We start from the raw sequence: 57,496 nt of genomic DNA on the forward strand, positions 1-57,496 counted from the left end.
TGTTTTGTCTCGAGGTGGCTACTGAGTCACAAAGACAGAGTGATTCATAATTCTAACCAGAGCCAGGTTTGTGCATTAGCGGTGGGTCCTTCTGCTGTGTCAGGTTTTAGGGGGCTTTTTTGTCACACCTCTAAGCTAGCCAGGTCTGCCTCCCTCGCAGCCAGCCTCACTCATCTTTATTTTTTTTTTTCTTTTCCCTTTCTCTTGAGAGAACAAAGAGCACTGGTGGCATCAAAGTGAAATTAAATTAAACTATTTTGGCACGCGGAGTACCAAGCCTGATTTTTTTTTAAATTATAATTTGTACCTTTGGAGGAAAGTAAGAGAGTCACCAATCGAATAAGAATTTGAATGAGGAGAAAATATACTTTAAAGTATACTGACATGTACAATTAAAAAAATGTTGTAGTCGTAGACATATTATCCTTCAAACAAGCCATGTACTAGACACACATTTTCAAATCTAAAGGTCTTACATTGTGCATTTCTTTAGACATTTATTTTATTCTCAGACCATCTCACAGCCTTGCACAACACATCATCAATAAAAACAACATCTGTATAATCAGAAAACGACATATTTAGACTTGAGTACAGTCTTTTTTTTGGTTGGGGGAGTTTAGAAAACAGGGGCCAAATGTATCTTGCACATTACACCATAACACAATTCATCTCATATAGTTCAGAATCAATATGAAATTGGCCAGCATGCAACTTGAGACCATTTGATGAGCTGCCAGTTAAATCATTCTGCAGTGTAATTCCATACCATGATCTCCTATCCTTACCTCAAACATAGATTTAACGGTACCAAAACAGTTATTCAATCAAGGTATAAAATCATAATAGCCTCCATAATTGAATAAGATAAACTAGAATGTTTTCCAAATGCAAGGTGCTTTGTTTCAGTACAAGGAACAATAGGGCGCCCTTGTGAAAAAAAAATCACCAAAGACTTTGATTTTGAGTAATCAGTTGTATCAACAGTGAAGGTGCACATCGTCCACCGAGGTGTGCGTGCGTGCGACCTCGCCATGCCTGGGGAGTAACGACCGGTGCCATCAGCAGCTGCGCGGACGCAATTAAGTGTCCGGATTTAATGGAGCACGCCATCGCCATCGCCATCGCCGCCGTCCCCGTGTGCCGTCGTGACGTGCGTGAGACGGCAGCCGCTGCGTCTCCTGTTCGGGCCACTCGAGCAGCGCCACTGATGCGATACCATCCGCCGCTCGGCGCTCCAGCACCGCAGCCGGTTGGACAGCGACCAGGCAGCGGCCTCAGCATCACCGAGTCTCTGCCAATCGGCGAGCAGCGCAGGGGCAGATTAACCCCGTCGGTCCCGGCGCACCTCCCGGAGAGTAGCACCGTGAGAAGGAGGTGGAGGAGGAGGAGGAGGGTGAGAGGGGGAGGGGATAAAAACACAAGCTCGCATCTCTTCTCCTCGTGGTTCTCGGGCGGACAGGTCAGATGGAGGCTTTTCCATCAGTGCGCGTGGAAAACATTCGTTCGTTGAAGAGTGATTTTACCCGCATCCGGTTGTGAAAGGCGAGCGCAGAGAGGAAGATGGAAGCCTGCTCGATCATAGGGGAGAGCACGGACGCGATAGTGATGGATGATTCTTCCACGGATGAAAGGGAGATCCAGGAGGCTTGCCAGAGGTAGAGGTCTCTCTTTTTTTTTTTTATGTATCTGTCCTTTTCAAATGATTCGCTTTTTCAGTGTGTGAGATGTTGGCACACACTGGCAGTGTAGGGAGGAAACGGTGCTAATGCTTGTGAATATGTCCTGGTCCTCATGTGGCCACGGAACAGTGGTTCACACTAGATGTGGAACAGCACTGGGTATTCTTTAAAAAAAAAAAAAAGAAAAAAAAGAAATCATGACTTTTTCATTTCACATTTGTAGCCAAAGTGTTGGCGCTATTGTTGGAACCAAGAGTTGTGTTGTCAACTTCTCAGCATCTTTGTTATGGTAAACAGACCTGTAATGAGACACGTCCACTTGCTGACCTATTGAAGCATGTTGTTATTGAGAATTTATGGAAGGTTGTTACACGATAAAGGTGTTTTTTTTTCCACATCACTCCTTTTCACCTTTGCCTTTCCAAACAGACCAAAAGCACAATGTGCCACGTCCCGGCACAGTTGACAACGACTGCACAGTGTCATTAGATTTGTGTTGTCTTGATCACTGATATCAGCCTGCCAGTCAGTCTGTTGCATGAAAGAAAAGGACACACGGCATCAAACTTGACAGCTGGGCGGCAAACAGCAAACAGTCTCCTCAGTTTTCCTGGATCAGTCACAGACCACATAGTTGTTTGTCTTGCTTCTTTTGTTATTAATGTGATATCAGAGGAGTGTTTGGGGACGCAATAAAGCTAAAACCATTTTCTTTCCCTATAACTGATAGTTTGTCATTTAGCCTTCTATAGTAGAGCTGAAGTGATCATAAAACATCCCAGTTTTTCAGCCGTAGATTTTTATTTTAGCGTCTGTTTGCAATTAATGTATAAGGCCTTGGAGCTAAACCGAGCTATTTTAAATTAGGAAACTCATGCTTGATGCTCAAGTAAGCTAACTACAGCTAATGGTAACAAACTAAGGCTGACATGACCCAAATATTGCTAAGCCTGGCTTTCTGCCTGTCTGAGTGTTGCCAACTCGAACAGAAATTTTGAGGCTAATGATTTATAAGTGGATCTAAAAACAGCAAATTCAAGATAATTTGAGAAAGACAAGTAAATTGAAGCTAATGATATCTAGGTCATGTGTGCTTCGTACTGCATTTTTTTCAAGTTTACGAAACTAATTGAGTGCAACTCAGGTGACAAAACGCCAAGTATATTTATAAATCAGTCCCTTGAAATATTGATGAGTTCCAAAAATGGTTCTTCCACTTCTCACGGCTGCCTACTGGGGAAAACAATCACAGTGGAGCAGTACATCTAAATGCTAACGATCAATCTGTACCCTGCTGAGGAATCAGCCATGCAGACACAGTAATAATTTAGCAGCTCAGCATCATGGAGCTGGATCGCGCTGCAGCAGTACTATTGTCAATACATACTGCGTCACAGTAACATTTATTGGGATGACCTTTTCATTTTCTGATAAAATAACGCTGCACACAAGCAATACACAGCATGCACACACCTCTATAGCCCTTCCCCCTCCCAGTGCGGCGTGAGCTGTCATCCCTGCATCTCAATCCGGGGTGCAAACAAGGCTGTGAGAGTTCACTCTGGTTCTGTTTACTTACCACGTCTCTAAGGTGACAAGGGAGTGAGTGCGGACGCATCCAGTCTCCTTTGGAAAAACAAGCACACCAAAGACCAACCACGAAAAACCTCTGACTTCTTTAACGACTTAAATTTGGAGCATAACTTCAAATATTATGTGAAGTTCTGTTTTTTTTTATGTGAGAACTGGTGGCAAAAAAAATCTTAATCTATCTTGATTATAATTTGCTATAGCTCAATGATGACGATGGTGATGACGATGATGATAGATGATGCGTACAAGGCAGCTCAGTGAGCTCCGCTGGTATATATATATAGTGGCATTTCAAATCAAATAAAGGAGCTGGCATTTCCAGCCTGGCTACCGAGGCCGCGTCATCAACGGCATGCTGACAGAGGAAGGTTTAGCTTGAAATTGACAGCGTTTAAGCATCAGGAAAGTCAATTAGCTATAAACACACAGACCCTTAAACCACACAAAGCAAAATGAACCAAACCCCCCAGGATTCATCCACAGGGGACTGTAACTTAGTCGTAACGATCGATGTGGGGAATTTTTTTAGTCCTCAACTACAAGACTCCTTATCTTTCAAATAATTTCCTCTGAGTTAAAATGGTCAGTTTTTTTAACCACGCTAAAGGGTTGGTTGCTGTCCACACTGCAACGAAAAAACAACAACACACATTTAGGCCCAGCATCACCCTGCAGCTTTTCCCCTGGCCAAGTCGTTGTAACTGTGTCTAGCATGATCTGGCCGGCAGCCACCCACATCCCTGTTAATGGAGCCTGTGGCATGATGTGAAAATAGCCAGGTCCCCTTTCCCTCCTCTTCTTCTCTGCCTCACACATCCTCCTCTTCCTTTGTTGCCCTCCTTGCTCCCAATAGCCATAATGAGAACCACAGAAATCCATTTCTTACCTCATTAGCCGTGTCGCCGCCGACACCACTGATTATCTGTCTAATTTGAGTAGACGTCCTGAAGTAGTAGCAGCGCAATCGGGATTCTTAGCCGTCAATATCTGGAAGCAGAGGCATAGAATGTTATGCCTAAGGCTTAAGTCCACTGTTCCACAAAACAAGCTAGGACATAGGAGCTAAGCGTTTTTTTTTGTTTTGTTTTTTTTTTAAACAATTTCCATTGTTTTTTTCCCTCCCTTGACACTCCATCACCCATCCTCCTGTCCTCTCGCCTGGCTCTCTGTCCTCCACAGTGACATCCCGGCGGTGTCTCTGTGCCCCCCTGACAGCGACTGTGCCACCGACTCTCCGCTGACAGTCATACACTCCGAAGGGGATCTGTGTGACAGCTGCAGCAGCCTTGGCAGGCCATCTTCCTCCTGTCAGCTTTACCATCAAGTATGTCGGAGCCCTGGCTTCACTCTTCCACTTAAAGATATGAAAGATAGATATGAGAAGGTGCCATGATGGAGGAATATGTAGAGTGGTGGTAGTGCAAGTAAGCAGTAGACAGTGCAATGACCAATTTAGTGCAAAATAATGTCCATTAAAAATTAAGGAATTAAATTAAAGGAATATTCAAAATATATAATTATAGAATATGAACACAAATGCAAACATGGTGAGAACAGCAACCCAATTAGTGCAAAGCATTATTTGTTAACATTGAAAGGAATATATAAAATAGAATGAGAGTGAGGTTGAGAAGCCACCAGGATATATGACCAAACAGCCCAAATGCACATTAAAAAAAGAGGCCCGATGCCAAAAAACCAAATGTCAATCAAGACACTTGAAGAAAAGCACTCCGTTTACATCTCCAAGAACTACGTTTACACATTTCTTCTCTTTTCTTGTCTCGAGGTCCCCCGGGGCGCTCAAGCAGGCGCCTACGATTCCCTGCATCGCAGGAAGTGTTTGCACTGCGCCCACTGTCAGCCAAACGCGCCAGGCCCTCACGCTGAAGGAGGTAAAGCTTGTCATGGCGCGGCCAGATGCTGTTGGCTGCAAGGTGGGCTGCAGAAACCTGCGCAGCGACATGTGGTGACAGTAAGGTGATGATGTCATTTCGTTTTTTTCCTCCAACAAGTGGCAAGACGCTTGACGGTGAACGTCGTAATTAATGCTTTGTTGTTTGTTTGTTTTTTGGTACAGAGATGACGGACTTTACTGCGTCCTGAGAAGGTGAGTGCCACAACCAGTTTTAGTTCATATCGGTGTACATCATAACACTGTTGTTTCTCAGAGCTAGTGTGGGTTTTGTTTTTCTACATATGGCAGATATTCCCAGGTGATCGCGGACTACCCGCTAGCAGTGTTGGTGGGTTGTGCTGCGCTGCTGCTCGGATTCTCATTGGCTGGACTCTTCATCGGTCCACTGCCAGATTTCTCTGACCCGCTGCTGGTGAGTCATCGAGGTAGTGGCACATACACACACACACACATACACATGCGACTCAATGTAAGAATCGTCATCACGTGTATATCTACTCTTATCCTTCCCTCAAGGCTCGAATGCTCTTCAGACAGAACGTGAATTACTGTTACCTGAATGACTCATCAGTCATTCAGTGCACCATGTTGGCCTAGATCTCAGCCACATTATTACTGTTATTTCTTACTGTGTGTGCCTGTGTGTGTGCTATTTGCTCAGGGCTTCGAGCCACGGGGAACATCCATTGGTGTTCGCCAGTTAAGCTTGTCCAAGCTGCAGGAGAACACTGGCCCGGGGAAAACGCTCTCCTCTTTACCTCCGCAACTCAGTAAAAGGTCAGCAAAGCGTATGCATGTAAGCCCCTACATGCACAGCGAATCCAACTTAATGAAGGTTTCAGGCCGTCAAGGCCATTGTGACAGATGATGGACGACATTGAAGAGACGAGCCTAGGATCAAACATTTACCTTGCTACTTCCCAAACATAATGCAAACTTTTTTTTTGTTGCTGCATATTTTAGCCCATTTTGCCAACAGTCACTGTTGATTTTCTTTTAACCGGAAGATAATGGAGATGAAGGGACAGAGCTATACATTAGAATAATGGGCTTGCACTTATTTAGAATGAAATGAATGTTTGACGTTGAAATGTATTGTGTGTATTATATAAATAGTGTTTGTTTCTGTTAGTGCTGAAAGTGCTGCTGGTGGAGATCATCACAACAGCAGCAGCGGCCCCAGCCGTGGTCTCTCAAGGTATCGGCTCAAGAGGATGTTGGCCAGAGATTCGTCTCCAGACACCTTCCTCTGTGACGCTCCAGGTGGGTCGGTCCTTCAGCCTTAGCCTGGCAGCGTTTAACCAGCCAGATCTCAGCTGCTGAGTCACCGCCAGTCATCTATTGGCCCTGTTCTCAGTCTGTCTCTTTGTGTCTGCGCGCAGGCGAGCACTTGGCTCAGCTGGTGTTTCGCTCGGAGAACTCAGCCAGCCTCTGGAGCCTGAAGGCCATCCACGCCATGTGTGAGATGGAAGAATCCAAGGTTCAAATTCTCTCATTTGCTAATGGCATTTCCCCCGCCTTCTGTCAGACAATGCGGTCCATTGTCTCTTTCTCTTCAAAGCTGACGGAACTGCTTCATGCAAACCTCCTCATATGAAATAGAATTTTTGTCTAACAAATTGCTATGAGACTTTGGAATGCACTCAGATCATCTGTTTTCCCTGACTGATGCAGATTCGCTCCCAGGCTCAGTTCAAGGGTCTGTGCCAGCAGTATGACAGAGGGCAAACTGAAGGTGCATCCAGAGGAGGTTGCTGTCCCAGCTGGTCGCTGGGGAACTACTTGACTGTCCTCACCAATGCCTCCTGCTGCCTCAGCCTCACCTCACATCAGGTAGCGCAGCCTCCTCCAATTCAGTATTGTGGCATTGAAAGAAAAAAAAAAAGAGATAAAATGATAATTGGAAGGTTTTTGTAAATGGAATACTGCTACTGCTCACCATGTACTGAATAATATTAAATGTTAGTTATCATTGTTATTACATTATTAGTAATAGTATTGGACTGTTTAGTTTTCCTTTTTAAGTTTGTTGCCTGTATTATAGGGAGTTTAACATGAAAATAATTGTTTAAACCGATCATTTAAGTAATAATTTATTGCCCTGAATTAATAGGAGGATCATGTTTGGCATGGTCCATAGAATCAATAAAATATACAGGAAACAGGATTTTTTTTGTTTGAATGAATTTAAATCAACACAAGAGCACAGTTGCAAGCACAAAGGGCCAGTTTTGTTGTTGCTTTATTTTTCCTCCCAATAAAAAAAAAAATTATCCTCCTTTTCACCAGGTGTCTGAATCTCTGGACCTCCTCCGCAAATGTGCTCCATATTATCACAGTGGGCAGCTGGTGGAAGGCTGTGTTGACAGACCCAAACAAGGCGGTTGTTCCTCAGTCCCCTCGCGCTGCAAGCGATCCCTCGTGGTGTTCCAAATCCTGCATTTCCTGGTGGATAAAGACTTCCTCAGCCCACAGACCGTGGAATATCAAATCCCGACGCTCAAGTACAGCCTGATGTTCCTGCCGGTCGACAAGGGCGAAGACATGATGGAGATGTACATGAGCAGTCTGGAGGGCAGCGATCTGACATTTTACAACACGACCATCACTGGCATGGACTTTGGCATCAAGCAGACGCTGTTCAAATACTACTTGGCACAAGATTCGGTATACCCGGTCCTAGCTGTGGTTTCACTGCTCTTCACCATGACTCTTTATCTCAACTCTGTTTTCGTAGTGGCATTATCTGTGATCGCAATCGCGGGCTCCCTCCTGACTTCCTACTTCTTCTACAAAGTGGCTTTCCGTCTCACTTTCTTCCCACTGCTCAACCTTTTCGCTGCCATCATTCTCTTGGGAAGCTGCTCCAACCAGGTTTTCATCTTCTCCGACTTCTGGAATTTGCAGCTAACTCAGAACCCCTCAGCCTCGGCAGAGAAGAGGGTGAACAGAGCTTTGCAGGAAGTGGGCTATCTGATTCTGGCGTCAGGTCTGACGTCTAGTGCTGCATTTTTCTCCGGTTATCTCAGCAGTATCACGGCCATCCGATGTTTCTCTGTTTATTTGGGAACCGCCTCCTTTATCAGCTCCATCTCGGCGCTAGTGTGGCTCCCGTGCTCCTTTGTGCTGCGTGAGCGATACACAGAGGCGTCGTCTGCATCTGCAGCCATGCAGGGATTCAAGCCGTGTTGCTCCAAAGCGGCCGGCGGATTCTGGGACACAAGCTCCCGCAAAAAGTGCCTCTTCGCCCTCGGCCAGAAGCTGAGGGATTTCAAGAGGGGACTCACAAACACTTCCAACCTGTTGTTCATGAAAATCCTGCCTTGCGGAGTGGTGAAGTTTCGGTACATCTGGGTGTGCTGGTTTGCAGTGCTGGCTGTCGGTGGGACGTACATGTCCTGCGTTGACCCGGGCATGAAGCTGCCCACTTTGGACAGCGGCGTCACTCAGCTCTTCCGCTCCAGCCATCCGTTTGAAAGGTACGATGCAGAGTACAGTCACATGTTCATGTTTGAGAGACAGAGGAATGGGGAGGACAAACCAGTGGCGTTGTTGCTCGTTTGGGGCATTGAACCAACGGATAATGGGGATTTCTTTGATCCCATGAGCAACGGCTCTTTGGTCCTAGACACAGACTTTAACGTGAGCATGCCAGACGCTCAGGTTTGGCTGAGGGACTTCTGCGGAAGGGTTCAGAACCAAAGCTTTTATGCTCCGCCGTCGCCGGAGGATAAGGACATGACGGACAACTTGTGCTTCGTGGAGCAGCTCGTGCAGTGGGTTTCGCTTCGACAGTGCCCAGAGAGAGAAGACCCCCTCCACTCGTGCTGTAGGGACATGGAGTTCCCCTACCCTCCCGGTGTTTTTGAGAACTGCCTTAGTCTGATGCTGGCAGAGAGGCACGCTAAGGGCCATCTGGCTCACAGCAGCGGCTTGTACTTTCAGCCAGATGGCAGGATTGCTGCCCTTGTTTTGGCGTTCAAAACCACGTACCTCTACAGCTTGAACTTCAGCAAAAGCAGCCTCTTCTACCAGGAAATCCATACATGGTTTAACAAAGAAATGTCAGGCGCACCTCAAGGTCTGGAGAATGGATGGTTCACCAGTCATCTGTCTCTCTTTGACCTGCAGCAGTCCTTGGGCTCCGAAACTCTGGTTGTTGCTGGATTTTCAGTTGCTCTGACTTTGGCATTCCTTCTCTTAACCACCTGGAACCTTCCACTTAGTGTTTACGGAACTGCAGCTGTAGGGGGAAGTGTTTTTGTCACCATTGGCCTCCTTGTCCTCCTTGAATGGCAGCTAAGCGGCATCGAGGCTCTGTTCATATCAGCAGCAGCAGGGCTCTCTATTGACTTTGTGGTCAACTACTGCATATCCTATAGCTTGGCTCCGCACGCGGACAAAATTGGAAAGGTAGCCCACTCCACCAAGAGGATGGGTTGTCCTGTAGCCATAGTTTCAGGTGCATTTTTCTCAGTGGGGGTCCTAATGTTACCCGCCACGGCCTTACTATTTAGAAAACTGGGGATTTTCCTGTTTTTGGTGAAATGTGTAGCATGTGGATTTGCGACCTTCTTTTTCCAGTCCCTTTGTTGCTTCTTTGGACCACAGAAAAACTGTGGAAAAATCACGCTACCGTGTTTCTCAAGCCACAGCGATGGCACCCTGTCTGCTAGTTCGGCAGCAGATCCTGGTTCCTCTCCAATCTCGGCTGCTAATGGAGCCTTTAGTAGGTCCAGCCTGAGGAGGCATGAGAAAGAACCTGGCGGCTATCTCTGCCCCAATCACCAACGTCATCAGAGACAGAAACAAGCAGGATTCACAGGAGAAGGAGGCCGAAGGCCAGAGCAGTACGAGCTGCAGCCACTGGCGTACCGGCTGAGCGACAGTTTTGAGAACAGCACCTGCACCAGCAAGCTGTCCAACCGACCCTCTGTGCTTTCCGACGATATTGAGTACAGCGGGACGAACGTGAGCAGAAATAGTTTGAACAGTGACGAGATGTGTAGGGCTCAGCATCAGATCTACCAGCAGCCTCCGGCCCTACAGACGTCCTCCCCGTACAAAGAAAACACCCTGCGGCCTGTAGGCCTGGCAGAAGATGTAGCCAAGGGCAAATTACTGTGCCGAACCTGCAGAGATCAGCCCAACATGTTGAAACAGTGGAGCAATAAATCCTACTCATCATCTTCGAGCTTAGAAGAGACCATCAGCCACACACTGGAGGCCGTTACGAAGCCATCTCATTGCAAAGACAACCAAACCATGGAAGAGAAACATAAATACAATAAAGAGAAGCCCTCTTTCCAGTCTCAGAGTTCCTGCGAGGGACTGGAGGACTCCAATGAAACGTGCCTGAGTGACATTGAGGGGCCAGGGCCTTCCAACCCACAGCAAAGACAGGACGAGGAGATTCAACTGAAACCCGGACATCTCAACGGAAGGAGGGATACACTTCGCCTCTCCCTGAAAGACACTGTCTATGAGTCAAGCAATAAGGGTCGCACCAGCCAGAGCGAGGAAGTTGTCATCCTGCCCAACAGTAAGCCCGACCTGCCAGATGTTTGGATAAAGAGGGATGGACAGCAGGATGACACAGGATGACGTACAGAAAAAGCGGGGAAACACTGTGGATAATTTGCTCGGGACATATTTACATAGAAAAAGGAATAATAAAAAATGAAAACAGAATGACCCAGAAACTGGTCATTTGCGGATAATTTTGTATCTTGCTCAAAGGAAATATAAGCCAACTAGAGCTGCCAACACTGTGGCTGAGTTTGCTCCGGTCTCTTTGGCCCAAGGTCAAATCAAAGCATGTCTTTTACAAGCCAGTACTTTTAGAATGGAGCCAGTGCTTCAGCCACAGCAGTGCCCACATGATATCACACTTGGAGAAACCACAGTATGCTGTCAACGCAAGCATTTTGAAGTGCTTAAAAAAAAAAAAAAAAGTGTATGCTGTGGCTGGGTCATGTCATCAGCTGCATGGACTGAGGTCGACAGCAACTGCTGGCCTCTCAATCACAACTTTAATAGATTTGTAACAATTAAAGCTCTACATATATGCCGAGAACTGCACTGAGTGGCAAATAACTGTTAACAACTGCAGCTGGTTTGTCACTTTGTCTTTAAGTGTACAGAATAAGAGACTGACACATCTAAAGCCTGTGATGTGTCATTTGTGCAGTCTTGGCTTCTTTAAATTGTATCACGGTCAGGCTGTTTGTCTCGATGTCAGTGCCAAATCATATCATATTCACTTAATGTGCTCATTTATACTCGTAATTAATCTTAATTCGTAGGAGAATTAAGAAGCATACTATTCCAGCCCACATGGTTGTCAGAGTATGCCTTATATGTTGTAAAGGAGCTAATTCCTGAAGCAGACATTGTCTCACGGGAAACTGAAGTTGCAACATTATATATATATCTATATATATATATATATATATATATATATATATATATATATATATATATATATATATATATACATATTTATTTTCTACTTTTGAAAAACTAATGAACCGTTCTAGTTGAGATTCAGTCTTTTTTATCAATGAAACGGTAAATATAGTCAACTTAAATTAAACTGTTATGGTGATGAATAAACATTTATATGAAAACAATGTAAACAAGAATATGTTAGGTCCCTGCACTTGATTAAATCAACAACAAAAAAAAGTAAAAAGGTTGATGAACCTCATTGCTGTGCTAAGAAAGTCAAAGAGACCAACTCTGCTTGTTGACAAAAGTCTTTGTCAAGTAGAGGGCTCACGTCAGCTCATTTTACATCTGTGTTTCATTCAAATAAGTGTTCATGACATAAAGAGCATGTGCCAAATGTCTTATATAATGTTTGATATGCTGAAAGAACGCAAGTTGTGTTTTGTTGAAAGAGTTTGTCCCTAGAGTACATGTCTGTTGTAGTGACGGTGGCTGACCAGAACAAGAAACTTGTGACATTGTGCCTCTGTGCTGCTTTACTTTCAAGCCTTCACTTTGTCAGAAGTCTATGACATCTTGTCTGTAGTAATCACACTTTCTTCAAGAGCCTTTACATCACTCAGCAAAAAAAAACCTGCCTTAGAGACCAACTGAATCCCTTGCAGGCGTAACAGGAGTAATAGGAAGGTCACCACAATCACTGCTCTGTGTTGGTGTCTTATGTTGCTACAGTAACTGAAAACTAAAAAGAAAAATAAACTTATTTTCCTTCAAATGATTGTATTTTGATTTATTTCAGATCTTGACTGAGGTGTCACATTTTTGCAGGCATCAAGGTATATAATATTAAAAGAAAACTGTATTTCTATATTTAAAATCTCCAGAAACAGAGAATCTAAAACTACATCATAAATCAATTTTTTTTTACATGGTCAAAGCATGTAGCTGCATGGAACCAAAGAAGACACATTGTAGTGCTTTTTTTTTTTTTTTTTTTTTTTACCACCATGTGAAACATTTCTATATATATATAAAAAAAAAAAAAGATCAATAGAAAAAAAAAAGAATGATCCACAGGATTTTTCAGGTCCTAATCGTCCTCCACCCAGTCCTCCTTAGCCCAATCAGGCAAACGAGTGGAATAGTCAAAATCAGGTCCTTTGTAGCGCAACGCGTGGAGATACATGATAAGCTCCTTCTCGGTGGGATCTGGTCGCACTAACTTGCACTCACTGCACAGATGGTCTCGTTGCTGTGTGTCTTGAGCTGACTCAGTCACTTTAGCTTCGCCTCCATTAGATTTTGTTGAATCATTCGTGTCCCTGTCCGAACAACCTCCAACAATATTATTCGTCTCACTGCCTGAGGCGCATTTGGTTAGCGGTTGTGCATTCATCTGTGTCTCTTCTGCCGCTTCTGGTTCAGAGGTTGATTTGTCCGTTTTCTCAGATGCCCTGGTATGTTCCGCCTCTTTTTCAATCCCATCATCTGGAATATCCAAAAGATGAAGACTCTCCTGAGTGCGATGTTCCTCTATCAGGGCCTGCAGGAGCTCATTGTCACTCCTCCCTACCAGTCCGCCTTTCCCCCTGTTTGGACCCCAGGCTGAAGAGCCATAGATTGGATCATTTAGGATGGGGAAGCCCAGGTACTGGAGGTGGACTCTGATCTGGTGCGTCCGGCCAGTCAGGGGTAAACATCGGACAACGCTGGTTTTCCCATTGAAGTCAAGTCTCTGAAAGACGGTCCTACACTCTTTTCCCTTTGGGTCAACCCGGCAGAGGCCGATTTTAAAGGAAACGACAAGAATGGGCTGCTCGCAGACAAGCTCGTCCTGTGGAAACTCCCCCTCAACTCTGCACACATACTCCTTTACAAGCTGTTCAGAAGCAAGCACAAAGGGGAAAGGACAATTATATAAAGAGTTAGGGCAAAGGCACATCTGATGCATGATATTGAACAACACCAGGGAAATCTTTATTTTAACTGCTGTCAAGATATTCCAGCACATTCCAAAATCCACGTACCTGTCTGTCTCTCACCAGCTGGTCCAGTTTCTTTGAGGTCTCCAGGGTTCGGGCAAAGAGCAGAACCCCTGAGGTGAGCCTGTCAAGTCTGTGGACGGTGTGGAGCTCAGAGATGCCGCGCTCTTTGCCTAGAATGAAGATTACCGTGTTGTGGCGAAAGCGGCCGCACGGGTGGACAGGGATGGAGGCAGGCTTGTCGACCACTAGCACCTCGCCGTCGTCCACCAGGACCTCCAGCGGTCTGCCGACCACAGGGGGCTCGTGGCGATGTACCGTATTCTTCATGAGGTCATTGTTCTGTGAGGACAGTCGGGGAACTTGTAAACTCTGGGTATAATGTAGCTTAGCTCTAATAGGTTTGAAAACACGTTTTTCTTTACGGCAGATGACTGACAACAATAAAATAGCAAAATAATTAAAAAGATTAAAAAAAGAAACATTTATTATTTATAATAGATGTTGGTAATCTTACAAAACGATATGTTCATGAATTAAGAGGGACTGTAGTTAAAGATAGCGGACAACAACACAGGCATTTATTATAATTTCTAAAAAAAAACAAAAAACAAACAAAAAAAACAAACAATTGATATTGAATAAAAGAAATGGTGTCACTGACCCTGAGTACAACGGACAGGTCTTCAACAGGAGTGTCGTTCAGCCGTATGCGACCTTCTTTAGCTGCCTTCTCGTAATACTCTATGGACTCAGCCCTGAACTCACTTTTGAACACCTCGAGGAGACTTTTCCCAATCCACCTCCCTTTGCAGTACGTCTTAAAGTCAAAGTAGTACGGCTGGACTTTGCGGAGGCCACCTTCGAAGTAGTAGGACGTCTCACTGAAGTGCTCTTGGCCGAAGCTGACCCCCGGGTTCCGTTTCTGCGGCGGCGGGATGTATCTCTCGCCCGGACGAAGCTTCTTACCGCCGGCCCCTCTCCGCCGCTTGCCGCGGCCGCTTGTCTCGGGTTGGTCCGTCTCGTCGCTTTTACGTTTGCCCGTTGCTGTCGTTCCATCCGGCGTGGTGTTCTCCACTGACACCGGGGTGGCATCCGGCTCCGCCGCTGTTGCGGGAGCGACCGCTGCCTGCTCCATTGTCGAGCTGTTCTGCTGACACCGCGAGAAAAAACTGCGCTTTAGTTTATGGTTTAAAAATGAACTAGTGCGTGTCGCTCTAGTCTTGCTTGTTTCTGAGAAGAAACCGCACAAGTAACATTTTCTAAAGCTTCGAATCAACAAACTCACGTGCATTGCACTCAGGACACTTGTAGAAGACGCGCAGTGATGACGTCAATGTGTCCCCCCTCCTTTCCTAGTTGTGAATATGCACTGCCACCTAGCGAGATGGAGCGAGAAAGTATCGGGAAAACATCGCCCTGTTTATAGTTTCTCGAAAGTAATTAACTAAACGGCCAAATACTCAGTAAAATCGTGTCATTCCATGAATATCGTAAATCACGTGCCCTTAGAAGTAGATGGCATAACAAGATTTGCAAAATCACACACGCGGAATACAGGACCATATGTCAAGTAGTAATTTTGAGTTGGGGGCGGGGGGAGATTGATCTTTTTTTGTTGAATACAATAATTTTCTCACCTTCATCTCCTTTTCTCTCTGTGATCCTGTTGTAGAGGTATTCAGGTAAAAATTAAAACAGAAGAAAATTGTTTGTTTTTTTATTAATCATAAATCCTTACAGACAAAGTAACATTTAAACATTTTTTTTTAATATATATATCAAGAGCTCATGTATGTTTGGCACAATGCCCTCTTTGAACTGACAAGTCTCAAAATTCCATATAAAATGTGTCAGTGAGAAGTTTTTACTCCATAAATAGCCGTAACTACATTGTACAGTTATTTCACTGACTGTGTATGTAAAATATGTGCCCTGTACTCTTGATTGTTTTTCTCATTTATGGCATTTACAACCAAATACGTCCAACATTCCAACAACACATCCTGTAGTGTCTGATTTTGCTGGACTTCTCTGCACATCAACGTCAGTCACTTAAAAAAAGGAAGCAAAGGTCATTCATCCTGCGGTCTTCACTTAGACAACAGGCGCTCGTGGTCTGTGACAAAGCAAGGTCCTTCATCTTCGTTGCCAGGGGACAGTCCAGTGGCAGGGCTGGTCATTAGGAACCCAACAAAAACTATGGGGTCCCAGAGATGCAGCACCAGCGCCACCTCCTGCAGAGGCAATCACACTGCAGTCAGAGCTCATCTCTGGGGAGAGACAAATAACAGATTTACTATTTAGTTGAAATCTTTTTCATGGCTGCATAAAATCCAACTGATGACAGAGGATGTTCAAAAACAATGCACTGTTTAAAAATAAATAAATAAATAAATAAATAAATAAAAGCATTATATTGCATTTATTTTAATGATTCAGTTAAAAAAAAAAAAAAAGTATAACATACCCTGGCCACTGATTGCCCTTGTCTGTAAGCGGGACATAAACCACTCCCATCAACGCTTTCTTAATAAAGGTTCCATCACTCTGGCGGTCGTACTGTTCTAGAACCTGACTGCCCCCATCAGGGCCAACAGGCAGAACTAACCGCCCGCCTGGCTTCAGTTGCTCCAGAAGCTATGATTTGGGGGGAAAAAACATTAATTTTGAACTCAATCTTTCATCAATGTGCCATTTCTGTCTTACTCTTATTCCGATTCAAGTTTTGAACTGCAGCTACAAGTATTTTGAAGGAATGTTTTTTGTAACATCAAACTTTAGCTGGTGTACATTTGTGTATGTGAATATATTTAGATCTTGATTTGCTGTGCCATGCTTCTTCTTCTTTTCTATCTTCCAAATAGGGGTGCACCATACTGTAAATGCCCTTACAGCCTTAGGAACAGTGGCTGCAGCCGCACCAACATGAATGGCATCATACGGGGCTCCATCCGGGAAGCCAAGCCTTCCATCTCCAACTGTGGACAGAGTCAGTGACTTAATTGTTGACAATTATGTTGTTTAAAAAAACATCTGAATTTTAAATGTGGCAGCACTCACCAACAAATTTAATACGTCCAGAGTTCAGAAGCTCTGGGTCGTCAGCCTGAACATTTTTCACAGACATTTGGACTAATGAATTCATGTGCTCAATACCAACCACTCTGCCACTGGGTCCTGTCTATGAATAATGGGAAACAGACAAATGAGTTTTTCATGGCATCATCTTTGAAATGTTAAAAGGGTGCAAGGTTTACATGGACTTACCATCCTTGCAAAGCAGGCAGTAAGATATCCACTTCCTGAACCCACATCCAATGCAGACGCTCCTTCAGCAAGTTTATCGCTAAGCAGCTCCAAAGCATGAGCGTGCTGTTAGTTCAACCAATAAGACAAATGTTCAATGGAAGTCCTGTGCATAGATTCTAATTTAAGACATTTGCTAATATCTAGAAACACATTAGTTTGTTGCTCACCATATGTGGTGCACTGATAGTTGCTCGATAACCTGTGATAAAGAAATGCCATCATTGAGTTACATGAGTCAGATGAATCTGCCTAATAAACAGCTTCAACGCAAGGTCACAATGTTTTCATTCAGCTGCCATTTACTGATGTGTGTGTGCGTGACTAAAATGAGTACCTATTGACTGTGGAGAGTCTGAATAGGGATGATCTGCAGAATAAAGCGCTCTGTCTGTAGCCAGCATAGCGTTGAACACTCTGTCATTACGGATCACACCATGATCTACAGAAAATGAGGAGACAATGGCATGAAACAGAATTTAAAAAAAAGGTTTTGCCATAAAACGCCTACCCTGTTTGTTTAATCAGCATGGCACATTAAAATGAGCCAAGAGTTCAAACGAAAATGCAGTCAGTACAAAGACTGTTTCACAAGAAAAATCTTTACATTATGGGTTTTCCATTTTTAGGTCATAGATCTAGGAATGTCAAAACTCCTACCTCTCAGTCTGCTGATGAGCTCTGCGTGCGTTTTGCCGCTGGACATCCACGCCATGGTGCGGGACAGCAGCACACCCATTGGGACAGCCACTACTGCCAGGCGCAAGGCTGCTAGCATGTCCTACTGTGGACCGTCCTCCTGCAGTGATAAGACGATGGACAACAACAAATCTCACTCACACATACATATGGTTGTTAAGCAATGCACTGTCTTAGTTTTGCATGCACACCGACATTCTGTCATAGAGGTATTTATTTCGTTTTATTAATAATTTTAGGCAGAATACACAGAAAGTTGGAACGCGAATAGAATTCTCATAAGACGTGACAGCAACAACTGCTTTGAGCAGTAAATAATAATGCAAATCAGACTGAGCATATTGCTGTAATCACTGTTAACAAAAGACAAACTAACATTAATTTAATACTGTGAAACATACATGCGATATTAAATACATGACACCATGTATATTTACAGTCAATGACGCGGTGATATGAAAGATGTATTTACCTTTACAATTTGCACCACTTTCTCCTTCAGCTGATATAGTTCCGGGTTTCCTCCTCAAAGATGCTTGACCAATAGCGCGCGTCTCCTTCGTGGTCAATCTATGGACATCGAATCAGATTTCGACACAGTCTGACGGGCGTCTACGGCGTCCAATCATTGCAGCCCAAACAAGGAAGTTGAGTTAAGGGATTGACCGAGTAAGCTAACAGTTAACAATACACAATCCTTCTTTTCAGACGACAGAGGAATCTATCGCTCGTATATTCATGATTTTCCGCAGGTAAGTCTAACGTGGGATGTGTTTATTAATGAGATGGATTGTTTATGAAAATCAAGAATACCTAATAATCACTAACGTCGACATAATTTTGCCCATTAGCACAAAGTATTTCTGTTTGTTAAGGGGGGGGGAAGCTGCGTAGCTTCTGTTTTACGTTTCCAATTTATCATACAATTTATCATATCTTTCGTGTTACTCGCGGGTGGAAAAAACGTTCACTGGGCTGATGTGCAATGTGCATTAATGTTCTGTCGCCTGTCAGTTCCCCCTCAATGGTTGACGACTTTGAGGGGCAGGAGCCCCGCTCCAGCGGGGAGCTGTGGTCCGAAATCTGCTCCAGTTTGCCGGAGGTGGGAGAGGAAGCAGTGGTGGACAACAACACGGAGTTCAGCGACTCCTTCCAGCCAGCACAACCACTTAATCATAATGGCCATTTCAATGGGACAAATGCCAGTTCCTCCGGCGCCCAGTGGGAGCCAATGGAGGATTCTGAGATCTACATAGCCAGTCTCGGTATAGGAAACATTCCTCCATCGATCTGTCTTTTTTTTTTTTAATGATTTTTTAACGCTAACTGTATATAACACTGCCCAACCTAACCCTAACTATTGCAGAGAACCGCCTGAAGAAACTCAAGGGTCAGTCCAGCGACGTCACCTCCAGGGACATGTTGCGCTCTCTGTCCCAAGCAAAGAAAGAGTGCTGGGACAGATTCCTCCACGATGCCCAGACCTCTGAGCTCTTCCAGGGTGGTGAGATGGATGAAAGGTAGGATGGAAAAAGCACCTAAATCGATCTGCTTTGCATGTGTCCAGATGCCAATCACTCTGAGTTTTTCCTGCAACTCCCTTCCTTCCTCAGTGCCCTTGAACACTTTAAGAGGTGGCTGGTTCCTGAGAAGGTGGCCATCAGTGCAGAAGAGCTCCAATATCTCCTGAGGCCAACGCAGACTCAGGAAGCAGCTGAGCCGAGTCAGACACAGACTGATGAAGACACAGCGGGAGACAGACACAACTCAGAGGAAGATGACACTCACAGCCCAGAGAAATAAGCCATTTTTGAAGTAAAATCTCTAAAATGGGAAACTAACTCGGTGACCCCAACACTCCTTTTAGCAGTAATGTCTTGGCCAAAGCATTCAGAGGCAAATGCATCCTGACATTGTTGTCTGTATCCCCAGCGACCACCAGCTGTGGTGTTGTTCTGTCCTTTATGTGGTCTTTAGGTTTTGTCCTTGTATCGGTCTTTTAAACCTAATCGCATCCGGTAAATATTGAATAAAAGGTTAAAAAAGAGACCAGTCTATTAGCAGTCGAATTTCATCTTGTCAAAACTCCCATTACGTCTTTTGTTTTCAGCCAAAGTGCTAATCAAAAATGCAAACTGATGATGGACCACATGCAGTGTGATGATGTAAAATAGACTTAAGAATTATACATGCAAATCCAGACAGTCTTTTTGTTTTAAACTTTCTTTGTTATTTACAGTGGAGCTATGTCAATAAATGGTCCGTGTTTATGCTGCTGTGTCTGTCTTTGATTACCAACTATTTATTTGTACCTCAGGGGGTGTAATCTTTAATTCAGTCTCTCTTTTTGTCATTTGAACTACACTTATGCTGACTTTTACAGATGCAAATATTCTCCCACTAATGAGAAGTGATACATATTCACAAAGTTGTGTGTCAGAAGCTTGATTTCTTATTCATCAGAGGCCTGAATAGTGAAGGAAAGTACAGTTCAAATTCAAAGCCATAATTAAGCACATGGTTGATGCACAATAAAACATTTCAAGGACAGCTGTTTTCTGTCTCATTTAAGCAAAACATTCCAAAACAATCTTCTTGTGAGTAGGACTGCATCAGGCAAGCTGTTTGGAGCAATATTATGATGGTGTTTTGAACTCCCTGTCTGGATCAGTTATTCAAGACAATGACAAAGCGAAGCAGTTTGGCTATGGATGCCCAGAAGCATAAGGTGAGAAGAAATTTAACCCAGCTCTTCAGAGAAGCTGCTCTGCAGCAGTATTGACAAATTCATTTTACAGCTAGTTTATGTTGAGGCAGCTTTCTGTCACAGATTTCCTCCGAGCTTGCACGTTCTCTTGTATCACTATTCATGCCGAAATAAATCTGCATCACTGAAAAACAGTTGATCGTCCTGACCTATCGAGATAATAGCCCAGTTCGCCCCCGTGTGGACAATTACCCCTACTGCAGCAAACCTGCAAGTCAGACGAGAGGCAGCGATGTCCACAGTTCGACTATGTCGCCTGTGAAGGTGCAGAGGTTCATCTTCTTTCTTTCGCCCTCTTCATGTCACTCTGGAAGCTATTCTTCTCTCTTCTTCTTCACTTGTGCACGCGAGGACAGGGTAGCCACATCTGTGAGAGAAAATCAGCCAAACAGCCATGCAAAAACCAGGAGATCACTAATTACAAAATTAACTGTGACATCTAAAAAGCAAATAACATAAAATGTTCAGTGTCAGCAGCAAAAGTAATTTCCCCAAGCAGTTATTATAGGCAAGACCCATTAACAATTAAGACATTTTTTTTCTTTTAAATGAATACTATTAGCATCTTTATATATGCTGATCTGGCCTGGAGTTGGTGTCAACATATAAACACATTTGAAACATTAATATTTACATTATAATCTCAACACCCTCCTCAAACAAAACGCATACCCGTGGCAGTACTTCCAAAGCAGCCAAAATGATGAAAAACAATGAAATTTGCAACGCTAAAGGACAATTCAAACACGAGTTCAAACCCATATATTATTTATTACAATTAAATATTTTTTCTTATATTACAGAGGTCCATTTGAAACTATACAAATAATCTGTGCTGTGATTAATAATTCCAGGATATTTCCAAAACGCCATGCAAAGAATAACAACATAAAATCACACCAGAAGAACCCAAATGTCGATTTTCTTATTCGTTTGACACCGAATCCGTGTTCACCCTCTGTCTCAGTTTTTTTTTTGGTGCAAACATTTCCGCGTGGCGATTCCAGATCGGCGCCGTCGGACGAGAATGAAAGGCATTTGGAGGGTGGGTAAAAACAAACAGCGGCTTCTTGTCCTTCGCTTGGTGGGAAATGCTTGGAGTAAAATGTGGCTCGATGGGGGAACAGGCACAGAGGACCAATTAAGACAATAAGTATCACACTTCTTGATTGAGCACAATTAGCTTGCTGGGTGATTCCTAAGGCCATATACATGTCACGTGTGTGGTGTCTCACCGTCCGGGGGCTTTTACTGTAAATACTCTGACCGAATTTAGTTTACCCACTTCCTCTTTTGTGCACTGGGTGGACGACGAGTGCTGTAAAGTTTGCTGTGGTGTTGGTGTGAACCGACAACTTTGGTCTGCTACAAATGGGGGAAATAAACCATTGTGGAGGGGGTGTGGCTGACGGTCAAATTTACACCATTGCTCGCGCGTCGCTAAATCTATTTCATGTTGATCAACGCAAACAAAGAAAAGTGATCCTCTCTGCAGCCTGACAGTGAGCTGTAGTTTCAGTCTTGATGCAGAGCAGCACTTGTCAGCCAGAGGGGTTTGAGTGCACAAACCCTCGGCTGCGACACCTCCCTCCTTGACACTCTGTGCCAGGAAATTGTGTTCAGAAAGCAGTAATGCATGACTGCGCCACTCCTCTGTTGAGGTCAAAACTAAATGTTTCAGCCAGAAAGTGTCCCTTGCCGCAGACATCCAGGGAAAGCGCAGAGCAAGCAAGCATTAAGTTTTGCCATTTTTTTTCCAAGTTAACAATAAGTAAAGTATAAAAACATTTGCATTTGCTTGTGTCTGTCTGATGCAGCTTACATATTTTCCCCAAAAATTTGACAATGTAATTTGAGATTTGAGATCACTTTCACGGTGTCGGAAAACTTTTCTCCCCAAGACTGTGTTATTACAAAAACAACAACTTGGAATGTCTGGAAAAGTGTGCCCTCGTCTGGGCTGCAATGACTGCAGCTGCTGCTCTGCAAGAAGCGCAAAACTACAAAACTCAAGTGTCTCCAGTCTAAAGTTAGGTTGGAAAATCAGGTTGCTAAACACAAACTGCAGCCCGCACGCGATTAGCTGAGCTGAGCACGATGCACTGAGACGAGGGGGGAAAAAGTGGGGGGCCGTGATCAAGTTCTCAGACTTCCATTTTTTTCTTTTTTGCAAATTGAAATTTATCCAAAAGCCCCGACTTGACTTTCGGCTTTTTTGCTCAGCAGTCTTCGCTTCAGAGCCAAGACGGTCGGCCGCGAGCCGCAGCTTTACGTTTCAGTCTTTAGTAAGTGGTATCGATCTTCTCATTTAACTCTCGACAGGAGAGTAAATAAGCGGCGCGCTGGCTGTTAGACTTTGAGTCAAACCCTGGCGGACTGTCGTCAAAGTGAGGGGGCTGCCAAGAGGATGAGTTGAGGAGCTGCCGCATCACACCAACGCGGCAGCGGGACCTGCTTCGCATTCCAAGCGTCAAGGAATCAGGAAGAGCAGCACACTTAAAGAGCTTCATTACACCCCGGGCTGATAACACACTTCTAGATGAAAGGCTAGGAATGTTCTCTAAGGCAGCAAGGGCACAGGCTAATGGCAAGGTAAGTTCAGATCACCGTAAAATTCAGCGTTTTAAAGGTGAAGAGGCAAAGCTTGAGATGAAGTGAATGGAGGGAAAATGGACATTTTGGTCCTGCAGGTCAAAAACTTCTCTGGTCACGCGTTTTAGCGGGTGTCGCTCTATCATTGCCGGACATCCAGATACGTCTTCAAATCTAATCGGCTCAACACAACATTTAAAAGGTTTGCATCGGGGGGAAGGAGGGAGCAGGCGAGCTCAATCGATTACAGAAGCACGAGGAGCGAACGACTCACACACTTTTCATGGTGGACAGTGCAGCTACGGAGAGGCCACTCAGACGCCTTCTCCTCTCTAATCGGGAATGAAAGCCACTTGTCTAAAACTCTATACCTTAAAATTATTTAGAAAATTTTTTTGAAAATAAATTATATTTTCTTAGTACAGAAATAAATACATATCTCCTCTCAAACGTAGGGAATGAATCATCAACACATTTTCTAAATGCTACACTGAATACATTACTCACCACCGTAGTGGTGAACAAACAAGGATATAAGTGACCGACTGATGCCATCTGCCATGAATACACATACACACTCGTCCGGATATATAAATGCAAAATGTACAATAAGCTGACGCCAGATCTTAAAATCACACCTCGGGCAAACAGCTTTGACAAAGTAAAATGTTTGAAAGCATCGGCATAAGAGAAGTCCCCCTCAATGCTGGGCTTGACGGACGTCTTCATACTGCAAACAAATAAAATAAAATCAAGTGAACACAACTGTGCTTCCCTGGTGGAGGGCAGATTGCGACAAAACTTCACCGCTGCCGCGAATTTTAGCCCAACAGTTGTGGCTTTAAACCTCTCAAACCCCAGTTAGCCACTTCACTGACGGTATTTGGAGCACAAGACAAAATTCATTCAAACACGGAGATGGCAAATAACAAAGATGTATTTTTTTTTTCCTTTCTTCGCGCACTAGAGGCCCACAACCATGTCAAAGGCCGGAAACAGCTAGCTCAGGAGCCAATACGCCCTACTAAACCCTTTTAATGTCAGCGCTGACGCAACACGAGGTGCTCTTGTGTTTCACAGCCTGCCGTCTTGGACGGCGAGCCAGTGATTACAAAAAAGTCGCCGGCACAGTGCTCGATCCCCCGCTCGAAACGAGGGAAGTCGCACGCGTGAAGGTGAGAGATGCTGGCGAGAGCAACCGGCACTTGTGCACCTCATATTGCTGAAGAGCTCACACACGGTCTTGAAAAAAAAAAAAAAACAACCCTCCTCTTGGCTGAGCAGCTTTTGATTGAACATCTGACCTCGTTGTTTCCTGTCTTCAGTTATAAAACAGACACACAGAGTGTCCTCAGCCTCTCCTCACATGGATGAAATGTCACATTTCTAATAAGAGCTACCGTGGCGTTTTCTACAGCGGAGTACGTTCAGGTTCTTCACACAGCTGCTACGACACCGAAGAGCCATTGCACACGACAGAGACCGTTTTCACGCCGCCTCTTCACGATATGCCAAAGCACTAAATAAATGTATGGCGTGTAGGTATGAGCGAGGGATCTCCCAAAACAAAACAAGAAGCTCGGCTCACGATCCTCCATCCTAAACGTTGCGGACACGGAGCCAATCGAAGCGTCGACTGGCGCCGACACGGTGTGGGAGGTGGGAGGAGGCGGAGTCGTCGTCGTCGTCTCGGACGTCGTCCCGTCGCGCTCGGTGACTCGCCGGCGGGCGGCGCTACTGCAGGTTCTTGAGGAGGCGTCCGTAGCGGAAGTCGTAGACGTGTCGACAGAAAAACACCAGTTCGGGGTCGACGTCATCGGGCACACAGTGGTGGGTGGGCATTGCGTTGCCTACAGCGGGTGGCACAATGAGGGAGGCGGCACTGTCGAGCACGCCGTCCCTACGGCGTCTCACCAAGGCACAAAATCTGAGGAGGGGCAGAAATATCGGTCAGGAAGCCCAACTGGCAACATCTTCTAGTGGTAGCAGGGGTGTCAAAGTCAAACACACAGTGGGACCTAAATTCAAAACTTAGACAAAGTCGCTGGCCAGCAAGAAATCTAAAATGTAATCTTTCACGTATTTAAAAAAAAAAAAACCAACAACATGGTTGTGAGTTCCACACTGGCACAAAACAGGCAGTGAAAACATAAAAAAAAATAAAATAAACACAACACATATTGTAACAAAATGGAAATGTCGCCCGTCCAGCTTACCGGCAATACTGTGCCAATGTTAGGACGTAGCATTTGTCTTCGATGCAGGCCACGCTGTTCACATCCTGGTGGCGAGATGCGAAGATCTCATTCTGCACGACACGACACAACACGACAGAACAGTGTTAGGGCTGCGTTCACAAAAAAAAACAAAACAACTCACATTACAAACCACAAGAAAAAAACAGGTCAGATTGTTCAAGGTCCACACGTCAGTAGACGAAGGAAGCACCTGTCTGTCTGTCTGTCTTACTGCCTGTCTGCTTGCCTACCACCCTGCTTGTCTGTCTGTCTGTCTGTCCCTCTGCCTGCCTACTAGCCTGCCTGCCTGCTTCACGTTTAGCAGCAGGAGAAACAGCCGTAGCTCAGCTGCTTCACTGCTGCCATAATGTGTCTTTGGGTTTTTCCCTTTTTTTTTTTTTTGCAGCTCAGCGAAGAAACAACATATTTCACGCAGTTTACTGTTTCTGCAGATTTGCGAGAAAGCGTCTTGTTCCTCTGGGATACTACTGACAAGAGCAAACAAAGCCAGCAGAAGCCTGAGAGAAGCTCTCACATCTCTCTGCGTGTGTGCTTCTTCTCTCTTTGAGACATATTTTCTTCTCCTGGGTTTTTTTTTCCCTTTCTTTTTTTCATTTTTATTTTCCAAGTTCCAGACATATTTACAGCCGCTGAAATGTTCTGGCACTCTTGTTTCCTGTCACCCTGAATGCGGCCCATCACTTACGCATAATATCAAACACACCATTGGATACAACACAACAAAATAAAACACCAAAGGCAGACATTACAAGACTCCCCGGTACATTAGGAAGCAAAAAAAAAATTTTTTTGAGAGGTCATAAAACCAGAAATGCCACCGAACAAGAAAAATAAATGTTCCCCAATAAAAAAGAAATGAATAATTCAATAACAAAGTGAAACAAATAAATAACAAAATCCCATTTCTCATTATTATCTTAGGGCGATAGCGTAGTAAAAGGTCATCCTAAATTAACAGATTTCTTTCATTTTGGCCCTCACGTGACGTGAACGGCATGTTAGAGAGTGTAAGACCTCCAGAGGGGAGCAGAGGAAGAAGAGGGGGAGGGGCGAGCAGTTCATCGAGATGAAGCCGTTTCTTTTCAAAATTAGTCATAAAAAGAGAAAGCGTCCGGTTTTACGCATCATCTCCTTCAACCTAACTTCAGAATGATGGGAGCTGGGAGTGTCTGTATGAGTGTGTGCGTGCGTGCGTGCGTGCGTGCGTGCGTGCATGCGTGCCAAGGCCCCTCCTTTCTGCCTGAACAGATCCCGCAGCCCCTCAGAAGCACTTTCACAGCCGAGTCGTCTCCCTCCGTCCCCGCCGCTCCTCTGGCTGGCTGCTTGCTGGAACGAGGTGGATTGGGCCACTTGCAACCGGCGCCTGAGCGCGAGGCCTCGGGGCCGCTGCCGTAGATCAATACCGGTACTCGTGGGGTCGGCCCCACATCGGCTGGGAGGATACGCTCGGAAAGGAAAACCTCAATCTGTCCTACCAGGTTTCCTCTGAAGAAGCGCTCGTTCTTTTCCTTCTGCATCTCTTTTTGAAACCACAAAAATTCCACTCCCTCATCTTCAGCTCGTACCTCCTTGATTTTCATCTCAGAATTGCTGTCCTCCTTTCATCAGTTCCTTCGAATTGATGACACCCGCCCGGTATGCACCTTACACCTGATGAATGAGATATTTGTTTGCCAGCCACTCCAACTCTTCACGTCTCTTCTATTCTAGTTGTTTGTAAGAGGCATTTTGAGGTCTAAATCGCAACGGGAATTAATTTCTTATGCATCCTCCCATATTTGTTTTTCATTTCTGATGAAATGAAAGCCTCTCAAACTGCGGTCAGAAATCCCCAGTCTGCTTAATAATCTCACTGAGGTCGTCTTTTGTCTTGCTGGTCACGTGTTCTCTGTCTCGCTTGCGCCTCTGAAGGTTTTTCTTTCTTTCTTTCTTTCTTTCTTTTTTTTTCAAACAGGTCCTCATGTCAGATTCACATCACTTAGCAAGCGAACTTGAATTACCCTTCGCATTTCCACTTCCAGTTTCTGGAGTTTTTTTTTTTCCCAGAGAGCACCACTCACGGCGGCATTATTCGATGCTCCATCTGGCATCCCACCAACCAGAGGACCACCGAGACGCATTCTCAGTTGCTCCACCTGAGTTCCTGAGCCAAAAACCTCCGGCGACCCCCTTTGAACCGCAATTCTGTTGTGATGTTTGAAAATTTCCGGCAATTAAAAGAGAAAATGCGCACGTAAAGACCCCAGCAGGACCAATTACGGTGAGAAAAGGCCGGTCTCGGTTCAAATGACGCTTCACCGCAGTCCACTGTGGAAATCAAAAGACTCTCTTCGCTAAAATGGTGTTTGATTACTTTTTACTTTGAGGCTTTTCTAGACATGAGCGCTGGAAAGTGCTCAGTGGCTTTCCTCAACAGGGGACGGACGCAGACTCGGAGGAGATTTGTGTTTGCTGGCAAATCTCCACTTTACGAGCTCCCAGTTCGAGTCTTCGCAGCTGCAAACACGAGCTGTCAGAGGATCCTCGGGTTTTTTCTAAGTACTTTCCAACCAAGAATGAATTTGCATTGAAACTATATTTGTCACCAATAAAAAAAAAAAACATAGATTTTTAAATGGAGCTGTGTATCATTTGTTTTATACAATGAGAGAAGTCGCAGGCAGGAAATGTTTTTCAGCCGACTGACTCATATCATGAAAATGTTTTAAAAAAGAAGTGATTTGCATGGTTGCAACGCCTTGCACTGTGATTTTTTTTTTTTTTTTTTTGCGGCAGTTGTTCATGATGAAGAAATGTTTGGAGATAAAAATGAGGCCACTGGCTGATGGTTATCAGAATGTGTAAACACTGGAGCAGCGCGTTGAAAGAAGACTTTGTTGATTTAGGGTTAAAAATGAGTCACTTCACAGAAGTGAGACGTTTCGGGTGATGTTGGAGGAGGGGGGGGGTGACGATCTCAAAACAATCCCTCGTGTCACACACAAGAGTGTGTGTGCTTTGTGTGTGTGTTTGTGTATTTGTGCTTGGGTCTCCAGAGATAGTATTTTCAGCATTTTAGCATTCTTACCATTAACAATAAAGGTCTGTTCAAATCCTATTTTAACTAGTGGAACACTGAGTTCTGCTAAAACAAGCAACCATTGTTCTCCATCAACGGCGAACTGAAATCCACAAGGTAAAAATCACTGCACACACAGCTATGTTTACATGGACACAAATAATCAGAATAAAGGACCTATCAGGTTAAAAAATGCCTCATGTAAACACGTCAATCGGAAGATTCTGATCCGATCCGGTCTATTCGCATTGAAATTTCATTTGGAATTCACAATCAACCAAGGTTTAGATCAGATTGGAGAAACTTGCGCATGTAAACAGAGGTAGAGACACAAAGAGCTCAATAACAAGGAAGTTTGCCTCCTTACTTCAGAATGAACACTGGGGTTCCGTCCTCCCTGTGTGTGCTCTGGACGGTAGTACCAAAACAAGCTCATCATCAGCTCTCCTGTGGGACAGAGGTGGGTGAGGGGACAGCACAGGCTTCAGCGTCAGGTTCTCCGGTCACTCTGGTGTTCCAGGCAGAAGCCACGCGGGTCCCTACCTGTCTCGGGCTCCTCCCACAGGGCGGAGATCTTGGCCACGTAAGGCAGGGACTTCTTCCTCGGCCCCGACTTGAGAAGAACGGTGTCCCTCACCTGAATGTGCTCGCCGTCCCTCTGGACGCCCTTGAAGCACGTCCTCAGCACCGGAGCCTCCTCTTCCTGCGGACACAGGCACACACTGAGAACCTCCGGCAGCACCGAGACGATAAGGACGAGCCTTCGAGCTGAATGGCAAGAAGGTGGACGTCGACGGGCTCGGATTGAAGTCAAAAAAAGGAAAACAGAAGTTTGAATGCGACGCTTGACAAAACCGATCGGACGACAGGCAGCTCCGTTCACACCAGACTGAGCTGCGTCCACTTAGCGACAATCACAAGCCTCAGCCACTAGCGGTGCGCGGCTCAGGGTTTTTGACGACCTGCGGGTCCCGCAGTGATCAATAATTTGACTCGTCCCAGCCTGAACCGCATCAATTATCACAACCCGGCTTGACCCGCAACCCGCTGTCATTACACAGGCTGATATGTCTTTGAACACGGCTTTTTCATTCTGTCACAAATGTGATTGTTAACAGTCTGGCGAATGTCCCTTCCAAGTGTACAACAAACAGAATACATCGACATAATGCATTTTACACATTAACCCGAGCATCTCTTTTTGGGCAAATCAAGCAGAATATAGCAACTAAAGATAATAAAACCCTTAAAAAAAAAAACTCAATAGTCTTTCTCCTTTCCTTCCATGTATTCAACGTATCAACAATAGCTCGCTAAGCCTATTTTTGAATATTAATGTGTATAATAGTATATCCATACAAACACATTTGTTGTCAGTCTGTCAAAACTAATTATTTTAGCGGTTTAAAAAATTGTGTTAATATATAATAACACTATAATTATAGTATTATTTATTATTATATATTAGATTTATAATTGGCACACACACACACACACACACACACACACACACACACACACACACACACACACACACACACACACACACACACACACACAGTCCGTCTGTTAATGTCACTGTATTGCCGCCCCCCAATAAAGTTAAAAAGTCTCGGGTCGACCCGCCTCGTGAGTAGCCCACCACCTACCACTGTGAAGACCTTCTTCTGGAAGGGCAGGCCCACCGGCTGCCAGCCGTTGGTGGCTTTCTGCCGCCGGTGCTTGGGCTGCTTGGCGACCTTACGCTCAACGACGCCGACGGAGACCAGCTTCTGCTTCTCGTCCCTGTCGAGAGGGCGAACGGCCGAGCCGACGGCGCCGGCGCCGCGCACGCCAGACCTGGACCCGCTGGGCGATTTGGCACTCTGCGGACACTCCTTGGCCACCTGCAGGGGGGCCTGCGGCTGGCTGGGGTCGGAGAGCGGCGTCTGCACGTGGGGCACTGATTGGCCGGCTGGAGGCACGCTGGGGATGGGGCAGCCGGTGAGGATTCTGGGATTGGGGCAGATGGGGATGGAGGAGTGGGGACCGTGGTGGTCGCCGAGCGTGGACGGGAAGTCTTCTGGGGAGAAGAAAAATAAAGAGTGAGCGCCAGCGCGCCTCGGTTACACGAGCGGAATGCGAAGGACCCTCGTCACCGCGGCTGAGGCGGGAGACAATAACAAACAGCCTCAATTAGGGTCAATCACAGCCTGTAACAGCAGCGACTCAGTGCAAACACGGCGCGGCATTAACGGCGACAAGCCTCATTATGCAGCGCAACGACACCGGGGTAAATAATTTAGCGCTGTGCTTCTGTGCGTGTATGTGTTGTCTTTTTTAAATGCATTAACATACAAATATATCCAAGCATCTGCTTTCTGTGAGTTTTGCATGTTACTATGTATGATTTCAATTAGACCCAACTTGAGTTGAATTCTCTGAAAATAGCTCAACCTTGAAAAACGAAATATTTTTTATAGATAAAGAAGATAAATTTGTTCCATAAATGACTCCATAAAGCATTAACACCTTCGATGTTCTAAGTAATAACAACACTGACTTTACATTTTATCATTCCTCTACTTCTACCTGAAAACTATTTGAGAGGCTGAACTCTCACAAAGGCAAAAACATTATTAAATGTAAAATGTAATGTACATTTACTAATAATAATAGCAATAATCCTTATGTGTCATTATGTATAATTTGAAACCAGAAGCTGCTAGTCAAAAATGCCCTGGAATAAAATGGATTACCAACAGTGTGTTTACGTGAACGCAGTTACACAGTGATGCTTTGAGCAACACTTCTGAAATCCACTGAGTGCATGAATGATGACGCATTATGAAAGCGTCACTGCATGACAAAGAGGACTTGTAACAATGAAATGAGTATGAAACTGTTTTTATATATATGTATATATATATATATATATATATATATATATATATATGTATATATATGTATATATATATATATATATATATGTATATATATATATAAATATATATATACATATATATATATATACATATATATACATATACATATACATATATATATATATATATATATATATATATATATATATATATATATATTTTTTTTTTTTTTTTTTTTTTTTTTTTTTTTTTTTTTTTCCTTGTCCGGTCCGGCCATAATGACAAGCAGAAGTGTCTCTGAATGTCTATGATGGCTGACAGATTTTATTCTCAGAGGTAGATCTTGAGAGTGTGAGCCACGTGGGTGGTTTCAGGAGCTACCTCTTCAGTGGTTTTATTATAATGTTCTTGGTGACATTCTGGCCATGACCGGACTGAGGGGGATAGATAGGGAGGTGAGTAGAGAGGGGAAATGAGTGTGTGTGTGTGTCGGGGGGGGGGGGGGGGGGATGATGAGATGATGAGAGGGATAGAGAGAGAGGAGTAGAGGAGGCAACTGGCAACAATATACAATTGTGTTAAAAGAGAACAAAACAGATCGTAAATATGCATAGCTAATTGTCAGATAGTGCATATATACCCATACAAACATACATGCGAGTTCATACAGTGATGTTAATAATAATAGCGATGATAATAATAGCAACGTTAATAGTAATAATAATAATAATAATAGTAATAATAATAATAATAATAATAATAATAATAATAATAATGTTGATAGTAATAATAACGATGATAATAATCTACTCATGGATCAATAAGACAATAAGCTATGCAATAGTGTACAACAGTGTACCCGCGCTTGTGAATATTTGTGTGTGTGTGTGCGTGTGTGCGGGTGTGTGTGTATATTTGCATGTGTGTATACTTGTGTGTATGTGCATGTTTGCATCTGTGTATACGTGTGTGTGTGTGTGTGTGTGTGTGTGTGTGTGTGTGTGTGTGTGTATGGATGTGGTAGTGTGTGTATGGATGTGGTGGTGTGTGTACCTGAATGTGGGGGTGGGTGTGTTTAAGTACGTCACTGGAAGTAGGCTGCCAATTAGTGCGGTCTCCGAGGCCGCAACCACCCCACGCCAGCGACGAGCCGGGGGGGGGGGCCCCGGACACGGCATACCCGCCGCAAAGCCGGCCAGGAAGAGGCCCGGAGCAGCAGGCCCCCGGGCCGGAGGGCACCCGCCCCACGAGGAGCCAGGGCAGGATGACAGGGAGGCAGATACCCCAAGGAGAAGGGACACCACCCAGGGCGGACAGGCAGCAGAGCCCGGCCCCCGGACGGGGGCCCCCCAGGGCAAGCGAGACCAGACTCATCCCCATGACAGGACCCAGCCCCTTCACCCACCGGGAGGATCGGTACCCAGGGCAGGCCCGGGCACCCAGAGGCCCCCCCCTACGGACCCAGTATGGCGCATCAACCGGCCCCCTCCACCCCCCACACCCCCCAGCCACCCCCACCGCCCCGGGACCCCCCGGCACCAGGGGACAGCCCCCCCCCGGCCCCCGGGGCCACAGCCGTACCCCCGCCCCCAACGCCGGCAAAGCGGGCCCCCGAGCGAGAGTCCCCCCTGGTTCCCCCTGTGTCCTGTAAAAGAAGAAGATAAATAATTAAAAAAAAAGATAAAATTAAATACTCAATCCGTGGGCCCCCGCCCACCATTGTCAGACCCCCGTGTCTCAGGTCGTCGCCGCCCACCCGCCCCCGAGCGGCGCAAGGGGACCACCCGGGCAGCGGCCCGGTCCCGGGATTGGGGGAAGGGGGACCCCGCCACAAGTGGCAAGGTCCCCATAAGCCCAGCCGGTCTCGCACCTCGGGGGCACCGGACTGCACAGGGCCCATCCAGGGTGGGAAAGATGATGATTTATATATATATATATAAATAAATAAATTTAAAAAAAAACAGCACACCAACAACCTTTAAGTGAAACCAGTGGTTGTGTGTTACAGTGTATTTATTTCATTGTGAGTGCTCAGATAAAGAAAAAAAAAAAAAAAGCACAGACCTACTTCATCTACATTCAATGGCCCACAGGCTGCGTGAGTCAGAGCTGCAGCGGGTTTGTAATTTAGGGCCACATACATGTAACATTAACGATAGTGAAAGAGAAAAAGGCAGAAAATAATACCACTGTTGGCCGGGGGGCCATTTGTGTCCCGTTTCAAATGCTAACAATTTATTTCTGGAAACCAGGTCTGTGTGATGTCACAAGGGGCCCCGGCGATACCTCTCCTTCATCAGTGACAACATTAACCAGGTGTTTGTTTCCGCCTTGTGGTCTTGTCGGTCAAGAAAGTATACATTTTTGAGGGAGGTTGTAAACAGAGGGCTAATCCAGCTGTTTTCTAGTGATCTATAAAGCATTTGCGATATTCAATATTGCACTGCTGCTCAACTGGGCTCTAGGATGAAGATCTCAAAGTATCCCTTGAAAATGGGTCAAATGTGGGAGTTTCAAGGATGATTTCATGGGTTCAGCTATGCCTGTTTCGCTGGCACTGTGCGACAACATGTGCGGTAAGATAAGGATCATCGCCGGAAAGAGATAACGAGGATTTAATCGACAGAGGCCTGACATGATATCATTTCCTTGTATTTCGGCCTCACACAGATTTGACTACGCTGGCTAATTAGACTTGAGTAGGCAGTCAATGACAGAAGCCTTGCCGGGGCTGGCAGCAAACAAATCTGATTGATCCGTGACAATTGGGGGATTGCTCCAATCACCTCACTAGTTTGCTGCTGTTTTCGAGAGTCTTCCCTGGACTTTAGAGAAAGTTACACTTTGGTTTGCAAGGTGGAAAATTTTCTAGTCTTCCGGGAGCAGACGTGATCGTTGAAAAAAAGAAAAGAAAAAAAAAGGAAGAAAATAGAACGTTAAGCTGCTTCCTGTGTCGGGGGTCGTCTCAACCCTTAAACTCTGACCTGGTTTTGGGACCACAGAGGCAGAAGGATTGCAGTTGAGGTGTAGCAATACGTGTGTGTGTGTGTGTGCGTGTGTGCACATGGCGTTACGCTTGATTATTAAATGTTGTTTTGAGGACAAGTTCAGGTGTTTTCGACCACATTCTGACACATTCCGACACTGTGTGTGTGTGTGTGTGTGTGTGTGTGTGTGTGTGTGTGTGTGTGCGCCACCGCAGCCATCGCACAAAGACTTTTCCTGTTCTGCTTCACATCTCTGACTTACTCACTCAGTCACTGCTGACACTGGAGCTCGCACAATCAGCCCTGTATTCAACAGCAGGCAGCTTGTATTCATACTCACACAAAGGAGGTCCTGCCCTTCATCTGATATTTTCTGTTACCTCCCACTCGAGAGACATTCGAAAAAGGGAGATTAAAAAATCTGACATAATAGTTTATTCTCTGCACGTCGAGATGCTCCGGCTGCCGGATTAGTGGGTGGGAATGAGGCATGCAAAATATCCCCAAAACTGTATGAATGCCTAATGGTAAAAGTTCACGGAGAACTCCTGCTGTCTCCTCGAGGTCAGTCTAAGTTGGTGCTACTCAGCAAAACTCTGTAATCCCTTAAGTCGCTCTGCGGGGAGCTCGTTACGCCATGAGAAAGTCTGATAATGTCACAAAACTGCTCTTAGTCACCTTTTAATCAGGACACAGAGAATTCTGGTCTTTAAAAACCAGCGTGTAGACCGATTTAATATGTGCATTCACAGCCGGGGGGGAGGGGGCGCTGACACTAAACAAAAATGAAAACGATTGCCACGACCCAGAGCCCTGTGGGCAGAAATCAAAACATTCTGGTCAGGAGCCACAGAGTAAAACAAGAGGCCCTGCTGCGTCACAATCGCTTTGTTCTAAAGATCTTTGCACCTTTGCACAGTCTCTTTCAGGTCCTGTCAAATGAGCTGTGCCGACAAGTCGCGGCAATGACTTGCTACTGCTGTGTTTTCCGGACTATAGCCGCGTTCAGACTGCCAGCCAAAATCCTATTTTTACCCGATCCAGATTGAAACCAGATGGCTCTTTTGAAGTCTGAACAGTCACAAATCACATCAAATCCGATTTCTGCAAAATGGATTGAAACCACCTTTGGGAGGTCGTTGTAAATGGTATTTGGGCAGATGTGTGTCAGTCTGAACGGCTCCAAACACACCGATGGGTATTGACTGTCAGTGACGTCACTCTACGCTCTTAATAATGTGGCCCAGTCTGAACAGAGCCACATCCCATTTGGACACTTGCTAAAAACAGTGTGGACAGTCAGCCCTACAAATTGAATTTGAGAAGGAATCTGATTTGAATGAGATTCGCCTGCAGTCTGAACGAAAAAAGAAGTACTAAAAAATGTTTGGCTTACCTCTCTTGATGCCGTGGTTGCACTGGGCGCACTCGGCGGGGCTGAAGCAGCCGCCCCGGGCGATGGTCGGGATCACGCTGGTGGTGTAGGAGGAGTAGCCGTTGATCCTGCAAGGCTCCCCTCCGTAGCACGCCTCCACCGAGGTGCAGCAGTACACCGGGTGGCTCATCCCTGAGGGCTGCGGCGCTCCCGAGCCGGGCAACAGCTTCGGCCTCTTGCCGCCCCGCGGGCACAGGGCGAGGGGCGGCAGGGGCGGGGCCGAGCCGTCCTGGTGGCTGAAGTGGACGTAGTAGCCGGGGAAGCAGGCGTAGGCGTGCGGGCCGATGGCGATGGCCGCCGTGTGGCCCGTCGACTGCAGGTGGTGGTGGTGGTGGTGATGGTGGTGGTGGTGGTGGTGAAAGACCTCGGACAGAGCGCCGTCGTCGGGCTCCTTGAGGGTTTTGTCGTCGAGGAAGAGCGCCATCCGGTGGCAGTACTTGACGCAGCTCTCCTGCGAGCAGCAGTAGCAGGAGGACACCTCGGCCTCCACCGGCTCCTCTTTGACCGTTTTCAAGGGGAACCCCAGGGAGGAGGTGGCGGAGGAGGAGGTGCCGCGGCGGAGGACCTCTTTGAGACGCTCCTCGCCCGTCCAATCGTGTTTCAGAGTGTCGCCCTTGCACAAGCTGCAGCAGCGCTGCGGGGCGGCGGTGGCGGCGGTGGCGGCTCCCGGCTGGGCGAGGACGGACTCTTGGTCTTGGCGCTTGTGCTTTGGTTGGTCCTCCCGCTTGAGGCACGTCGCCCCTGCAGTCGCCGTCGCCTCTCCGGTCGCCGCCGCCGGCTTGGGCTCCGTCTTCTTTTGTCGTTTGGTCCCGTAGGTGGCGCTAGTGAGTCTGAGCAGCGTGGCGGCGGTGAGGCCGGCCTGGCGGCGAGGTGTCGGCGCGAACAAGGCCAACCAGTCGATGTCCTGAGGCTCCGCTGCCGACCGCCTGCTCTTTTTAGTTCTTTCTTTCGCCGCGGCGGGAGCCTTTTTCGATCCGTGACCTCGCTCGGCTTTAGCGAGTCCGCCGCTGGCCGGACCTTCGTCTGAGGGCTGCTGCTTCCTGGAGTGGAGGTGCAACAGCGACTCGTCCCTGTAGAGCAGCAGGCTGTTGACGGCCTCGGCGTTGAGCGACGCCATCCGCCTCCTGCGGGGCTCAAACGCCGGCGCGGGCGTCTTGAGCAAGGCGTCACACTGGTTGGTTTTTGGTCTGAGCGCTCGATGATTGACGGCCGGCGTCTTCCTCAGTGCAGCTGTGGCGCGCCTCTGGCTGGAGCGCCGCCGCTCCAGCTCCGTCTTGCCTTTGTCGTCCCTCTTCTGTTTCCCGGCTTTCAGCGCGTCCCTCACTTTGGCCATGACTTTCTTCTCCTCCAGACGGGTGAGCAAGACGCAGCAGTCCAGAGACTCCCCGTCACCGAGTCCCAGCGCCCGGCCCCGTTGCTGAAGTGGCTCCACCTTGTCTTTCTTCTTCTTTCTTTCCTTCAACTCAATCTTCGCCTCCTTCCCGTCCTTCTCCGCGGCCCCTTCCCTCCCCTTCGCCCCCCTCTCCTTCCCGGGCTTGTGACATTTCGCGGACTGGCTCCGCTGAGCTTTCACCATGTTCTCAGCGTCCGTGGGCAGGTGGACCACCCACTCCTCATCCACACGCCGTCCGACGATGGCGGGCTACAGCTCAGGGAGAGCCCTCGGCAGGCCTCATCGCCAGGGTGGGGTTCACTGTAACGAGACGCACATCATTTAACATTAAAAAGCTAAGGACACACACACACACACACACACACACACACACACACACACACACACACACACACACACACACACACACACACACACACACACACACACACACACACACACTGAGCGGGACTTCCTGTAGCAGTCGGGATCTTTTAATGTATTATTGAACGGCCGCTTAGTCCGCCGTTCCCCTTTCACATGCACGCCGCCACCACGTGCACACATAATGGTGGAGAAAGGGATAAAGAGCACAATATGTTATGCTTAAAGCCCGAGGCTTGATACACTCCAACCTCTTGCTCTTTTTTTTTTTTTTTAACTCTTGAATCATAATGCATGAGCCAATTGTGCTGGAGTGGCTGCGTGATTTAAGATGGCAATTAAAGCAGGAAGAGATATACCATTATCTTTTTGTCCCCATTATCAGCAAAGATGGCTTTTATGTCCTTTGACGCACTCTGAAGGCCATCAGCGACTCATCGAAGTCGAGAGCCAAAAGATAAAAAAGCGTACCACCGCACAGTGTGAAAAAAATGTATGCGTGTGGCATTTATCCGTGTGCGATTTCTATGCATCTTCCGGAGAAACTATCCCTCTTAAGCAGCTCTTTGAAATCACAGTTTGGCCTTGCAGCAGGAAACAAATCCCCGCCGTTTAGACTAGGGAGAAAAAAAAGACGTGGAGTGGATGGAAACGGATCCCCGTGTCACCCCCCAACCCCTCCCCCCAAAAAAAAAAAAAAACGGTGACAGAAACACTCGTCTAACGATAGCCTACTCAGTTTCCATGTCAACAGGCTGATAACGGCGCACATCAAAAGCGTCTCCGGCACGTTTGCAGCGGAGGCTGCGCGGCGAGCTCGGCAATCCCCGGCCGGCTGGCTACGGCGAGTCGGTCCCGCTCTCGAAGCGAGAGGTTGCCCCACCCCCCACCCACCTTCCCGATTGGGACGGCTCCTGAAAGTCCCTGATGATTCAACAGCCAGTGACCTTTATGCAATGACACCCCTGCATGCGGCGCGGAGAGACGGCTCATCCTTCATGCCGTGGCCTTGAAACACAATTAAACCACTTGACCTACACGAACCGTGTCAACCGGGGGTAGGAAGTGACTTCGGCAGGGGAGGGAGGAAAAAAATAAATAAAAAATGCAAAGATTGCTCACGTTCTCTGGCGCTATTAATTTTGTTTTTGTTAATGCCCGAGATAAAACCCATTTTAACCGCCGCTGGACCGATCCCCTAATTAATGCTGAGCATTTCAAATTTTGCCGTGCTAAAACTCAGTCAATTAACTGATAAGGCAGCTGCCTTCAGTTATTGTAGAAAATATTAGAACTAAAAGCAGATTTTTAACACGTGCAGCAATGCAAATTATAATTTTAGAATTCCAAATTTAGAATTGTTCAGTCTTCCTCTTTTCTTACACCTGCTGGCTGCTTTTTTTGTTCGTAACTTTCCTGAAAAGCTATTAACAGTGAGCAGGAACGTCATCAAATTAGATTGAAAAAAAATGCATCAGCTCTTAGCTAAAAAGCTTTTAATGGGTTGCTGTCTTTTGTTTCAAAATGTACTTTGGAACACTTTCTTTTGAAATGGTTGAACAGAACTCACGTTGACAGATTTTCTTTTGCCATTGTCGTGCTGGTAAAACCCCAACAGTGCCGTCAGTTTGTGAAGGCATAATTTTACAATTTGCATGTTTTTTGGGGCTGTTACTGCACGATTTGTCATCCTGAAATGTCCCGCAGGCTCCTCTGATTCAAAACTTGCAACCACACAATGCACTCGATACAACCGTCGCCGGACGTCGCCCATCGCTCAGCCTGGCTCTCGCTGCCAAATGACTCGCTCAACCGTGAAATGCAATCCACGAATGAGAAATTTAATTTCCAGTTAACAAGAGGACATAGACAGGAGCCTTGCATGGAGTCTCTGTCTGACAATATCAAATCAAGTTGCCCCCATTTGAATAAGACAAGGCTCCACGAACGGCAGGACGGGGTCTCGTCGGCGAGGTGCCGACCTCCGCTGACCGCAAAACAAATCCCGCGGCCTTCTATTTACTTCCTTTCCAGGATGTCGAGAAACTTAAAACCATTTCTGAGGCACTTTGCCGAGGCAGAGGCTTGTGTGCGCACGGAAGTAGCACACACACACACACACATGCCCCACGAGCACATTGCAAGCACAGACATGCCAAATTAGGCAGACATTTAGACAACTCTGGACGGGTTATCGTTCCACATACGCAAAACTATATTAACTATGCAAACACATTCAATTTGGTATTTCGAAAGAAAAGAAAACGAATATTGCCTTCAAGAATAGCAATACCTATTGAAAAGATTTACGTGTTTCCTCGGATTTTAACTGAAACTTGAGAGAACTGTCCTTTCTCCGAGTATGTAACACAAAAGACCAATGTCAAAGTCTTTAAAGACAAATAAATGCGCTCAAGGTCCAATTTTGTTTCCTTTTAAGCTGCGTTCAAAAGCACACTCAAGGAGACTTTGAGCCTTTTAAAAAATATTAAAACTGTGAGATGAGAAAACCTCATAAATAAATTACACCATCGTCCCAGGAGAGCCAAACCCTTCCGCCCTCCTAAAAAAAAAAAAAAAAAGAAAAACCCCACCGCGAGGCAGTCATGCTCATCATGAATTATAAATCTGATCTGGATGTGAGGTGATGTTTTGTTCCGTGAAGAATCAGAGCGACATTTAGAAGAGCAGTCAATATGTCACAAGGAATAGGAAGCGTGAAGAGGAGAAAAAAACACCACACACACACACACACACACACACACACACACACACACACACACACACACACACACACACACACAGACAAATCATGACGGTGTCAAAGTGTCTCGCGCTGTCATCTCACGGCTGCTCCTGTCCGTCTTGTTCGGCGCATCGTGATGGATAAAAGTTTAACAATAACGATTCACTCGTATACCCCCCCCCCCCCCCCCAACCCCTCTCTAATCCCTTTTTAATGATCTTATTACGCCCCAATTGGGAGAAGCGCTGATCGAGAACATCAAATGCACAGACATCATTTCCTTAAACGGCGCGCACTTAAATAGACACATAAAACCCACTTGAGGGTGATCATGGATTTCACCCCCACCTCCTCCGCCTCCTCCTCCTTCTCCTCCTCCTGATGGGATATTAAGTGAGTGTGTGCACAACGACGAAGAGGTGGCGGGCTGCGCCGCGCCGCTTGTCACACACCCTCCTGGATCAGGGGGAGGAGAAAGAGGAAGAGGAAGAGGAGGAGGAGGAGGAGGAGGAGGAGGAGGAGGACATGGTGTAGAAGCTGTCATCATGAGAGGAGAAGCCCCGAGGCTCACAAGCTCCCAGCCATCTAAACCTGTGTGTGTGTGTGTGTGTGTGTGTGTGTGTGTGTGTGTGTGTGTGTGTGATATCACAAAGTCCACTTTTCCTTGGAGCAAACCAGTCGCTCCACAGTCCTACACCACCACCACCAGCAGCAGCAGCAGCACATCGGCAACAACACTCCTCCTCTTCCTCCTCTTCCTCCTCCTCCTCCTCCTCTTCCTCCACCACCACCAGCCTTCACCTCGGCGCAGGTTTAAGCAAAAAATAAATAAATATATATATATTTAATAACAAACCCATCCACACCACCCAACAACGGATGCGCACTATATCCTCGCATATTACACGATAAAAGGCAGCGTTCCTGGTCAGGGTCGCCGCGAGTAGCGACTTGGCGGCGGGTGTGAATGTGACAGCATGCCTTAGCGAGGAGTGCGGGCTGGAAGTGAAAGGGGCTCATCAGCAGAGAGGAAGAGGAGGAGGAGGAGGAAGAGGAAGAGCAGGAGAAGGTGGAGGGGACGCAAACGAGCCGCTAAAAAAAAAAAAAAAAAACATCCGAAAAAAAACATCGATCCGCCGCGAGCTTCGGAGCGCGGTTAACCCGATCACAAGGAGCGAGGAGCCGGGGAGGACGAGCTACATACACCCCGCCGATCTGGTCCGATCCGATCATCTCCCAACTGTGTCGGGAATTACAGCACACATTCAGGATTACCTTGCGCGTCCCGTTTGGAACCAGCATCCGTCTTTTTCTCCCCCTCGCGCCCTTAAAAAAAAAAAAAAACAACAATGTTCGGGAAATAATGAGAGTAGAAAAAAATAAATAACCCAGATAAAATAAAATAAAAATGTAATCCCGGTGGTCACTTTGCGCTCCGTCGGGCTGAGGAGCTGCGGAGCGATCGGCGGACCGAGCAGCCCTCAGTAGCCGGAGACATGGTGAACAAATCGGCGAGCGGTGACCTACTTCGGAAGTGGCATGCTGGAGATAATATTCATGCGCTGCCTGCATTCACATACGTCGTTGCACCGGGACATCCCTGCGTAACGACACGTCGCTCCAAGCGGGGAGCCCAAAACTGAAGAAATCCAACCGTGGGGATCTTATAATGGTAGAGCTATAAATATAATGTAGCGGAAACAAGGTTTTTTTTTTTTTTTATCCGAGATGTAAAGGCAAAACAAAAAAAATCTGGTCTGCACATCCCAACAGTGATGGTAAAAATTTGCTGTTAAGACAACTTTCCTGTATAAATATAAATATGCAGGGGAGTAATAAGGTCTATAAATCTGTAATAGTGCCAAACGGGACTGGTTGGCATCCACAAATCTGAATTATTCACAGTATCTATGGATTCTCTCATTCGGATTGATGATGGCAGAACGTGGAGACATATGGTTGCTCTTAATGAGGCCGTCCTGTAAATGATGAGAACTGAATAGTCCATTAAACCCTTGTACGTCCGTATAGATTGACGAGCGATGACACCTTTATCAGCATAATGGTGGTGGTGGTGGGTGGGGGGGGAGAGATCAATAATCACTGGGCTGCACTAAATGAGGGATCAATTCAGAAAGAGTCAAATAATCTTATCAGCTGATAATGAAACCATTTTTTTTGTGGGAGAAATAACGAAGAAGTAATGTCATATAAAACTTTATTTCTACACATTAAACTTCTGGGCTGAGAGGTTACTGGGTGTCATATTGCCTTTTTAATGTTAGTCTGAATTGTTAAAGCCCCACAATAAACACTGGAAGGCGTCATAAAACTCAAGGATGATGCTTTGACCAACCGAGAGTCCAGCCTGCACAGCAGGATAAACACCGTTAGCTGCAATATAAACCATCTAATGAGGGTGACATTTATTATCTAAATCTGTTCGTGAATTATTGCTGCGAGGTTAATAATTGCAGAAAATAGAGGCGCATAATTAGTTTTGTTTACCGCATCCCCTTGTTCTTAATAATACACTGGATCTAATAACGGTGACGAGTGGTCACCTGCTCACCATTAATCTCTCTCACACACACACACGCACTCATTCTAGGGGAAATGCAGAAAATGTCAACCTCGTATGGATAAAGATAAAGTGGCCAGTGTCTCTGGTGACCTGCGCGCGGGGAAAAACACGCACGCGCGAAAACAACTTCAGCTCCAAACAGCAGGCCGACACTCGGCACACAGGCAGACTGATTGGAGAGCGGCGACACGATCAACTTAGCCGCTGGTCAGCTGGTCGGCCTTAATTGGGATAAATGGCGGATGTCCTCGTCAATATCAGCTGCGCAGTGTTTAATTAACGGCTGTAAACAAGGTGAGTGTGTTGAGCTAATGAGGCGTGAGTGCCGGGGGTGAAGCCGAGGGACCGTCGACTGCCCAGAGCCGACCTGCACTGCGATAAACAAACAGCAGAGAGGGAGGGAGAGAGAGAGAGAGAGGCCAGACTCGGACAGCGCAGAAAGTTTAACGTCCTACATCTGGAAACGATCCAGAAGAATGGAAACAATGCCATCAAGCAGAACGTTTTCCATTGGTATTAAAAATCTCACCGTCACGTCTTGTAAATGATTTTTTTAAAAAGTGAAAAAGACTGAATTACAGATGGATGCCACAGCATCATAGCATAAAAGTTGGATAGTAAAACAAAACAAAAAGCACAACAGGCGCTGGCCAACACCTCATCTGCACGGCAGATACTATTAAATATGAATTGAAGTTCAGAAATGTTGTTCATCCTTGATTTTGATTAAATTGTTGCATTTAAATAAATAACCCCTCCCCCAAAAGAAACAGCACAACAATATTGGGTTTAAACACTGCTCGTAAACAACCTGCTGTTGGAACCTCGGCTTTCAAAACTGAAATGAAACACACTAAAGAAATCCAGCGCTCATAAATCGAGAGGCGTGCTTTGAAAGCATGCACTTGAAAGCATCTTTCAACTCTTGTTTTTTTTTTTTATCTCCGTCATCTTCAAAGAAAATACGACATTGCTAAATTAAGATGAATCATATCGCTGTCGTCTGTTTTCCCCATCGGAAGCGTTGACTGGATTATAGATTCACCTTTCGGCTTCAGGCCGACCTGTCAATGGCGACGTCAAAGTCCATCCTTCACTTCTTTTGCCTGCTGCTCCTTTTTTTTTTTTTTTTTTTTTTTTTTTACAAAAAGTGTGAGTCAAAAGCCGCAGTTCTGGAAATTAGCCCATTGTGATGTCACAAACAGCGGGGAAACCTTTGTTTGTTGCACTCCTGGACACCACGTTACCATCCCCTACCAAACGCGGAAGGCGGAAGCTAAGAGTGAGCATTGTCAGGAGGCACTCGACAGAGGGCTACACGGAAATAAAACTAAAACTAACAATTGCAATGCAAAGCAGAGTCGGGAATAAAATGTATAAAGGTGTTTAATGTCTGAGCTAATTAGTAGATTTTGCAGACTGGCACGAGGAAGACAAACACGTTCCGAGGCTCCGCGGAGCCGGTGGGAACTGCATAATGAGGTGATTGTTATCTGTTCATCGCAACACGCACCTCCTTTCACGCCACACACAATGAAACAACAGAGGAGAATATTGAAATACAAACAGTGGTTTTTCCGTCACACACACACAAAAGAAAAGCCAAGTGGGAAACATTTTAACCAAACTAATCGACTTTCTTTCGCAGTTTTGATTAGGGAAAATGTGTGTGTGTGTGTGTGTGTGTGTGTGTGTATGGGGGGAGGGAGTTGCTCCTTTAATTAGCCAACGCCATACTGGTGCGACCTGAAGCGTCTGCGTCTGAGTTATCTGGGCGCCGCTCGCCTGCAGTCGGCCTCCGAGCCAATTCGACCAAGACACTTTTTTCTTTCCTTCCCCACCTCCCCCACCCGACAGAAACTCTCATCTCGGCCAGACGTTTAACTCGAGATGATGAATTTTTCATTCAGGGTGGAGGGCGGTGACGGCGCTGGCCGGAGTGGAATAACACTGTGATTCTCTATTGATCTCTTTTCTCCACCTCCTCCTCGCCTGAAAGGTCCGAGCGGCGAAGCACGGCTTCCGCGGCGGCACAGCGGAGCCGCCCCTCGAGTCCACGGGAAGTTTACCCCGAGGCCCGTCAGGTGTGCATTTCTTTTTTTTTTTCTTGAGTGAATGGTAAACGCTGCTCCCACCCCCGTAAAACCTCGTCTCCCATTTCCTACCTGATGACCACGAGCGCAGAGGCTCGTTCCAGATAAGTAGCGCCGCCGCGCTGCCGCTGAGTCAGCTGCTTGGGTTTATGGCCTGTATACTCATCCGCAACAGCAATTTCACATTTATTATTAGCCTCTAATTGCCAAGGTTGTGCCTGCTCACTATGCATTAGTATCGTTTAGACGGGTTTTCTCGCTGCATTCATCCAGAGGAGAGAGGAGAAAAAAAAAACACACTTTGTGGTGCTCAAGGACACAATGTTCATTGTTTTGTTTTTTTCGCTCTGCGACTGCAACTTAAGCAAGAATCTCGGCCGCCTCGGGTTGAGCAGGTACAATTTAGCGCGGCAATGTAAAAACATGGCGAGGGGAGGCGGCGGAAAAGCCGGGTTTATAACAAGCGTGCGGCGGGAAATCGTCTTGCGTCAGCCCCTCGGTGGAGCAGGTGTCCTTCCTGCCGCCGTGTTATTATGGTCACGCGTGCGTGTGTGTGCACCTTCCGGTTGCACACACACACACACACACACACTCTCTCACACACACACACACACACACACACTCTCTCTCACACACACACACACACACACACACTCTCTCACACACACACACACACACACACACACACACACACACACACACACACACACGGTGCGTTATTAAACATCCGATCCGTGAAAAAAGGTGCACGTGAATACACATGAGGGTCTTATCATTTAGCGAGCGGCCTGGCAACCCTGCTAGCGCCCACTTTGGCCCAATGCTTTGGCCTAATGCTGAGTGAGTTCAGCGCCGCGCTGGTTTGGTGCCACGATTAACCACTTGTTACGGCAAAGACGTTTTTCCTGTGGGGCCGTTGCGACCCGGCCGCGGAGGAGCGGGACAAGGAGAAAGTGGGAATCCCTCCCCAAGTAAAGCAGCAACTCCTCAGCCTTGAAGCTGGCGGCCCTGCAGACGCAGAGACGACAGTGGTAGCGGCGGCACAGAGCGAGATACAGGACAGGAAGTGTAATTATCTGCCTCTACTGTTCCTCTTCAAAGGGACGGGGCGAGATGCCAGACAGCCTGACTGGCATGGAGGGGAGAGAGGGAGGAGAAAGGAGAGGAGAAGAGAGGAGATGAGAGGAAGAAATGAGGAAAGGGGAGAGAAGAGGAGAGGAAGAGGGGAGAGGAGAGAAGAGGAAGAGGGGAGAGGAAGAGAAGAGAGGAGGAGAGGAGGAGAGAAGAGGAGAGAAGAGGAAAGGAGAGGAGAGGAAGAGAAGAGAGGAGGAGAGGAGAGGAGAGGAGAGGAGGAGAGCACTATAGTGAGATGGAGCGATAGAGCCCGAGACTGAATTTAAACGAGATCGAAGCCGAGGGGCCGAAGGAGGAGGAGTGGGGGTGGGGTGTATGTGTGTGTGGGGGGCGGGGGGGTGGTTTGTCGGTTGCTCGGAGGCAGCCTCGTACCTCTCGTCTCATCTGGAGGGAGGGCGGGGGGGGAGGGAGGGGAGTCAAACATGGTGGAAATCAGCGGGGCTATTTTTCGCATCCGCCCGCCGCCTGCTTTATTTTCTGTTTTGTCTTGTTGGGGTTTTTTTTTTTTTTTTTTTTTTTTTCCTTTTGGTTCTCCGGCTGACAGCTCCCTCAGATATACAGACGTTTGACGCGGACTTCCTGAGAGAGCGGCGGAGCGGGTGCAGAGCGGGAGAATGAGTGGCGGAGGAGGAGGAATTGGGCAACTGGGTGAGAGAGAGAGAGCGAGAGAGAGAGAGAGAGAGAGAGTGAGTGAGAGAGAGAGTGACGGATTGAGATGGAGAGAGACTGTCAGCGGGGGGGCCTGTCGCTGGATTTTTTCAAGCCAGCTGAGAAGGGAGGGAGCGGGGGTGGAGGGATGGGGGGATGGGCCAGTCCCAAACCCGCCCCCACCCCCTCACCCCACCTGCCGAGGCCCTCGCTCGGCCTTTTAGCATCTGCCAGGCTGAAGGACGCCCGGTGCCATGTGGCTTTTTTTCCTCTGCCCCTCGCTGGAGAGGCCGGACGCTCGCCGGTCACAGTGAGGGCTTCTGTTCCCGTTTGGCCCGAGCCAAAGAAGAGCTTAATGTCATCTCACATGCACGCACACACACACACACACACACACACACACACACACACACACACACACACACACACACACACACACACACACCAGCGCGAGCAAGGGGGTGAAAGCCGCGGCTCTGCAGCCCCTGCAGCTGTGAGGGCCGGCCGACAGCTGACACCCAGGCTGCGGGGGTCCGTGGCCCCTCGCTCCGCTTCCTCCACCGTCGGCACCGGGCCCCCTCGCCCGCCACGCTTCCACCAAAACCAGACCTGTGATTATCACAGCTGTGTCTCAGGCAGCGCGCCAGTGCTGTGAGTCAGGGGGGGGGGGGGGGGGGGGAGGAGAAGAAGAAGGAAAAAAAAAGGAAGAGGGGCCAACTCTGCTAATCCCGAGGCGCTAAGGATAAAATCGGGGGAAGGGGGGCAGCCAAATGCTGGATTGCGGCGAAATTTTGTGGGCAAACTCAAGAGTTGGGCGATTAAGGAAAATCACAGGCGATTTGAGTGTTACGCCGACGGCGGCGGCGGTGGTGGTGGTGTTTTTTCGCACACCGGACGGGCTGTCAGATTTACCTCGCTGCACCATCGGGGGGTGAAAAACAAAAGCGAGCGCACCCGAAATTGCCTTAACCACCTCAAATTACAGGAAATCTGTTTGCACGCACAATTGAGTAAACACACTGAGTCAAAGCCGAACCCAGACATGCGTTTCTCTTTCTTTTTTTTTTTTAAAGAACAAGTTAGATCATCATTTCTCTGCCGGCCTGTTCTTTCTCTTTTAAATCAGGACGGAAAACCACTCGCTTGTTTTTTCTTTTTTATGGCGCACCAGTCTGTTGCTGGGCTGCTACGCATCTTTCAATTACGTTCAGGAAATATCAGGCATTTCTCCTCATTGCGCCACAACTCCTCTGGGCATTAAGCCGAGGGGTTAAAGTTCAAGAGCCGACTAGTTTTGGGAGAGCCATTTAAAAAAATAAAAAAATAAAAATAAAATAAAATAAAAAGCTACGTGTAAAATTCACGTTACTACACTTGAGGAACAACACGTTTTTGCTGTGAACAGAACGAGTGGCGTCACCAGATCTGCAGAAGACAATAGACATCACACACACCGTGTGTGTGCATGTGTGTGTGTGTGTGTGTGTGAGTACGTGTGTTGACACTCTACGCTCCTCTACCGGCCAGGCCGTCTGCACCATCATGTTATTACAAGTGGACACCCCGCCACCCCCACCCACCTTCCGGTTGCAGAACAGTCGGCACCTCCCCCTCCACGGACACTGTCAATAAACAACAATTAGTGGTGACCGCACAATTCTCCAAGCTAAAGTCAACACGGCCTGCTATAACGATGCCAGTCTGATGTCAACAAATCAGCACAGAAAGAGAAGCGCAAACCCCTGGCTTGCAGTGTCATGTGCCAAGTTTGTCAGTTTGACAGTTTCAACAGAACATTAGCTGTATTTCCATTTCCCCTAGAATTGCACAAAACCTAAATATCGCAATAAAAAACTGGTAATGGAAACATCGAAACTTCAAAATAACCCCTCAAATATCGCTAAAAGGTTATGATGCTGTCATGAGGTGGTTTTTCAGACGTATTGATACAGAGGTATATCACAAAAGTGTCGCGGAAACACTTTTTCGCATTTACGTTGTCGAAATTTTAGAATATCGCTTTTATTTTGCAAAAAACTGTAATGGAAACGCAGCTAGTGACAGCAGCTTCACTCCCTATATCCTTAGAGCAGAAGGGTTAAGTTAGGTCAACTGGACTTGTTCTTGCGAACTTGAATCATTTCGCCTCTCATCTGGAAGGCTTCTTCAGTTCAGTTCAATTTAGTTTAGAACTGAAGAAGCCTTCCGGGTGAGAGGCGAAATGATTCAAGTTTGCAAGAACAAGTCCAGTTGACCTAACTTAACCCTTCTGCTTTAAGATGACCTGGATGACTGAGGACCTTCACAGACATATTCTTATATCCTTGTTTGCTCATTGAAGCTTCAGCTCCAGACACTGGAGGACCTCCGAGGAGCCAGTTTGTTGAGAAACACCGCACTGAGCACTGAAGAAATATAACGCATCAGCCATTTAAAAGCTAGAGTACTCTTATTAAAGTGTGTGTGTTTGCTCTATTTTTCTTGTGCAGATGCTGCATTTCTCATTTCGTTTTAAGATTTTCCACCACCCGAGTCATCAGAGAACCTGCACACATCGGCTGACGGCAGAAATAGCAGCGTCGCATTGGCATCACGTGAGACCTGCAGGGGGGGAAAGTTCCCTTCAAACACGCTGTCGGGAACAAAAACGCCAATTTTAGCAACAAGCTTTTTGGAGAAGTCCCTGGTTTTCTCGAGTTCCAAGGCTTTGAATGATGAAGGAAGAAGAAGATTTTAAAAATGTGGAGCCTTAACTTAAGTCTTAAGTTTTGGGGCTTGGATTTTGAAAGTAAGGAGATTATGTCCACAAATAAATAAATTTTGTGAAGTGACTCTTGGTTTAAAAACTAAAAGAAAACAACAATTGTCCGACCGGTGCCTGTCGCTCTTTGCGAGGCTGAAAACGCAGCTTCGCCATCTCGGTGGAACAACCGCTGATCTGTTCTGGTGTGAACACAGGGCTCTCTGGGAGGCGAAAGGCCACATCCATCGTTTTTATTACACGCAGCGTTTTACAGACATCTGTTGCTGTTTCACTCCATTGTTTTACACATATTGCTGCACTGATTGTTTTTTTTTTTCTCCTCTGGTGGCGTTTCGTCCTCGCGGCCGCCGCAGCAAATGGATTTATTTTCACTCCGAGCCACGTATCTTTCAAACATTCTAAAAATTGTCTGGAATGCCCACCAGCCTCCTCCCCACCCTCCCCCACCCCACCCCGACTGACAGACCAGAGGGAAAAAACTCAACTGGCCGTGACGCCGGGCTGTTGTCTTTGCTACACACCATCGCGGCTTGAATGGATCACTTTAAAGGCGGCGCATGTAAATGAGCGACAGATTGAAATACGATCAGTAAATTGATGCTTGTCTCTTCAGTCGGTGCCTTTGACAACATTGGGGAAAAGGAACCAGTCCCAGCGAGAAGCAGGAAGCACTGTTTGCTGTCGTCCGCAGCCGCTTCCATTGTTGCTCTTTACGCCTGTTGTTCAGCCTCAGTACTCCTTTTTGTTACCATTTAAACATATTTACACTGTAAAGATCCTAGCTGGAATGAAAATGATCTTTTTACTATTATCATTATTATTATTTCCCGCATTGGAGGCAACACAACTCGTTAAAGCGCAGGCCTGCTGGGATTCCTTACTGAACAGCCTGAGGGGGGGGGGAATGATCCGCGTGAGCTCCTGTTGAATAATATTTAGCGTCACTCTGTGGGGAATAACTTCTGTGGCGATGACAAGTGTTTGGAAAGCGCAACTACGCCGGCGTTAAACCGCATGGAAAGTTCAGTAATTCCTGCCACGTCTGGCGTTTCATTTCTTCCTTCTCAAGCGTGATTGTTTTCATTGTTCTGAAATGTATATCTGCCCACGATCCTCGTGGAGTTGAGAGACGCAGTGGCAAATTTTCAAAAGCTAAACCGTTAGGCTCCCGTCATTTAAATTCTCTTCAGCCGCATAGTTTGATGGCTCCCAAACAGGAAGTGGTCGTTTCCCTCTGGGAGGGCAGGGAGGACAGCGTGTTTCGATGACAGCGGCACACTCCTCTCCCTCCTCCTCCTTCCACTCCCCCTCCCCTCACTATCATGTGGAATTAATGGGATTATGTCTATGATTGATATCCAGCTTTATGACTCACGCGTGGGCACTGCGTGCACCTCCGCTAAACGTGCCGCTGTGACAGGCCCGTCAACATCGCCTCCGGAGGACTGACTGGACGCAAAATCTACCACGACCTCCTGGACTGAGGGCCCCATTGTCGGGCTTTTCTGTCCACCAAGGGCTTTACAAACACCATTATGTCGAGGAACTCACTGGGCAACTTGTGTGTCAAGCACAATAATGCTGATGTTACGACACCAACCCTTTTCACAGCGGGAGACGGTCGGCTTCTCATCTGGAACATGATTTGTACACTGCAGAGGGAGGCGAGTTGCAGAAAAAACTCCACTGCAGCCAGTTTAATTGGCACGAACCTTTCGAAATCAACATTTTGAAACGAGCAGATCTGAAAAGGTTTGTAATTCCCATGAAAAGTTGGAATAAACTCAAGCTGAGCATGTAGACTGCTTCATTATTAACCAAAAAAACAACTTGTTAGAATCACTTTAGGACATCGAGCAGCTTGTTGTGGAGCTGCCACATGCAGCTCTCTGAATTGTACTGTTAAAAAAATAAAGGAAAAAAGCCAACAGGATGGCCACGAAAACAGATGCAACACGTACGACGTTCCAAACTTACGCGAGCCACCTGACACGATTCTCCGTCTTGGCGATTAAAGAGCACAACTTAATGTGTGAAAACATGGCACTAGTGAACAAAAGCTTAAGGAGCTTAAAGAGCTTAACAGGAAATAAAACAGCAAGCTTCCTATTGGGAGTAAAAAAGTGGGGTTTTGGAGCTCACAAAACACTGATGAATGTTTCAACAGTCTGCTATTGTGTGCGTGTGTGTGTGTGACTCAAAAACATGAAGACACGATGTAAACACACAGTCAGCGTACAGCCACACCAGGAGGGCCACAATCGCCAGCGAGCAGCAGCAAAATACTTTCCACTCTGCATAAAAAACACATTTGGACAAACAGAGAAGCACCCGTGTCAACATGGGAGATTTCTGTGGGTTGTTCATCTCCTCAGCCAATCAGAGAGAGCCATCGAATAGGAGACACCAGTCTCAGGGAGACCAGTCTCATTTTTGGTTGGTCGTCAAAAACAAAAACACCATTAAAATTTGACAAAATGTTGTTTTGTTTTTCAGTATCTTTGGAACAACCTAGAAATTGAGCTGCGAGTTGATTTGCGAGGATTGCACATTTGCTGGAAGACCAGCACACCTGAGAAGCCCCGAGGAATCTCCACCGCTGGCAGAGCGAGGCTCGTTGACAGCAAAGCACATCTCGCCGCTGTCACAGTGGGCCAAGAGCCAGCGGCGGTCCAGTATCTCTGAATATCTGGGATTCAATCCCATCGTCCCAGACAACAATGCTCCCACCCCGTCGCACACTACCTCCAGAATGGAGCCGCTGGGAGAAGGAAGTGGCCGACATCCCCAGATTGAGTGCTAACGGGACCACCCCGGATGTCCTGTGCTAGACGAGTGCAGCCACGTTCACAAAACTGTGACAAATCCTGGTTGAAGGATGGGATGTCATCTCACAGCCAGGTGCGACCCTCAGGAGGAGGAGAAGGAGAGGGAGAAGGAGGAGTCTGATGACCCAGCTGCTTCTACCATCCACTGCTGAGGCTCCTCATTTTGTCATATTAATTCAAAACAATAATCAACAGATCTTGTTTTCTGCTTGATACTGACTGAGACGAATCAGCCAAATCCCCAAAGTGGCACAAAAACCGTGGAGTCAGCACCGACAGAAGAACAGCCAGAGACGGGGGGGTAGGGGGTGGGGGGAAAGCAACCCCAAACAGTTTTGTTTTTGTACAGAAGGGAAATTTGGCACCTCATCCAATTCTCAGTGGTGCTGTTCATCCAACAAATGGAACATCGCTGGGAAGGGAAATGAAACGAGCTTTGCAATGATTCCAGGTTGGGCGCGCCAGTGATGAAGCGACAACAGGGACGTCAAGAAAACACAAGAGTTGAAAACTTATCTGGACGGGGTGGATGGCACAGAACAGCAAAACACACACACACACACACACACACACACACACACACACACACACACACACACACACACACACACACACACACACACACGTTTGCATCTATCCGGAAAAAAAAAAAAACTAATAACACAAAAAAAAAAACTCACACAAGCAGAAGGCACAAATGATTATGACAACAGCCCGTTTTTGGACGTGAAGATTGAGAAGAGCCTCGAACACCGCCGACTGTCTTCCTGGTTGTCAGCGAGGCTCGACTCATGCAGCAGCAGCAGCAGCAGCAGCATCTGGCGAGAACAACCGTCCATCCATCCAGCGAGTTCAACTTAGCCTCGAACTCGACCCGAACGAACACAAGCAGCTTGTTGTGTGACATTTTAAGTGTGTAGCGATCACGAGCTGGAACCGTGAGCCGAGGCTCTCTCCTTCTCTACCAACACACGCGCACACACACACACACACACACACACACAAAAAGAAGACCAACAACCCAGAGCCACCTGCGACTCAAGAGGCACGGTGAGGGTGGGGGGGAACCCAACAAAAACAGCTCTCCACAAGTTTCAACCACCGACCCCCCCCCCCCCCCCCCCCCCCCCCCAAAAAAAAAACCGAAACCAACCCAGAAGATCTAATCAACCGCCCCGTGCTGACACACTGCATTTCCAAAGACGAGCCGCCTCGATGGCTGCAGCTCGTCCCGCCTGACACTTTCAGTTTTTTTCCCCCCGGAGAGGCGATAAGAGTTGAAGGCTGTCCGTGTCCTACCTTGGTTATACTGCTGCAAATCGGGCAGAATCCCGCAGAGAACGGCGGCGGAAATGGAAATAAAGAAGAGTGGCGGGGGGGTTCACTTCCACACGGCGACGGGGAGATGCGTCAGGTGTACGCTTCCCGCGAGGCAAGGAGGAAAACGGAGCGACTCATGTTGGAGTTGCTCGGGCTTCAAGCCTGTTCGCTTTTTTTTTTTTCCACCTCCCAACTCCGATCGGCGTCGCTTCCGTGCGCAACGCGTCCGAATGATAATAGAAGAGCAAACAAAATAATAAATAAATAAAAAACAGAACCCTTCTCCGTCAACCTGCGATCCCGGTTCGGAAGACGATGGTTCCGACGCAAGCTCCCCTTTGCAAACTACGCGTCCCTCGGCTTCAAGCGTGTTTTTACATAACAGCATCATCCGCTTTTTTTATGTCGACGCATCATGTAGCGAAAACATGGAGTTTCTTAAAGGGCCACGGACGCCGCCGTGCACATGTCAGCGATCCCCGGCAGTGGCAGCGGCAGCGGCAGCGGCGTCCAGGAGTCCCCGCTGCGGCTGACAGATGGTTCTCACCTGGTTAAAGTCTCTTAAGCCGAGATCCTTCTGACAGCCGTGTTAACCCGCAGTGGACGGACCGGAGCCTCGCTCTCCGGTTCTTCCGTGACATGTGACTGACTGACTGGCTGGCTGACTGGCTGGCTGGCTGTCTGTCTGTCTGACTGCCTGTCGTCTGTGTGTGTGTCACTGTGTGTCGGCTGGCCTCCACCGGGAGAACTAGACAAGTGCAAAAGAAATAATAAATAAATAAAATACATCAAGAAGTAAGTTGCATCCGTTTTTAGTTTAAATCACTTTCATTCAAAAGTGATTTAAGCTGGTATTCGCATACAGACATGAGAGGAACAGGTTTGTTTGTTTGTTTGTTTGTTTTAACTAAATGACAACATTAGCAGATATCTGACATGCGCATTACGTGGTTAATCTACGGCCTTTACGTTACAGATGTGTATGTGTTTGCCTTTTTTGCGAATATATGCACCAAGAATAGCCAACTAGCGTACTGTTTTGCTACCCCACATAAACACTGAACCACCATGATGTTCTTGTAAATATTTTAAAACAAGTTTTATGTTCACATACAGGGTGGCAAAAGTAGTCACCTTCTGTACTTAAGTAAAAGTATGGATACTTGCGTGAAATAATAAAATAAAATAAAGTAGCGGTTCAACTTTTTTTTACTCAAGTAAAACTAAGAAAATACAGGTTTTGAAATGTACTTATGGGAAAAGGAAAAAGGTTTCTTTTCTGCTATTAATGAAACAATACATCCATGTTGACACTATTAATAACAATAAATAATGTTATTTTCTATATATTTATTTGACTACTGAAAATGTATTGAACAGTGACCCCAAAGCCAATGTACTCGACAATAAGCTCACATAGTTCCACCTCAAGCAAGAACTACTTAATAATAATAAAGTACCAAGGATGTTTTTTTTATATACGAAGTAGAAAGTACAGATATTTGTGTACAAATATATGGAGTAAAAAGTAAAAATTTGTCACAAAAGAATACTCGCTAAAGTACGGACAGCTCAAAACAATACAATACAAAGCAATAACAAAGTATTTGTACTCCATTACCTTCCACCTCTGTTCACTAAATTGATTTAAAGTGTGATTATTAATTCCTGATGAAGAGTTTACTCCTCTCTTTTTTCCCCATTTGGTTCTTTTGCTTGCCCCACTCATCTGAAAGTGTGACCCAAAACACTTTTGGGAAAACTGTGTGACGTCACAAAGGGCACTGATGGTTCAAAAACCCCCGCCGCCCTCCCAGATTTGTGCAATGTCTCAGCAGGAGATGACCGCATGGCGATTTGCCATCTGGTCATCCCCTTCCAATCACGTGGAAGGTCCAACAAAGCGCAATCTAAGCTGGGTGGAAGCTTTAAAAAAAATGCAAACAGAGGGCTAAGTGTGCTATTTCCAGTTTGGGAAATAAACACAATAACCACACATACCTTTATGAGTGAGTTTAGAAAGAAAATGGAGCATAAGGCAGCAAGCAGGGAAAGCTTGGGAAAGTCCCTTCTTGTGAATTTTTAGTCACTCTGCAACTGACAGAAGAAGAAGGAAGCAAAGAATTTAGTGGCAACTCACCTTCATGAACTCCACACTTGTTTGTTGGAGAAAAGTCAATCCAGTTCTTCACAATAAGGCCTTCAGTTTGGGAAGTCCGGCGAGGAGCTCGCCCTGCCTCATAAAGAACCACACACACACATACACACACACAGACCACCGACAGGAGTTACTCTCTCCAGAGGAACATGTGGACTTAACCACTGTTTCAGGTGTCATTAATCATTTGTTGTTGGCATGATTTATTAACCCTTTGGACAGCAGCTGGTTCACAGAGGATGACTGTGAAATCAGAGCCACGAGTCCAAAGAGCAGGAGGCGCAAAAGTCACATTAGGAAAACTGAATGGAAATAAACTCCGTCAGAGAGCAGCAACGGCAGACGCGCTGAGTTTCTCTTCATCAGGCTCCTTACTGCAGCGGGTGAACCGTTGTGTTTGAAGTCAGCTGTTATCATTTATCTTGTCACCGCCTCTCCGACAGGAGAAACGGACCATCTGCCACATCAGGAGAGGAAATGATTAAAGTGGGATCTATTGTTCCATCAGAGGAGCGTCACTCCTGCGCTGCCCAAGGTCAGTTTTTCCACGAGCGTTTCGGTTGCGCACGCGTTTGATCAAATTAAGACTGCGTTAAGATTCAAAAAGACCAACTTAAGCGGCCATCAAAGAGAAAACGTACTTCCTGGGCAACAGCAAGCAGGCCGTGGATAGAAACTAAAACAATTTCACTGCGTTTAGCCTGCTGACTAAATGAAAGATAATCAAAGAAAATTATGATATGAAATGAGCATATCTACAAAAATGCACAAGAGTTATACTGGATTCTTCTGACTGATAACTGCTTTAATCTCTTGTATGTATGTCCATCTGGGGAAGATTTTAGATGTTATGTCATTAAAGTCATTAGTACGGGAAGTAATTCCAGAAATAAATGCCTTTGTACTGTACTGTAGATGAGTGAATTCTCACTTTTTACAATGGGACCGAAAAAAAAGAGGAGTCCTCTTGTTTGCCCCTAACATGACGACGAAATGATCAGGTGCCCCTTGAGGACCCTTCAAGCAGTAAATTATGATGATGTGCCCTCTGCAAGGAAAAAATTCAATAACAGCTCCTGACGATTGCCCTTCAAGTGAGGAACACCTGATATATACGGGCCCCTGAAGGTGTCTTTAATGCGGCCCAAACTTCATGTTTCCTCTGGGTGCCCTTCCAACAGGCAGAGGCTGTTATGACGCGGCCTTTGTGCCGCTTGACCTTTCTGCGGAGGGAATGAGATGTAGCGGCAAAGCAGGGTCCTGCTGAGGGTGACAAAACATGATGAAGTGGCCAATTAGGCGCTTGTGTAACGGATAAAGGTCCCTCCAGTGGATAAAATGTAATGTGATGAGGGCTTTTTTTTCTCTCCCTTAAACCGAAGCTGATTAAAACCCGCTTAGGCGCTGATGTGTGAAATAAAATACTCGAGTCTCCTGCTGCTGCAGAGAGGAAAATCCCAGTCAGCCAGAACACTGTCACGTATAAACACTCCCGGCCCCAAAAGTAAGGCTCCTGTTTTGACTCGGCTGCCCAACGCCACCCTCCCCTTGGATCCCAAATCACAGCTTTCTTAATTTAGACCGGTCCCCAGTGAAGACCATTTGGTGTTACGCCGACTGGCGAAAGAAAACTGTCTTTGCTACAAAGTCTGCACGTAATATTAATTGAAAAATTAAGGGCATGGATCGTTATTGATGCGTTTTAACGCTTATTATGCAACGGCACCGTGTCTCAGTGAGGACCTGGCACGCTAAATGTTTCCTAAAAATGTTGGATTTTTTTTTTTTTTAAATATCCATTCAGGCAAAAGTTTCTATGGAAAAGCCCTTTGAAAAGCTAAATAAGTAAATGCTGAAGCGTGTGGCTCGCC

General features: G+C 46.4%; 5 protein-coding genes across 13 annotated transcripts; 2 read left to right on the plus strand and 3 right to left on the minus strand.

Annotated features, from left to right (window-relative positions):
• Positions 1-1,518: 1,518 nt before the first annotated feature.
• disp2 (dispatched RND transporter family member 2) lies at positions 1,519-10,878 on the plus strand. Its single transcript, XM_076017823.1, has 10 exons — positions 1,519-1,658; positions 4,455-4,599; positions 5,065-5,255; positions 5,356-5,385; positions 5,482-5,605; positions 5,855-5,970; positions 6,326-6,456; positions 6,576-6,673; positions 6,868-7,026; positions 7,483-10,878. The coding sequence occupies exons 1-10, from the start codon at positions 1,564-1,566 to the stop codon at positions 10,795-10,797; spliced, it is 4,404 nt and encodes a 1,467-aa protein (XP_075873938.1). The 5' UTR covers positions 1,519-1,563; the 3' UTR covers positions 10,798-10,878.
• Positions 10,879-12,418: 1,540 nt separating this feature from the next.
• Positions 12,419-15,286, minus strand: rpusd2 (RNA pseudouridine synthase domain containing 2). Of its 3 annotated transcripts, none has more exons than XM_076017830.1 (4): positions 15,266-15,286; positions 14,290-14,778; positions 13,671-13,967; positions 12,419-13,522 (listed from the first exon to the last, which is right to left on the minus strand). In XM_076017830.1, the coding sequence occupies exons 1-4, from the start codon at positions 15,269-15,271 to the stop codon at positions 12,734-12,736; spliced, it is 1,581 nt and encodes a 526-aa protein (XP_075873945.1). In that variant the 5' UTR covers positions 15,272-15,286; the 3' UTR covers positions 12,419-12,733. The 3 variants fall into 3 exon arrangements, with proteins under 3 accessions (XP_075873945.1, XP_075873946.1, XP_075873944.1); XM_076017831.1 differs by lacking the exon at positions 15,266-15,286 and adding an exon at positions 14,914-14,967 and having other exon boundaries at positions 14,290-14,775; XM_076017829.1 differs by lacking the exon at positions 15,266-15,286 and adding an exon at positions 14,914-14,967.
• A 119-nt stretch (positions 15,287-15,405) lies between these two features.
• pcmtl (l-isoaspartyl protein carboxyl methyltransferase, like) lies at positions 15,406-18,228 on the minus strand. Of its 4 annotated transcripts, none has more exons than XM_076017832.1 (9): positions 18,106-18,223; positions 17,595-17,733; positions 17,272-17,376; positions 17,105-17,136; positions 16,896-17,000; positions 16,689-16,809; positions 16,521-16,606; positions 16,096-16,265; positions 15,406-15,862 (listed from the first exon to the last, which is right to left on the minus strand). In XM_076017832.1, exons 2-9 carry the CDS (start codon positions 17,710-17,712, stop codon positions 15,826-15,828), a joined length of 774 nt encoding a protein of 257 aa, XP_075873947.1. In that variant the 5' UTR covers positions 17,713-17,733; positions 18,106-18,223; the 3' UTR covers positions 15,406-15,825. The 4 variants fall into 4 exon arrangements, with proteins under 4 accessions (XP_075873947.1, XP_075873949.1, XP_075873948.1 ...); XM_076017834.1 differs by having other exon boundaries at positions 15,406-15,898; XM_076017833.1 differs by having other exon boundaries at positions 18,071-18,208.
• A 14-nt stretch (positions 18,229-18,242) lies between these two features.
• Positions 18,243-19,904, plus strand: ccdc32 (coiled-coil domain containing 32). The gene is made up of 4 exons (XM_076017837.1): positions 18,243-18,385; positions 18,648-18,898; positions 19,000-19,153; positions 19,247-19,904. Exons 1-4 carry the CDS (start codon positions 18,372-18,374, stop codon positions 19,434-19,436), a joined length of 609 nt encoding a protein of 202 aa, XP_075873952.1. The 5' UTR covers positions 18,243-18,371; the 3' UTR covers positions 19,437-19,904.
• Positions 19,905-21,151: 1,247 nt separating this feature from the next.
• On the minus strand, positions 21,152-56,067 carry bahd1 (bromo adjacent homology domain containing 1). 4 transcript variants are annotated; one of them, XM_076017826.1, is made up of 8 exons: positions 55,608-56,067; positions 54,015-54,215; positions 35,556-37,287; positions 29,958-30,370; positions 28,852-29,011; positions 28,676-28,755; positions 25,209-25,300; positions 21,152-24,919 (listed from the first exon to the last, which is right to left on the minus strand). In XM_076017826.1, the coding sequence occupies exons 3-8, from the start codon at positions 37,168-37,170 to the stop codon at positions 24,727-24,729; spliced, it is 2,553 nt and encodes an 850-aa protein (XP_075873941.1). In that variant the 5' UTR covers positions 37,171-37,287; positions 54,015-54,215; positions 55,608-56,067; the 3' UTR covers positions 21,152-24,726. The 4 variants fall into 4 exon arrangements, with proteins under 4 accessions (XP_075873941.1, XP_075873943.1, XP_075873939.1 ...); XM_076017828.1 differs by lacking the exons at positions 54,015-54,215; positions 55,608-56,067 and adding an exon at positions 53,447-53,987 and having other exon boundaries at positions 29,958-30,367; XM_076017824.1 differs by lacking the exons at positions 54,015-54,215; positions 55,608-56,067 and adding an exon at positions 53,447-53,986.
• Between the last annotated feature and the right edge of the window lie 1,429 nt (positions 56,068-57,496).

Source organism: Nelusetta ayraudi, unplaced genomic scaffold (assembly GCF_046127955.1).
Source record: "Nelusetta ayraudi isolate G7.1 ecotype Tasmania unplaced genomic scaffold, CSIRO-AGI_Nayr_v1 ptg000007l, whole genome shotgun sequence".
In the NCBI taxonomy this organism is placed as follows: Eukaryota; Metazoa; Chordata; class Actinopteri; order Tetraodontiformes; family Monacanthidae; genus Nelusetta; species Nelusetta ayraudi.

Excerpts from the sequence above, each read along its gene's own strand:
- disp2 (XM_076017823.1), top strand. The coding sequence starts at position 1,564 with ATGGAAGCCTGCTCGATCATAGGGGAGAGCACGGACGCGATAGTGATG. Across the intron at positions 5,256-5,355 it reads CGACATGTGGTGACAGTAAG|AGATGACGGACTTTACTGCG; the intron begins GTGATGATGTCA and ends TTTTTGGTACAG. Across the intron at positions 5,386-5,481 it reads CTTTACTGCGTCCTGAGAAG|ATATTCCCAGGTGATCGCGG; the intron begins GTGAGTGCCACA and ends TACATATGGCAG.
- rpusd2 (XM_076017830.1), bottom strand. Across the intron at positions 13,968-14,289 it reads ACCTGTCCGTTGTACTCAGG|AACAATGACCTCATGAAGAA; the intron begins GTCAGTGACACC and ends CTGTCCTCACAG. Across the intron at positions 13,523-13,670 it reads AGCTGGTGAGAGACAGACAG|CTTGTAAAGGAGTATGTGTG; the intron begins GTACGTGGATTT and ends GCTTCTGAACAG.
- pcmtl (XM_076017832.1), bottom strand. The coding sequence starts at position 17,712 with ATGCTAGCAGCCTTGCGCCTGGCAGTAGTGGCTGTCCCAATGGGTGTG. Across the intron at positions 17,137-17,271 it reads AGACTCTCCACAGTCAATAG|GTTATCGAGCAACTATCAGT; the intron begins GTACTCATTTTA and ends TCTTTATCACAG. Across the intron at positions 16,810-16,895 it reads CTGCCTGCTTTGCAAGGATG|ACAGGACCCAGTGGCAGAGT; the intron begins GTAAGTCCATGT and ends CATTATTCATAG.
- ccdc32 (XM_076017837.1), top strand. Across the intron at positions 18,899-18,999 it reads GATCTACATAGCCAGTCTCG|AGAACCGCCTGAAGAAACTC; the intron begins GTATAGGAAACA and ends TAACTATTGCAG. Across the intron at positions 19,154-19,246 it reads GGTGGTGAGATGGATGAAAG|TGCCCTTGAACACTTTAAGA; the intron begins GTAGGATGGAAA and ends TTCCTTCCTCAG.
- bahd1 (XM_076017826.1), bottom strand. The coding sequence starts at position 37,170 with ATGGTGAAAGCTCAGCGGAGCCAGTCCGCGAAATGTCACAAGCCCGGG. Across the intron at positions 25,301-28,675 it reads ACCCCAGTGTTCATTCTGAA|AATGAGATCTTCGCATCTCG; the intron begins GTAAGGAGGCAA and ends CGTGTCGTGCAG. Across the intron at positions 24,920-25,208 it reads ACATTGGCACAGTATTGCCG|ATTTTGTGCCTTGGTGAGAC; the intron begins GTAAGCTGGACG and ends GCCCCTCCTCAG.